Below are 72,089 nucleotides of genomic sequence, written 5' to 3'. Positions count from 1 at the left end.
GGTGGGTGCTTCAGGAAACACTTTTTCCTTTTTTGGCAATAATTTAGGAGCCTGCAAAATGGGTGAAAGTGTTCTCCTAGTGAGAGTGAGGGCAATAAGCATTGTCCTTATTCTGATTCAGGTTAATGATGTTCCTCCATCGCCAAATCTCATTGGCTACAAAATGCTACAACCTCAGCACCCGGGCTATATGATGCCTGATTGGTTGAATTACCTGTGATTTGTTCAATATGTGGTCAACAATATCTGTTATTTTATTTTTTCCCCTCCATAGCAGCTGCCCAGAGAAATGGTGGAAATGAGCAGAAGAAAAGAAAAAAGGTCAGTGTTTTGAGGGATCTTCTGGAAAACAGCATGACTACATAGTGCCATTATTTCCTATGAGGTCCCTTAAAAAAAAGTGATCTAGAAAAATATTTGTTTGTCTAAATATACCTTTTACTTATGTCTCATGTCTTTATTTTTGGGGTGCAAGAACCAGAGTTCACTGTTGTTTGAAACTAGCACATTACTTATCATAATAGCAAATACCACCAAATAACACCAAGTGTTCTTTTACACACATACATCCTTTGAATTTTATATCCAGCATCTCTTGTCATTGCTCATAGCATATTTCTACTCCTTGTAAAGTGGAGGTTAATGCAATACTTGAGGGTTGTTGGTTCTTTCCCTTTTTTATTCTAAAAATACTGGTGGTTGGCTTTTCAGAAAAGCTGTCTTCTTAAATTTTCTGGCTGATGACTTGAATTGTAATGCTCACGTCAGTTTGTATTAATCCTAGAGGAAAATGGGACAATTCATCTTCAAGAAAGGGAGCAATTAGATAGCCCTGTTTCTTCAACATGGTCTCCTGTACCCCACCGCCAATTCTTTTAGAAAAAGCAGTGCACTGTGCATGTGTGTGCATACATAGCCTAAGAAAAGGCTAGAAGCAAAATTGCAGAGAACTGTCTCAAGCACACACGGTCCTACTGGTGAAGCAGAGGGTGGTTTTGGCTGGAGGGTTTCTTCTACTGGTGAATACAGAAAACTAGATGTTTCCATTTCTGGTCCTGGCCCTAACATTTCCCACTGTAGGTATGAATGTGACCTATAGATTAAGTTGATTTGGTGCCATGAAAGGTAATTTTCTTCAGCTTATAAAGAGAAGAAACAACCATTAAGGAACTTGCCTGTTCTTAGTGCATAATGTTGGGAGACAAGCAGACTAGTCCATGGGTGTTTTTAACAGACTTAGGTTTATGAATACCAGTCTTCCTACAAATAGGTGTGTAACTTCAAGTTTGGAAATGTTGTAAGGTGCCAGATATGCAGCCGTCTGGCATTTCTTCTCATTGTCTGTTCAAGGGCCAAAGATAGCCCAGATACATTATAAAAAATTTTTTTTCCTTCCAGTAGCACCTTAAAGACCAACTAAGTTAGTTCTTGGTATGAGCCTTCATGTGCATGCACACTTCTTCAGATACACTGAAACAGAAGTTGCCAGATCCTTCTATATAGTGAGAAGGTGGGGAGGGGTATTACTCAGAAGGGTGGTGGGAATGGGTGATTGGCAGATAGCTGTGATGAGCCTGTTGACTACTCTTAACGACTGCAATAGGTCTTACAGGAAAAAGCAAGGGGTGAGAAGGTGAAAAATGGCTTTGTCATGTATAATGAGATAAGAATCCAATGTCTTTGTTCAGACCAGGTCTCTCCATGGTTTTAAGTCGTCAACAGGCTCATCACAGCTATCTGCCAATCACCCATTCCCACCACCCTTCTGAGTAATACCCCTCCCCACCTTCTCACTATATAGAAGGATCTGGCAACTTCTGTTTCAGTGTATCTGAAGAAGTGTGCATGCACACGAAAGCTCATACCAAGAACTAACTTAGTTGGTCTTTAAGGTGCTATTGGAAGGGAAAAAATTTTTTTGTTTTGACTATGGCAGACCAACACGGCTACCTATCTGTAAACAGATACATTATAGTTGATGTTAATCTAACACTATTAATTTAACCAACACTTCTGTTTCACCCTGATAGGAGGGGGGAATCCCTCCTTCCCTCAGAGACAACATTCAGATGTGCACAGTATTCTACTTGTTGTAAAGCAGGTACACTCAGTTTAATTGACATTGAATAGAGATATATTTGTAGCAAATCATCCAAATGTAGGTGGGTATTGCACTGCATAAATTGTGCTGCGTTTAATTGTTCAACTTGTCAACCTGAGAACATTGTGTCATATAGTGTCTCATTAGAAAGCAAGCAAGGAAGAAAAGTTAGTGGGAGTTGTGTAACCATCATAGGATGAAAGAGAGGGGAATTATGTAAAGGAGATGACCAATGAACTTGTATCTGTCCATCAATCTAAATGCAACCAGATGTAGAGCAGGGATAGGGACCATGTGGCCCTCCAGATGCTGACAGACTATAACACCCACCATACCTGACCATTAACCAAGCTGGCTGGGACTGACAGGAGCTGTAGTCCAACAGCATTTGGAGGACAGGGGTGGGCAATTGGGTTATTTTCAGTGGCTCATGCCCACCCCCCAGTCTTAAGTCCAGTTCTCTATACCTCTGCATTAGTGTTTTGTTTGTTATTATGTTATATATATGTTTTTATACTGTAAACCAGCATGTGATCCTCAAGTGAAGGGTGGAACAGAAATTTAATAAGAAAAAGAAAGAAAAAAGGCCTCATGAAAATTCATCAGCATTTCATTGTACCTTTTCCCCCAAATGAGCCCATTATTGTATACAATTTTGCCTAAAATACACATTTTTGCAAGCAAATTCCCACAATATAATTCATTTTCACTATTTAAAGAAGTGTGGACTTTCAAGGACAGCTGCATTTCAATTTGAGGAAGTGCAAATTAGGAGAGTTTCACATCAAAATGCAAACTGGACTTAATTTCTCCTCTATCCCTGCTGGAAGGCCACTGGTGTCCCTCCCTGCTTTAAATGAACTGCTTCAGTCTCACCACAGCTGCAAACTGCTAATGTGTATGAACATTCAGGCTTAAGGGGTAGCATAGCTGTCAACTTACAGATTTGAAAATAAGGGATCAGCAGCCAAAATAAGGGTCCTGCAGCCTCACCTGATCCAGGCACTCCAGTCTTCCTGTCCTCCTGCAGTCTGGTCAAACTCATGCTGGTAGCTTCGAGAACACTGTCCAACCAACTTTGTAACCAGAGGTTCAACTGAATAGAATCTGAATCACATGCACCACAAGACCTATGCAGCCTCAACTTAAGATGGCTCACTGGCCTGGCTTTGCACTGCAAAGTTTGCAGCAGCACGTGCAACAAAATGGCATCCAGCATTCAAAACCCCCCTCAGCTTGCATTAACTAGCCACACACAAGGCATTCAAGCTCCACCCCCCAGTCATTCTTACACTTCTTATTGGGTGAGCAACACAGCCAAGCAACACAGTTAGAGCCTCCCTCCTCCCTAGCCGGCAGGGAGGGAGGGAGAGGAGCTGCTTCCTTTGAAATTTAAGGGACATTTAAGGGACATCCATCAATAAGGGACAGCTGCGGGACATGGCGCTGGAATAAGGGACTGTCCCTTCAAATAAGGGACACTTGACAGCTATGAGGGGTAGTCATTCCTGCTCTAAAGCATTAGGATTAAAACATTGCTGTTTAGATCCATAGTAGCCAACATGATGCCCTCTAGATGCAGCTTTGACTATTATTGCCATCCAGTGGAGGCTGGTCCATTCTGGCAAATGGCGCAGTGCCCCACCAATTCAGTCTGTCCCTAGGAGTTGCATTGTCTGCAAGCTTTCTCCTCCTTAGTCTAAGTTTTGCCCTAGTAGAAGAACTCAGCAGGGAGGAGGATGGGGAGAAAACTAGAACAGTTAACTCCGCTTGTCACTGTCCACCTTCTATAAGGCCTTTTGTCCTACCTGTCACAGTGGGCACCAGCCACTACTTTCCCCATCATCCCTGACTGTTGGCCATGCTGGTAAGGTATGGTGGGAATCTCAGTCCAATGACATATGGAGGACAACATGTTGGCTTCCCCTGATTTAGATCTTTGGTTCATGTTAGTTCCTAAAACCTGTCCTGTTTTTTTCCACCCTAGATTGAAACATACTCTGTATGTGAGTGTGCTTAATTCCCTTCAAACAAATCTGTAGGAGAGCATATCATGAATCTCAGTCCGTGGTCGACCTGTTACTTCACCACTAATGTGAATGTCTCCCAGCATTTCTTTTTATTGTAAATTATAACTGCCAGGAAAGGCTAAGTCCCTGTGATAATTATTCAGTCGGATAAGAGAAATCAAACCTCACCACACTTGTGAATGAATGTCAGAAGACTTCAGTTCATTTACTCATTGGAATCCATTATCTGTTCTCTTTCATATGAATCCTCGTAATAGGACTTGATTCTTGATCTGGATGCAGGACATTTCATTATCCTTGACTCCATTGAGCTGATGCTCTAAAATTATACTCGGCATGCATCCTGTGTAGCTAGATGGCTCCAAAATTAAGTGGCTATCCAAGCAAATGGTGATGAAATATCTCTCTGAAAAATAAAGAGGTCATCAGTGACAAGCAGTGAGAGATAGAAGAAGCCGATGCAGTCTGATAGCTAAAGGGCTGCATTTGTGAAAAGGAAAGAAAGCACTGATCATATCGTTCCCTCTAATACTGAATCTGGGCAGGATGTGCTGATGGCTTTGTAGCCAAAATATCACACTATCCATGAACAAAAGAAAGGCATCTGTGAGTTGGGGGTGAGCCCTATGCTATGCAGAAGTACTAAAACAAATCAAAACCCAAACCAAAAAAGAAAGGAGAAGGTGGGTTGTACATGAATGTGCTGTTGTAGGTTAGAGGGGGCAAGGGAAGGTGCTCAGAGTGAATGTGAAAATGTGAGTGAAATTAGCATAAACTGCATCCCCAGTGGTTTAGAAGAAAACAATTAGTGCCAGGTTTGGGATAAAGAGAATGCAAAAGGAGGTAGAGAAAGGAGCACTCAGAAGGACAACTAGAAGCTGAAAAAAGAAAAAGAATGACCGCTCCCCGCTTAAAATGGGGGGCGCCCTTTGCGTGGACACACACAGCCCCTAGATCTGGAGCAGCTCCAACAGCATAGGCTTGGCGTGGGATACGTGGGATACCTGGAGGTCTTCGCCTACCTCAGTCAGTTGTCCAATCCCACCTGGGGAAAGCGTTGCCAAGGAGACCAGGCCAGGTAGGGGAGGGATTACCTGCCCACGCAATAGAGGGAGGATCTTACCTGGGAATCCTCACTTGGCTCCAGAGTTTTTCCCACCCTACCCACCCTCAGTTAATGTCTTATTTTGCAGGTTAACTTTTCTTCACAGGTTTTGCAGGTTAACTTTTCTTCACAGGTATGCGGGCGCTGCTACGTTAAGGTCGCTGTTAAAGGACCGGAAAGGAATTTCCCTGCATTGGCAGGTTTCACCTTTCCCATAGCAAAACATCACAACACAATGAATGTGTTGCCAAGGATGTTGTTTTTGTTTCAAACATTGCAAATTTTGGATAAGATGGACTGTTTCAAGAAGTGGCAGAAAGATATTTCCAGATTTGTTTGGCAGGGCAAGAAGCCTCGGATAAAATTCAAGATATTAACTGATGCCAAAGAAAGAGGTGGATTTGCCCTGCCAGACCTTAAACTTTATTATGAATCAGCTACTTTTTGCTGGCTTAGAGAATGGCTGCTTCTTGAAAACACCGACGTGTTGGATTTAGAAGGTTTCAATAATGCATTTGGCTGGCATGCATATTTGTGGTACGATAAGGTAAAAGCACATAAAGTGTTTAAAAATCATATTGTTAGAAAAGCATTGTTTAATGTTTGGATAAGATATAAGGATTTGTTAGAAAAGAAAACCCCAAGATGGTTGTCACCAATGGAAGCGAAGGCACAGAAAAAACTCAATATGGAAGCCAAATGGCCGAAATATTGGGAAATTCTGGAACAAGATGGAGACAGAATAAAACTGCAGAGCTCTGAAAAATTGAAAAACAGAGTGTGAGATTGGCTCCATTATTTTCAAATAATGGAGGCATACAATTTGGACAAAAAAGTTGGTTTCCAGGTGGAAAAATCAAAATTGGAAACAGAATTGTTAGATTCAAAAATCAAGAATTTGTCAAAATGTATAACTTGCTGTTGAAATGGAACACTCAGGATGAAATGGTGAAATCAGCTATGATTAAATGGGCACAAGACGTTGGACATAACATAATGATGGCTGACTGGGAATAGTTATGGACCACAGGTATGAAATTCACGGCATGTAATGCCTTAAGAGAAAATTTAATGAAAATGATTTATAGGTGGTACATGACACCAGTCAAGCTTGCAAAAATTTACCATTTGCCCGACAATAAATGTTGGAAATGTAATGAGACTGAAGGTACATTCTTTCACCTTTGGTGGACATGCCCAAGGATTAAGACATTCTGGGAGATGATTTATAATGAAATGAAAAAGGTATTCAAATATACCTTCCTGAAGAAACCAGAGGCCTTTCTCCTGGGCATGGTCGGCCAATTGGTGTCAAAGAAGGATAGAACTTTTTTCATGTATGCAACAACAGCAGCAAGAATACTCATCGCGAAGTATTGGAAGATACAAGATTTACCCACCCGGGAAGAATGGCAGATGAAGTTGATGGACTATATGGAACTGGTGGAAATGACTGGCAGAATCCAAGACCAGGGAGAAGAGTCGGTGGAAGAAGACTGGAAAAAGTTTAAAGACTATTTACAGAAATACTGTAAAATTAATGAATGTTAGAAAAATGTGGGAATGAAGTTACATGGCTTTAGTAGAAATGTTATAAGGAATTAAGTATAAATAGATTAATAGAGTTAAAGGAAAAAATAAGGTTAGAATATGTTAAGATAATTATAGGATAGAAAACAGAGGAAGATGGAAAGAAATTGCTGAAACAATTAATAGAAGTGGAATACAAAAAGGGAGGTGTGAGGAGGTCGTTGAAATAAGTGAATGAAAGATAAGATATTGAAATTGTTTGATGTGTTTTAAATTGTTTTTGTTTTGTTTTGTTAGTTTAATGTGTCAGTGTTATGTAGTGTCTTTGTATTGTATTGTATTGTTCTTTTTTTGTATTGTTCTTTTTTTGTAGTGTTTAAATTGTTGGAAAAGTAATAAATATTATTTTTTTAAAAAAGCAAAACGTCACAACTTTGGCGGTATCAGGCCTTGGGTGGAATCCTGTAGTCCATCTTCATCTTTGCGGCGGCGATACCAGGGTTCCCCGTTAAAGGGGTTTCTGAAGGCAGGCTTTGACCGTACGCCGAAAGGTCGTCATTGCTCTCCCCTGTGGCGGCGGCGTAACGGGGGCGGCTATCTCTGCTTGAACATATGTTCTCCAGAGCTGGCCCATCCCCCCCCCCACACTGGATAACCCTGATGCTCCCTAGGTCCCCGGCTGAGGACTGGGGAGGGAGAACGCCCAATGCCTGAGCCAAGGTCTACCCACATTTAAAATTTAATAAAGTTGTGGCCAATTTAATCCCATAGCACGTTGTCTTCAGTCGTTATTCCACATGACGGGGGGACCGCTTGGGATCTGGGGACTCCGCCTGTCCACGCAAAACAAATCTATTCAAGGTTGCATTAACAGATGTATGCAGTTTGAGCTGCTACACTAGCTTCTTGGCAGCAGGATGATATTGCTTACTGGGAGGGAGGGAGTGGTGGGGGAGAAGTTTCCTGCCAGTGTGTTTGCACCATACTGACCACACAGCTGAATCCCCTATCCCTCCTGGTTAGGAACAGCAACCCAACTGCCAGGAAGATAACATTAGATATCCACCACATCCAATGAGAGGCTCTAGAATGGAATCTTCCAATGAATCCTGAGAATTATAGATTGGTACAAAAGTAGATCATCCTTTCTTATTGAATATTTATTTCATAGAGGTTTCTCCCTAAGAAGAAGGGGTGAATGTCAAAACTAGAATAAATTGCCAGTGCAGACATACCCTTTTCAGAGATGGAGATTCCCCCCGCCCCCCACTTTCTATAACATATATTGTGGCCCCATTTTTGACAGATGCAGAGCACAGCTAAAAGACTATTTTTTGCCAACTATAAATGCCATCAAGGGACATAACTCTGTATTTTTTGGTCTTGTACTGAGCTTAGTGTAAGACCAGTAGAGTCCTCTGTGCATTCATTCATTCTCTTTAGCTTCCCACCTCCCATTTCCACCACTAACTGAGATTGCTGATCAAAACGAGACAGGTTTGCATGTATCATTGGTAGGTTTAGGAGAGAATATGGAGAAATCCCCAGTCTAAAAAGAAAAAGAAAGAAAACGTAACCTCCCTGTTCCCTTGTGCTATAAATTGAAGTCAAAGGTAAGGATTAATTTTCCATTTAGCTTTAATGGGTTGTGCTTATTTGTTTGTTTGCTTGGAGGACCGCTGAGCTTACTTTCCTAGTTCTATTACTTCGTGTGGCTATGGGTGCTTATCATTAATTACAGGAAATAATTGGGACCAGCAATTTGGAATTAAAAGTGATGTGGAGGAGAAAGCATTTGTATTTTTCAAAGAGACAGTCCTCATCACCAAGGGATGTGCTCTGCTAAAATAATGGCAGCAGAGTTCAGCTGCAAGCTTTGAAAGCTCTACGGCCTGCAGCAATTCTGCATAGATTGAAACATTGTCTGTTTCTTTCTCCAATGTCTGGATTGTCATTTCAGAAACGTACAGTAAAACAATCAGCGCCACGGACAGCAAAGCCATTCACAAATGGTTTGCTGCATCTCTCCAGTCAGGTTCCTCACTATCAGTGGCTAGCATCTGAAACAGAACTGAACTCTGTCTAGGCATCTAAGTCCTCCTGTGATAAGGGGAGGGGAAGGGTGCACTTTCTGCAACCACCTGCTCTGTGGCATTCTGCTCAGTGCCAGACTCCATTTGTTAGAGGGCAAAGGTCTGCAATGGGAAGCCTGCTCTGGAAGTGTAGGCTCTCTGTGTAATTTAGAACCCCAATCACAACAAGAGAAAGTTGGGGGCTAAAGGGCAACAAATTTTCATCCTCCAGCACCAATCCAGAGCACTGTGGGAAGGAAATGGAAGCCACCAATATGTGTTTGTGTGTGGGGTTTGCATGCAGAAGATCCCAGATTCAATCTCCGACATCAGTTGTGTTTGGGAGAGATTCCTGTGTGAAGAGAGCCACTGCTGATCAGTGCATGCAATACTGAACTAGGTAGACCAATGATCTGACTCTGTATAAGGTAGCATCTTGTACAGATGCTCACTTAGTTAAGGTCCATAGATTATTGGTAGAGCATCTGCATGCAGAAGGTCCCAGATTCGTTCCCCAGCATCTCCAGGTTGGGCTGGAAGAAGCCATGGAGAGCTGCTGCAAACCAGTGTTGACAATTATCAGCTAGACGGACCTATGATCTGACCTAGTGTAAGACTGTATCCTATGTTCCATTAAAAAGAAATCTGCATAGTGCCCTCCTTTATCAGAGGGATTACAAAGAAAATTTCACAATTTTTTCTCAGGAAATTGTCTTCTGAGAAATTTTGGCTTAGTTCTACATCTGACCAAGCAAACCAAGCTTTCACTTGGTTTGTTTTCCCAACCTTCATTAAGCTTGGGGCATGCTGAGGTTCAGAATGCAAATGATTTCAGAGGAGAATGACACATGAAAGAGATATTGAGGGTTAAACCAAAACAACACTTTTGAAGCCAAACCACAATAGAACACTATGTAGTGTTCCATAGACAAATGCAAAGTATTAATCATTCATAATAACCTTTCCTTGTGACTCAAATATTAGTAAGGTAAAGGTAAAGAGACCCCTGACCGTTAGGTCCAGTCGTGAACAACTCTGGGATTGTGGCGCTCATCTCGCTTTATTGGCCGAGGGAGCCGGCGTACAGCTTCTGGATCATGTGGCCAGCATGACTAAGCCACTTCTGGCGAACCAGAGCAGCACATGGAAACACTGTTTACCTTCCCGCCAGAGCGGTACCTATTTATCTACTTGCATTTTGACATGCTTTCGAACTGCTAGGTTGGCAGGAGCAGGGACCGAGCAACAGGAGCTCACCCCATCGTGGGGATTCGAACCGCTGACCTTCTGATCGGCAAGTCCTAGGCTCTGTGGTTTAGACCACAGTGCCACCCAATAGTATGTCACCCAATACTACGCCAAGCCCATTGCCAGCTTTGACCAAACAGATGTGTGAGGGAGACAAGCCTATGTGCTGTTACTGTCTTAAGATAAACACAGTTGTCTGCTCATAACAGATCCCCTTGAATGTCAAGATCTTCCAAAACATATTGAGACATCATTTTTACTTACAGGTTATTAACACCTCCAAGGGCCTATGGCTGGTATATGTCAGCTTCCATGTGTCCATACTGGTCAGCCTCCGAGAGCTAATGTTGTTTCCCATGCCAATAAATCTGCTGCTATGTTGAGAGAAAATACAGCCACCCAACATAATCACCAGTAACTGTGAAGATTTCATCATGCTGCAAAAATGGTTCCTCAAACACCTCCATAGCATAATCCAAAGGCTTTTAACGCATCCCTTTGCTCAACTGTAACTTTTCTTTTTAGCTATGTTGAACACATATTTCAACCTTCATCAACTACTCCTTTGTGAATGGACAAGTGGGAACAAATACAGCCCCAAGTCCAAATAAATCTAACCAATCCCAGCAACACTGAATCACTGTCTATTTGTCTCAGCTTTAGCAGCTTAATGACATGCGTGCACACTCATGCCACAAATCCTGGCTGCCCTATAGGACTTTTTTCAGCTTTTCCTGTTTAATTCTGAACAAGTTTAATACTGACTCTTCCCCTTTGAGGGCTAACAAAGAGGGAGCAAATAAGGAGAAGGTTTCCAATATTATCTAAAATATTGTCAGTCTTAATCGGCTGTGTAAATGACACCTCCTGCATTCCCAGAAGAGCTAGAGCTGTCTGATTCACTTTCGCATTAAATAGTTTAATCATAACTACTCAGCTAAGATAGGGCAGGGGTACAAACAAATAAAGTGCTCACTCCATGACAGGAAATTGGCCAGCACAAATCATAGCACTTATATACCAGAAGCATTCACATCTACTCATCAAATAGCTCAGTTGGTTAGAGTGTGGGGCTTATAACACCGAGGTTGCAGGTTTGAGCCCCATAAGGGGCAGGTGCATAGTCGTGTATTGCAAGGTTTTGGAGCAGATGATCCTCACAGTCCCTTCCAACTCTGATCTATGATTCTGTGATTCTACTGGAGCCTATTAGATTATCAAACTGAAAGCCGTTTCACACCACTACAAACCATTTCATACTACAATTTACTGTTAGTGTGGGTGGTGAGATTTTGGAATGGTGGATTCACCTGGTAAATGCCTTAAGTCTTTCATTGAAACTAAGACTGTTCATCTGGTCCAGGCATAGCCTGGATCCTGAACCAAATTTGGGTCATTCTGAGGTTTGTCCAGAGTGTGTTGAGTTAGCAGTGAATTGTCCCATGTCAGGTCCACCTGAAGCAATTTGGAGCTGTTAAAAGGGCTGAGAGACACACACACACACACACACACACACACAGAGAGAGAGAGAGAGAGAGAGAGAGAGAGAGAGAGAGAGAGAGAGAATAAATATATGGTCAGGCAGAGAAAAAAGAGGGAGAAGTAAGCAAAATACAACATTAAAACAATTTATATTTTTTGTAATTGTAAGTTTTTCAATTACAAAAAAACAACATAAAATGACCATAGCATCTAATAAAAAGTAACAAAAATTCAAAAAAAGAAGAAGTAAGCAATGAAAAACAGTCTTTTTGAGATCCCATAAATAGAACCATACTATTGCTGACTGTTAAACAATCACCATTTCTACTTTGAAAACATGTGGATTGATGTTTGCTCCAATTCAGTAGACAGTGCTTTTTCCCCAGGGAAAGTGGTGGATGAAAGAAAAACCTCTCAGACCTGCACCTAGAAACCATGGGAGAAATGGGAGTGTGGATGAGCCCTTAGTCTAAAGATGTGGAGGGGGTTGACCACATCCTGCCATTTTATTTAGAGTAACCCTGCCTACCAAGGCCAGGGTTGCAGAATGTGTAAACCTCAAGATGTTGCTGGACTACAAGTCCCATTTGGCAATGCTCCAAGCCACGCGCACCTTGAAGGAAAAGAACCAACTTATCTCATGGCTACCATGTTGGCCTGAAATTATCAGCCAACCAACTCAGAACAAATGGAATTAGCTTTATCAAGGCCTAGGAGGGAGGGCGGTGGACAGGGTGGAACTTCCAAGTTAGCAAGGTTAAAGCTTTCTTCCTTTAGCAGAGTGGGGAAGGGGTCTTACAACCAAATGGTGGCAGCGATAGAACCTCTCATAGGGCTTTGGAATGCCATTAAAATCCAAGAAAAAAGAAGTATGGGGTGATGAGAGCAAAGCAGAGGAATTTATGGTTGTCAAGTTGTTCCAGGACTCACCTTAGTGGCCACAGAACAAAGGCAGGGGACCAATTGACTTCACACTGCAATGGGAATCCTGCAACTACATCTGACCAGACTGGGTTGGAGCCTCTTGCTGCAGGCATCCAATAGGCGCATTATCTTCTTCCCTGCATTGGTTTGTTTCTGTCCTGGAAGCTACAATCCCTGGGAACCAGTGGACATTAATTGGCTGAAGTATTTTTATCGCAGCTCCCCCATGTGAGTTAAATGAGATCTCCCTGCACAGGCTGCACTGTGCCTAAGGATTGAGCAAAAGCCTAACACTACCCCTTTAGGGTGTGTCTCTGTGTAGTTCAGTTCCAAATAAGTTTTACAACAGTGCTCTGTCTGTGGCACCACTTTTCTCTTAAGGTGTATTGAGAGGTTCCAAAATACACCTCCTGACTACACATCCAATCTTTGCATGTTTATTGTTTGCTTATCCAAATACAGACATTGTTTCCACGTTAATCTGTATTTCATGAGTACAGCAGAATTAAGAAAAGGAGTACATTTGCTTTCTCACTGAGCAGAAGAAAAAGCAGCTTATCACCAAGAGCATTTATGCTAACAATACCTCTTGCTTGCCATGTGCTCATTACCCTGAACATTTAAGATAACAATGCCTCTCACTTGCCATGTGCTCCGAGTTAAGTTAACGACATCTAGTCTTACCAAATCATTGTAAATAAGAGAGAGAGAGTTCTCTGCAGTCCTTGGCACAACTGCAGAGGTTCTTTAAGATTCTTGGTCATCCTTTTCATTTGTAATACCTAAGAAACAGCTTCCCCTTGTTTTATGAGGCCATCTATCCAGTGACCTGTATCTGCCCCCTCCGCACGGTTGATTTCAGTTCTGCCCTTGAAGCGTGGCTCTGGCAGAGCTGCCAACACACACTCAACATCCTTCTCTGCTTTTCATATGCTGTTCTTATAAGAACTCCACAGACAGGAATGGAATTAAATTTCTCATCCATGTGCATTGCCATTATGGGTTCTAGCCAATGCTATTCCTACTCAGAACAGACACATGAGCCTTCTCTAAATAAGTAATTATATATTACTATATAATAGTTATATTATAATTATTATGTGTTACAAAAGCCAAATATATAGGTATAAAATTATAAAACAAATAAAGGAATTACAGCTGTGGCAAAATCCCTCAGTGAAATTGGGGGTAAGGTAACATACTGAGTCTGGGTGACTTAACCCTAGTGACTCTAGAATTATACATAGAATACACAGAATTCATAGACTTCATGGAATATATAGAATTATACATAGAATACATAGAATTCCTGTAAATTCAGGAATTCTATGTATGTGGTAGCTTTTATTTATATTCAGCAGAAAGGAATCTTCTATCATTGTGTGGTTCCTGTGACCACCTTCTCCTTTAATTGGGAATAAATTCAAGGTGCAGCAAGATGGAAACCAAACTAGAATTTTATCAACCAGCACTCGTGCTTAATGGTTTCCGCTAGTAAAGAAACAATACTTAGTTTCAGTCAAAACATCTATTACACATATACTTATGATGGAACTTATAACTTTCCTCTATATGATGGTTTCTAGCAAATCAAATTCCTCCTAGGATGGCTCTTTTACCCTATCTGTAAAATACCTCTAGCCACTTTCTGTGATGTCTTCCTTTCCCTGAAATTTGCATGTGCAAATTTGCCCTTGCCCAGGACTACTTTTCCAGCCAAGCCCTATATGGCTGTTAATCTGTCAGATTCCACTATTATACTCTGCACTTCATCCTGATTGGTCGTTTCTCTACCCAACCATGATTAGCCAGGAGGATGACCAAAGTCTGTCCATCACAACAACCATGAACCAAGAAAACTGTAAAAGCAATAAAGAACCATTCAATATATTTAAAAAAACATAAACAAATGTAAAACAAATATTTATATGTATAAACAGAAGTGTAAAAGCTGCATTAGAGTTTGATTTAGCTCACCTATATCCCACTGGAAATTACAGCAAGTAAGTAATCTATATTTTGCAGTATTTTTATTTTGTAAGTTGCCTTGAGACTATTTTTAGTAACAGGCAGCTAAGAAATTAAATAAATGGATAAATTTTGTTTTACTTGCTGATTGGTTTTTGACACTTTGTTGCACTCCATTGTATAGTTTGTTAATATTGTTTGCTTTTATCACTTTAATGGCTTTTGGATGAAACATGATAAAGAATTGTTGCTGTTGCTATTTTATTTTTGTTTATTATTATTTCATCACCACAAACAAAATGCATATAAGTTAATGCCTCTTTAATCTCTTATCCCTCTTCCCATCATATGTTCCAAGACAATGAAGTTTATGGTTCCATTAAAAAAAAAGCCACCTGATTTATTTAATAGATTGATGTGAATTTCATTCGATGGGGAGCGAAAAGTATGAGCCACTAGACCTAGGGTTTTGACAGCACATTTTTAATTCTCTTCTTTAGCATTGAAATGCTCTTTGCCTTTGCAAAATGTCATTGAAAAGCAATCCACCCGGGACATTTGCAGAACACAGGACTGTGCATAGAGTTGAACATTAGTTCCGATGTGATAAATAAGGAAAGATTTCTTTGCCCACCAATACCCACCATCCCACCAGCACCCACATTTCCACCCAAGATTTATAGCTAGGTTCAAAAGATTTCTCCTACAGGGAAATAGGATAGGCCACTCCTGCAGAGGCATTTTCAAAACGGCATTTTGATTCACAAGCTGTCATAAATCACAAAAAACTAGGGGAAATGTAATATCAAGTTCTGTTTTATTAAAAGTCTCTCAGCATTCACAGCTTCATCATTTTTAGTGAACCATCCAGTGGTGTGTGTGTGAGTAAAAAATATGCTTCGGTAAGTGGCCGACTGTTAAGCAAGGAAATGCTTTGGCAACAAAAGCCATGAGGATCCCACAAAATGACAAAAGAAAAGTGGAGATACAGGGGGGGAAATGTGTACAGAAAACACACAGATTTGTCATCTCTCTCACCTGAAGCCTAATGGGGAGATGGAGTGCATGAAGAGAAGGGTTTACTTTGAAACCACTGCCAGTTTCCTTATTGTAAGGTTGGCTTTTGTGTGTATCCATATCTATCTAGCTAGTCTAGTCGCTTTTACTCTGCAAAGAGAAAGGTAGATTCATAAGCCCAGCTGAGCTAATTTCTCATTCAGTTAGCATTTAGTCTGGATATTCACTTCCCCCTTAAAGTTCAAGTACTAGGGCAGTTGGAAAGTATTCCTATGGTGGCCAGTGTGCTACACATGCTGCTATAAAGAGAAACTGGATGGGCGGCAGTTGGGGCTGCCTGGGTAGGAAGGAAGACAGAAGGTAAACCCCCCTCAGACACTGCATAACATTCACATCTTTGATGTGAGCATTATGCCCCCCAGTGAAACCCAGTAAAATTTTCTGATATCTTTATGTGTGTATATGTGTGTACAGTATCTCATATATTTCGGTGTGTTTTCATATATATATATATATATATATATATATATATATATATGAATGACAGCGACTATACCCTAGCCTAATCTAATTGCAGCAGTTAAGAAAGTCCTGAATAACTTCATTTTTATTGTGCTAGCTCATAAACGTCAACCATGTATACAGTGTTCAAAGGCAATTTTATGCCAGGATAATAATTTCACCAATTCCCCCCACTCAAAAACACCCCCACCCTAAACTGCTCTGACAGGTTTTCAACTGTGGGACTGGACAGGTGCTGTCTTAATGCTTTTAAAAGCTCTATATGCATTTCTAATAAACAGTATGATTTGAGATCCCTTGCACAGTTATAAGTAATAACATGGTCGATATTGTCTCCTTGAAGTCAGCGTAAGTAGCAAGAGAAGTGGTCAACAACCTATTTTTAAGCAGTGAAATAAAATGGGGTAGAGGCCACCGGGAAATTGTAATCAAGTTATAGCAGAACAGCACACGACCAACACTATAAAAGCATGTCATGGGGAATCAGAACAAAAGTGCCTCTATTTCAGCATTCTTACTCCAGCTACAGTGAGCCAGATGCCTCTGAGAAAGTAATAAATAGGATCTGATGGAAATAGGCAATCTGTATTGTTTGTCCCCAGCACCTGGTAATTAGAGGTCTCCTGACTCATTATATAAATCTAAATTTATTTATTTATTTTGGCTGTCATTGCTAGCATCCACTGAAAGTCTTTTCTCCCATTGCTGCTTTTTTTAAAAATAGTCATTATACATTTACTGTAGCTTTCTTCTGGTCCAATGTTCTTCTGGTCCAAGGTGTGAGCCAGCTGAGTCGTACCAGGCAGCCAGGCTGAAAAAGGAGTGTCTTCCAGTCCAGCACTGTGGCACGAGCTTGTTGTCTTGCACCAGAGCAAGTGTCATTTCATCTAACATAGTGGAGCAAGCTAGATGACTCGTACCACAGAGCCAGGCCAAAAAAATGAACATTCCAGGATCTAATCAGAAGCCAGGATTGGTTTCTGTATTTACCTGCTTAAATTGAGACAGTTAAGCAGTATGCACCTGATGAAGCTGAGCTTGAAGGAATCATTATATTATAGCCAATAGAATGTGTTATGTACTGAGTTGAATAGGATCCAAACTGCAGCAGTCTGATTGGTCCTTGAACAATAGGATCCAAATTGCAGTAGTATGATTGGTCCTAGAACAATAGGATTCAGAATGCAGCAGTCTGATTGGTCCTAGAACAATGCAGCAGTATGATTGGTTGGCAGGAACCACCCAATCATGCTCCAGATAGAAGTGAATCCACAACCTGATTGGCTTACAGTAGAATTCCGGAATTAGCCAATCATGTGCAGCCCATTGTGTAAATAATGTATATAAAGCAGATACCTTGAGGGGACTTTCATTCATTCCTCCTCACCACTATGAGCTGAATAAAGAACATGAAATCACTTTGCGACTCTGAGTATATTTCAGAATGGCTTGTGGATTGTTCTTAGTTGGAAGTTGAACATGATGCCCATGACAGCTTCCTCACTTTGGAAATGTGCCCATAGACCCGAAAGGCTGGAGAGCTTGTTCCATAACATGCACATACACTGCAGAGTAGCACACAGCTACCACATATTTTGGCTTATCTAGTTATCCAAGAAACAATGGAAGCTAGCTGTGAATGATTTGTGGTCAATTGCCTTCATTTAACAAACTGTCTAAGGATGCCACTCAACCAACATGAATAAGGAGACATAAACAGCCAACCTCTTCCTTTGCAGCCATTCTCCTCTGTTTACATTTTTATATGCATGGTCAGCATAAATCAAGCAGGGTTAGTGGCCCAATTCCTCTAGTTAGTGGAGGTGTTGCTGCCCCTATGCGAAAGCATGCCTCTCTTTTGGCAGCCTACCAATAAATAAAGAGGAAAACATCCATTATTAATACACTGTCTCATTCCAAATTAAATGTAAATGTGCAAAAATGTGCAGAGGCTCCTCTCAATTTGGAATCTGTATTCATTCTGTTTTGCCCTGAAAATATGATGAGCACAACATTTCTCTCTCAGTAATTGTGCGTTAGAGTGTGTGTGAATGATCTGATGGCCTTTCAAATGCAAACCTGATAGCTCAGTTGGTTGGAGTGTAGCATTGATAATGTCAAGGTTGCAGGTTCAATCCTCTTATGGGACAGCTGCATGTTCCTCCCCCCCCCTTTACTGTTCTCCACACTGTTGGGAAAATTTGTTAGGACTGGTGTTGTTTTGCTTAATTGTTCATTAGTCTGGATGGGAAATGTAAGTGAAGAGTGATTGAGTAATCAAATGAGGCAGTATTGGGTTAAGGGCACTCTTGGTCACCGTAGACTTTGCAGGGGTCATTGGGGATGCTTTTATTCTTGGCATGCGCACTGGGCTTAAGGGTGCTTGTTGACTTCCAATCCTTTTCTCTAGCACCACAGGCAATGCCTATACACATGCCCATCAGTAGGAAGGGACATGAACCCTCCAATTTAGGGAGATTCCCTACTGAAGAATATTTTGATTTGGTTACTCAGGTTGATTTCTGCAGATCCTCGAAGTTCTTATTGTGTATATTACAACATATGCAACCTTCCTCCACAATTTGTGTCCTGGGTCTTCTTTAAGGGTGTGATGGCAATGACTTTCTGGTGGAAGAAAGTCTTTTATCTCAACAATATTTCCACTTAATCTTCCCCAACTTGGTGCCCTCTAGATGTTATGGACTAAAACTCCCATCAGCCTCAGCCAGCATGGCTAATTTGACAAATTCACATTAAAATGCTGCTGAATTTTCATGAGGACATTAAAAGAAACAAACCTAGAAATGGATGGACTGGATTTAAGATGGGGGAAATGAGGAGCAGAGAGAAAATGAAATTGACAGATTCTCTAATCACGAATAGGGCTAAAACACCCCCCCCTCTCCAATTTCACTTATATAACGCAGAAACTACAATTCTCTATTTTCTTTTTCTTTTTGAGCACTGGTAGTTTTCCTCATGCCAAATCCTCAGTGTTCAGGTTCAGTGTAGATTGGAAGACCTGTTAAACAAAGAGTTGATCTGCCTACCCCTTTCCTTCCATGTTTTATTTTAGGATGGACCTTAGGCAGGCTACCAACTAATGCTAAAAATCCACAGCACGTATAGGAAACATAAAGTTCACAACTGTGAAGAACAGGGGAGGAAAGATGGGGCATACCAAGGGTCAGCCTAATCTTCAGCATGAAGCAAAGAGCGGGTTAAAACATCATCTTGTTCTTTAGCCAGGCCTTGAACTTTTAACAGTGAAAGGATCAATCTTCTTCCAGACAATCCATTCTTCAGAGACATTTAAAGCCTCGGACATTTTTACTTCTGTTGCTTCTACAGAGATCTTTGTTGTGTAACCCTTTTCCAGGTACCACAAAGCTTCCTTTATGTGTAAATTCTGTTTTGTATATGATGGATCAGTGAGAGCAAAAGAGGCATTATTTCGATTTTCCTGCTTCCTCTCGTTCCAAAGCCATTCCCAGGGTTGCTAGGCAGGAGATGATGAAGCAGACTGGGAAAGGCAAACTTGTTTTGCACGTGTACTGAGATGGGGTGGGAATGTAGTAATTCTTAGATTTAATATAACTGGGAATGTGCCAAATCTGAACTTGGCCATGTAGTTCCCTGGGTGACTTTGGGCAAATCATTGCCTCTCGGCCTAACCTACCTCACAGAGTCGTTGTGGGGATTAGAAGGAGGCACATGTCACCCTCCATTCCCAGTAGAAAAAAGGCGGGATATAAATACAAAAAAGAAGAAGCGAGTAAGTAGAATCTGTCCCCTGCCAAACTCACTCACCATTTGGGGTGGGGGGATAATTGGGAAGGCTGGGAAATGGTGTGGAATCAACAGCACTTAAATTACTCATGACTAACCTGTCCCTTGGGACACGGGAGGTGCTGTGGTCTAAACCACAGAGCCTAGGGCTTGCCGATCAGAAGGTTGCGGTTCAAATCCCAATGACGAAGTGAGCTCCCGTTGTTTGGTCCCTGTTCCTGCCAACCTAGCAGTTTGAAAGCTCGTCAAAGTGCAAGTAGATAAATAGATACCGCTCTGGCGGGAAGGTAAACGGCGTTTCCGTACGCTGCTCTGGTTTTGCCAGAAGCGGCTTAGTCATGCTGGCCACATGACCTGGAAGCTGTACGCCGGCTCCCTCAGCCAGTAAAGCGAGATGAGCGCCGCAACCCAGAGTCGTCCGCGACTGGACCTAACAGTCAGAGTCTCTTTTTAACCTGTCTCTTTGATTTCAATGGGGCTAAAGCATGACTAACTTGGTCTGGATCCAGCCCATGGAAGGTAAGACTATCAATGGTGCCAGTACATCCTTCACAGTGGCCATAGGTTCCCTGATTGTTTGAATCTCTAATTGCCTGGACTAAGCACCCTCTTAAAGCAAAAGTGCACCCAATCAGTTGCATGCTCAAAATAGTGAAAAATTGGCAAGTTTTGAATGTCTTTATGTGTCTTTTTCAGATAACAGTTACATCATGATGATTTCTGTTGTATTTGTTATGTTTTGTTATTTCTGGTTGCAACAGGTTGTTGTACCTACAAGGTGTTTTTTTTAAAAAAAAATAATAATAATGTAGTGCTATTCAAACTAACTGCATTCTTAACACATGATACCAGGAGCCGGGGGTTGTCCGCATTCCCAAAATAGTAGCAGAAGCTTACGCCTCTGAATCAGATCACTTTCTCTTGGGACAGATAAACACAGCTGAGATGTGCGAGACTCTTAATTTTAGTACCTGCGACACCATATGCTAAATGTGAGATTTAATATCTAAAGTGGTTGTCATTAAGAATTCAACTTAAAGTAACTATTATCAGAAATAGCATCTGGCAGATGTAAGTTTTCTCCCTCACCTAGGACAAGAACTAACCACAATGCTGTTAATAATGAACTCCAAGGATACACACACAGATATGAAAAAATAAATTACTATAAAAGGCTACAGGCTTCTAGCTAGAAATTTCATGGTGAGCAAGCCTAAGGGGTCAAGGAATCATTACAGCAGAGCCTTATTGGTAACTGAAAATGTTTGAAGTTATTTCATTTCATTAAATATCAACAATATACCATTTTAAAATAAGACCCACTGCTTGTCAGTCATGCCAGTGAGTAATATGATAGAATACTGCCTGTGTGCTTTATATCTCCACAAGTTAAAGGCTGAAGAATGAGAGGTACCATTCAGAAAGGGACCAAGAATATCCTTGTGAAGAGAGGCAGGGCCTTCACAAGTCACCCTGAAACTACAGGGCTGAAATGGTGACATTGAAAATGGTAGCCACAAAGCTGGAGTTAAGGAACCTTTGGTCTTCCCAACATTGTTGGACTACAACTCCCATCAACCCTAACTATTGGCCATACTGGCTGGGGTTGGCAGGCACTGAAGTACAATACCATCTGGTCTAAGCTGGAGATTTATACAGACAAAGAACGAGGCTTGTCGGCAGAGCTTAGACGTCATTTCCACTTAGTTCATCCTAGAAAGTGCCTGTCGGTCTAGTTTAAATTCATCTACTTGAGTAGCACTGTGGTGAAATCCAGGGGAAAGTCTGTAACTCAGTTGTAGGGCATATATTTTGCATACAAGAGGTCATAGGTTCCATCTCCAGCTAAATGGATCTAGTAAATGATGGGAAAGACCTCTGCTTCAGACTTTGGATCATCATTGTTGCTCAGTGTAGACAATACTGGGGCAGAAGGACAAAAACAGTCTGACTTTGTATAAGGCAGCCTCCAAGATTCCTATCCCACGCTATATAATAAAATGTATAAAGACCAATATTGTATGGGGTGTGTGGACATGGGTAATATCCTTGCCGGTTTATGTTGTTCAGTTAAGTTAAGTGTACTGGAATGGAAAGAAACAGCTCGTTGGATGGGGCAGAGCCTCTATTGTAGCTTCCCACTTGCTTATGAGGAGGGAGAGGAGGGGACAAGGGGATGTTGAGGCTGTTGCAGTGCAAATGTACTGGCAGGAGCACTGGAGTGTTTGCCTCACACTGACCACATTGTCACCTCAGCCCCTACCCCTCTCCTCCCTACAATGCAACAGTGAACTAGCTGCCAGGAAACTAGAGTACAGACTCTACCTCCATGCAGCAAACCACTTCTGGATGTGAGTAGCTTCTATGTGATCTGTTTCCCCACATGATTCTAGCTAGCCCATCTAGGAGAAAGAAAACTCTAATCCTAAATTCTGCAGTGATTAACAATAACCAACGCATAAATCTTAGTTATTATGCCCTCCTTTTGAGATAGGTAGTTCAAGGGACTAAGCTGTTCTTCAAGCTGAGGACAAGAGGTCTTAAGATGCGGAGAGCATATGAATTACCTCATGGAAATTAATCTGCATTTTATTGCAAATTTCTCCTAAGATACAATTTTTTGTATGCAGCTTTGCCTAAAATGATGCACTTGTGAATGTTATGTTCACAATTATATGCATTTTGGTACACATTGCTGAGCTGGATAACTGTACTGCAAAATTTGGAGAAATGAGAATTTCGAATGATTGCTGTGTTTCAGTTTGCATAGTGTAAGGTAGGTTTGCCTTTAAATGTGGACTGAATCAAATTCCTTCTCAGCCATAGCTGCAAATAGGGATGGAGGAGAAATTTGATTTAGCATGCATTTGAAGCTGAATCCACTCCAGCCATTGTAGCTGGATATTGGGAACTGTAGTCCAACAACATATGGAGGAAAACAGAATCCCCAACCCTGCCTTTAACCCAAGGCTTATGAGTCATATGTGGCCATCCAGGGTTCTCTAGGACACAACTTGTCTATGGGCCACACTCTCACTCAGTGCAATTTTTCTAGAAAAGGAGGTGCTGCAACTCACCATGAACGCCTCCCTTGTTCTCTCATAATGGCAATGGCGCCCACCCGAGAGATGCCGGAACTGAGTTCCAGCTGGAAAAACCCCTGTTCTCAGCCATTCTGCTCTATGATCTCCAGAGTGCTAATGTCTGGCTTCAGTGTGTCTTTGAGCTGTGATCATGTCTTGCTGGCTTGAGCGAAAAGATGTGATTGTAGAATCCTCTGGCTTTTGTGTTGCTGGAATGCAGCCTATAGTATGAAAGAGTTTGTTGCCTCTTAACCACTGGCATATGGTCTCCTGAAGGGCTTCTGCAACAGAACATCACCCTTGGGCCGCCAAAGGTTCCCATCCTTCCTTCTTAGGACTGTTTGTGTGTGTTTACAATGGCAGACTAGCATGCCTACTACTTCTCTGGAGGCGTCTTGTGAAGTCTCCCAAAACAACAACAACAACAACAAAACTCAACACCTTTGTGGATGGTTCATACTTACATATTCATGCTGTGATGTCTGGAACATAAAGTGAAGGTTTCAGTGTGTGAATGGATCATCACTGCTTAGCAGCACATATGGGATTTTCAGTTGGTCTCAGATTCAATGTTTTTTGGTGGAATCTGTTGACATACTTTGGGACTGACATATTTCAGGACACAGGCATGTCTTTATGAGGCAGCCCATATTCTAATCAATACAAACATTGCACAAAAACTCAAAGGCAATTTGGGGGATGTTCCAGGTTATAAAGTTCCCAGCCACCTCAAGTTGTGATGGCAGTTTTCTTGTTTTTGGTAGTGAGTCCTACCTCATCTCTAGACTTTGATATTCTTTCTAGGAAAAGAACTTCCCCTTGGTAATCCAGCATTCTATTAAAATTGGATGCAGCAGTCACACTACTTGAGCTTATTCACTGTATAATCCATCATTATTTGCCAGAACTCTGAGTGATTTGTGCTTTTTTTTTTTTAAAAAAAGGAAGCTTTTAAATATTTCCCTTTCTGCACACAGCAAGGTATACTACTCGGTCAGGAACCGTAAGTGGAAGGGACAACTTTGAATTGGTGTAGAGCGCACAGCCTAAGTGTTCTAATAGCAGTATGCTACAATTTATGTTTATACTGCTTAGTTGGTTTGGGTATATTCAGCATATCATTATTCTATCAGAACTGAAAACTCCTAACTGGCTTGCATATTTTTTTTTTAGCAGATGCACCTATACCTGGACCAAAATACTGCATCTAACATTTTTAAGGAGTTTGCAACTCAGGGGTGGCAAACCAACAACAATGCCCCACTCCCTTCCTTTTTAATTTCTTCACTATATGCAGAATAATGTTTCCTGCCCTCACACCTATTTAGCTGCATGGCAGTGCCATGTAACCAATGGGATTTTGCTAAGTGATGATCTCTAGTGTCACAAGGTTGCAAGGTGACAGGGCTGGCCCTATCAATAGGCAGAGTGACAATGGCCTCAGCTGGCAATTGCTGAGAGGCAGCAGTGAATGCTCTTTCAGCTGTTCCTTCTAAGCTCCCCACCCCCAGCTATACCCTTCTAGCGGAAAACAAGCTTGTGTTTGCCCCATGGTTTGCTCTGCACCCCCCATAACTAGCTGCTGCCCTCAAGTGTGGTGAAGAACACTACCCAATTACTAGTATTGAAGTAAGATCCAATTGCCAGTCTGGTCCATTTCTGTCCATCAAATGCAGGGACAGGAATGATTTTGTTCTTTGCTGCTTCAGGCAGCAAAATGTCTTGGGCTGGCCCTAGGTAGAAACCATCTCCAGAACATGTTCAGTCTTGCATTACAATTCCAAAGGTCACAATGTGGGGGTTGTAAAGGCACTGAAGACTAAGTGCCTTGGGTTATGCTGGGCCTATGCAAAGTCACGGCCAGGTGGAATAAATCCCAGCACTCCTTGGATGTGAACCAAATGATTCTTCTGCTCATCCCTAATTCAGACTTAAATAGTTGCCATTCATTCTCACAACAGCAAAATGTTAAAAATGACAAGGTTTATAAGGGTTATTAAGTTTTGTAATAGGCTGTTCTTTTGAAGCTTGTTATATGCTTGTTCTATTCCCATCCATTAGCTGTGTTCGCCACTCCCCATCCTCCTTCCAGCAAGTGATGGATCCACAAGGGCCACAATGAAATGTGTGTAAATAAAGCACTCCTTGGGTGGGTGTGGAGGAATGGGAATAAGAGACTTTGCATGTGTTCAAGAAAGAACCCAGGAAGGAGCTTTGATCTACCGTATGCAGGATGACTGACAGGTAAATGAAGCCCTTGGAATGAGGAAGAACAAGTTTTGTCTTTTTGTCATAAAATAATTTTCTTACAAAATCTGTTTCAATATAGCTTCACCCTCTCTCGTTCGACTCACACTTAAAGCTGCAGCCTTCACCAACCAAGGTGTTAGATTTTTCATAGAGGGCTTTTTGTTCAGCATCACTAAAAGGATGGCTATTTTTAATGAGCTGGCTGACAGCCTGGATTTAAAAGTGGTTTGTCTTTAAAAGGTGTGATGCAAAAAAACCAATGACATATGGATGGTGGTAAAAAAAAAGTTATTTGAAATTACATAGTGAGTTAACTGGTTTTCAGCCAGTGGTTCAGGACCTAAGAGTTGTCTCAAGGCTATAGTGTGAAGGCACATGATGTAGTCACCACACTGAAGATGAGTGGGTCTAGTTCTAATCGGGGCCTGATTGAGAGAATAACTTGGGAACTTACCCATGTCTCTTTCAGTACCATGTCAGAAGAATACCAGTTGCTGCCAATCACTACTGGGGAGAGTGCTGATGTTCTCATGTCCTGCTTTGGGACTTTCTATTGAGAACAGGATGCAGGACTTTGGCTGAGCCTTTGGTCTCTGTTAGCAGAGCTATTTATCTATCATCTATCTATCTATTTCAGAAAATGTATACACCACTTGATGGTAACAAACAAACAAATAAATCCTCAAAGCAGTTTACAAAAGATAAAACAGTAAAATCAAGGGAAATTCAAAACCCTACTTTAAAACATGAAAAAAAAGTTAAGGTACTGAAGCAGAATAAAATTACCTCTACTTTCTAAGCATCTGGGTAGGCTTGTCTAAAGAGGAATGTTTTAGCAGGTGCTGAAAAGAGTACGGTAAAGTTTCCTGCTTGGTTTCAATAGGCATGGAGTTTGAAAGTGCAGGTGCTGCCACACTAAACAATCAACTTATTGCAAATGCGGATCAGGTATTATGTGGCGCCTAGGGTGATACCAATTCTGTTGATGGAAGCAGTCAAGTGGGCACAGGCAGAGTAAGGTGATTTTGTAGGTAAACTAGTTGCACTTTGTTAAGTGCTTTATTTACTAATAGTAACACCTTGAATGTGGCCCGGTAGCAAATAGCTAACCAGTGCAGATCTTTGAGCACAGGTGTTATATGCTGGTAAGGCCTTGCTCCTGTCAGCAATCTTCACCAACTGCAGCTTCCAGATCAAGCATGACTGAACCACCAGGTAGAGCATATTGCAGTAATCCAGTCTAGAAGTAACCAATGTATGAACTACTGAAGCAAGGCTTTCCTAGTCCAGGAATGACCATATTTATCAAACCAGCTGCACTTGGCTAGAGGCACTTCTAGTCACAGAGGCTACTTGAGCTGGATTCAGTGACAGAGCTGGATTCAGAAGCACCCCCAAACTGGAAGCCTGCTCCTTCCAGGAGAGTCCATCCAGGGTAAGCAACTGACCAGTATCTTGGACATGAGAACTATTCGCCTTCACTTCCTCTGTCTTGCTAGGATTCAAGCTCAGCTTGTTTTACGTTATGCATTTCACCACGGACCCTAGGCCTACCCTGATTCAGATGTTATACACAAACAGAGCTGAGTGTTATCAGCATGTTGATGGCACCATACCCCGACACCCCCAATGGCTTTATGTAGATACTAAATAGTGCTGGAGATAACGTAGCCACTAGGGGGCTGAAAGGCACTCTCCCAATCCTACTCTCTGGACTCAGTCCTGAAGATAGGATTGAAACCATTGCAATTGGTTCCAAATGAGGAATTTCCATTCCCTGGAGCTGGCCGGGGGGATACAATGGTCAGTGGTATCAAATGCTGACGAAGGATCAAGAAGCAGGAGCAAGGTCACACTCCCTCTGTTCTACTCTCTGCAAAGGTCATCCACCAAGGTGACCAAAGCTGACTCAGTTTCATGACCAGGTCTGAACCGAGATTGAAATACATCTAAATAATCTGTGTCCTCCAAGAATGCTTGCAGCTGTCCCACCACAGCCCTCTCCACCACCTTCCCCAAGAAGAGGGTATTGGCAACTGACTTAAAGCTGTTCCAATCCAAAGGGTCCACAGCTGGTTTCCACAAATGCCTCTTTCAATGCAGCAGGAACCACCCCCTCATGTAGCAATGTGTTAACCACACTCTGAACCCAGCGAGTCATAATCCCTCTGCTATATTTGATAAACCAAAAGGGACAGAGTTTGAGGGGGCATGTGGTCAGATGCCAGGACCTTGTCCATGCCAGCCGATTAAAGGTAAAGGTAAAGGGACCCCTGACCATTAGGTCCAGTCGTGACCAACTCTGGGGTTGCGGCGCTCATCTCGCTTTATTGGCCGAGGGAGCCTGCGTACAGCTTCCAGGTCATGTGGCCAGCATAACTAAGCTGCTTCTGGCGAACCAGAGCAGCGCACGGAAATGCCGTTTACCTTCCCGCCGAAGCGGTACCTATTTATCTACTTGCACTTTGACGTGCTTTTGAACTGCTAGGTTGGCAGGAGCAGGGACCGAGCAACTGGAGCTCAACCCGTCATGGGGATTTGAACCGCCGACCTTCTGATTGGCAAGTCCTAGGCTCTGTGGTTTAACCCACAGCGCCACCCGCGTCCCGCCAGCCAATTACGTAAGGTGAAACCAAACACACAATACATCATCAATAGTGGCACTGAATACTTCAACTTGAGTTCAAGTGACTTTATTTTCAAAGTGCATATCAAGTTGGTCACAGTGGGTCTTTGATGCCTCCAGATATCCTTCCCCCACACTGGCAGTCAGTAACCTCTGGACTGTTTCAGACAACTCCACCACTGCCTGCTAGAGGAAGCAGAATGAAGAGGAGAGAACTCAGCCTCATAGCTGGGCTTGCAAAGCTTCCCTGCTGTTGGGGAAGTATGAGGACAGTTGACTCAGCCTAGAACCAGGACTTGTGCAGCCTTCAGGGACTTGTAGTGTTGGGGAAAAGTGTATGGAGGGAGGGGGTCAACCAAATGCCAGGTCTATAATGACCTGTGGGGCCTTGAGGCAGATCTCCCCAGAGGGAGAGAAATGCAAAATGGGTGAGGTGGCCGTGTATGTCTTCCCAGCCATGCTCCATAACTTAAATCTCTGTGTCTGAGCACCCTTTCTTTGGTTCCAGTGCTCAGTTGGAGCAAACGTCAATCCACAGAAAACCCAAACTGATGCTCTGATTCAGCTTTAAAGAGTGGGTTTTCACAAGGAAAGCTTAGCAGAGGAAAACAATGTTCAGACATGGAGCTTTTAAGCATGGACCCATGCCTAGAAAGTGTGGGTCAAAAGGTTAATGTAGATATCCTTGAGCAGGCACACAAGTCAACTGGTCATAGTCTTCCTCACTATAGTGAGATATATAATACATACATTAAATTACCACATGCACATATTATGTACATCTTATCATGAGAATCTTTACTTATACGCAGAAAGAAGGAGTTTTATCTCCATATGGCAGATAGGAAACTGAGGCTGAGAAAATGGCTGTTTGCCCAAGGACAACTTGTGACCTGAGATTTTGGCTGTGGACTTCTTGGTTTGCAGTTCACATTTTTTAGTGACTATATTATGCTAGAGGCCAGGCTGGGCTGTGGGGAGGCTATCATGAAGGAAGGAAGAATTAGGTTTTTTGTGTTCATCCCTGAGGACAAAAATGTTAAAAATGGAAATGTTAAAAGCAAAGTGAGAAAAAAAATATATTCTCACTTCAAAGTGAAATAAAATTGTTTTGAAAGGAGTCTTGGAATGCAATCTCAATGCAAAGAGAGCCTATTTAGAGAAAATGGGATCCATAAATGTCAACGACACCTGTAGGCTGCCTGTGAATGCCCCTGTTTTTTTGACAACTGCATTGATAAGCCACAAGCACATTAAAACAAACATGCTCACTTTATCAGGTTAGGGGGGGAAGCAGGGGAAGTTGCTGAGTTGGAAGAAGAACCTTTTGAAAATCATTTGTTTCCCTGCAAAGTGGCAGAAAAAAAAGATTTTGGAAGAATGGAAAGCAAGAAATAATGGCTGCATACCCCCCCATCACAATAGTTTTGGATTTTTAATTTCTCTCTTTGGGCATGGAGAGCAGCAATCATAAGTCCTTCATTAAGTCCTAAAGTGTCTCAGCGCTATCCCGTAACTCCTCTGAAGGGGAAAGTTCCATTATGAAACTGGTGAAGCTATTAACTCCCACTGATGTTAAGGGGAAAGACAACAGTCTGCACCCAAATTGTGCAGGGTTTTTTGTTTTGTTTTGTTTTGTTTTACCTTTAAAGCCTTAAACTGGTGCAGCAAACCCCCTTTGTATGCCCTATATAACCACCATGGGTTACCTTTCAGTTTTAGTGTGAGGTTAAGCTTAGATGCTTGAAGACTCAGGCAGAAGTTGAACAAATAAGATTTATTATACTGAACAGTGTAGATAAAACAAATGATGTGTTGGGAGATAATGTTCTTTCAGGAAATAGTTAACTTATTAATAATTATACTAAAGCTAGTGGATGTTACAGGCTTCTAAATAAGGTTGTAAATGCACAGCTTCTTTTAAACTTCAGTTGCTTATTTTATTACTCTTCAGTTAGATGTTACAGATTTCTAGACTAGGTGGTAAATGCTCAGCTTATTCCCAGGTACTTCAGTTCCTTAACTTAATTGCATAGGTGTTACAGCTTAATACTTAGGTTCTTAAACAAGCTTAATGCACAGCTTCCTTCACAGTTCAATACTTTGGTTCCTAGCCAAGAAGATACTTTCTCTCAGTTTCTCAACCTCTTAACAATCACATTCCTGAGGTACTCCTAGCAGTATAACAAACCCAGGGGGTCACCACACCCCTCCTAACTGGGTTGGTAGCCTTCTCTTTCTAGAATATCTATCCCCTCCTGACTGAAATGAGACCTCAGTAGACTGTAACCTCACAGCTACTACTTCTGCTCAAATTCAGCCCCACCCCCAGTTAACTCCTGTCTGAAGGCTCTCCCAAGACACTACACACTGTCTTTCTATCTAAGTTCAGAGACTCCTTTCTCCAGCTGTAGATATTTTCCTCAGAGTGGATGTTACACACAGAGACCAGAATCAACTCACTAACTCTCCATCCCCAAACTATCTCTTAAAATATCTCACTACAGCTCTTCCCCTTTAACTATCTCCTTAACTATCTGAACACTATCTCAGAAACTGATCATTTTATTCTCCCTCCCAAAGTGCTGTCATCACCTCCCTCCCCCCTCTGCCTAGCTGTCTTGGTAGTCAATCAGAGAGTGGCTCCAGCACTTTGGTGGACCTCTGAGGCACTGCATCACCAGACTCTGGTCTAGCTCAGCTGTCTATCACAACCAGCCTTTGCTAACCTAGTGCAGGATAGCTGTGCCTCAAACTGTTTGGGATCTTGATATATGAAAGACCACCTCTACTTCTGTGAACTTGCCCGTGCATGCCGGATGTTAGAAGAGGCCTGCCTTTATGATTCTAAGGCTGGTGGGCACAAGAAGCAGGGTCTACCTATTTGTGGCATCAGGGTCAGTTCCCCACTCCCCATGGGTAACTTGAAAATTGCTAAAGGTCTTGGGCAGACCAGCTCATGATTTTTCTTCCTGGTGCAGCAGTTGCAATATGCTATGTTAGATGCTGAATTATTTTTAATTGCATTTTTACAGATATGTGAAGGAAGGAAGTGAACCAGATATGTGAACCAGAAGGAAGTTTGAGGACCACTGGTGGTCCTGGGTTGACGGTTTGGGAGCCCCTAATTTAGGTTATGGAGTTCCCTGCTATGGGAGATCTGGCAGGCCCCCTCTCTGTCTTCAGGCATCAGTTGAAAGTGGGGAACTAAGAGTTGTTGAGGTATTTGATGAAGTTACTGTTGTTTTATGAATGTTTTGTTTAAAAATGCACACAGTGACAGAACTAAAAGGCTAAGTTGAAATGTATCATTGGATGAGCACTGGATCCAAACAAGATTCTAAGCAACTTTGAAGGTCCTTGTGCAAGCAAAATGTCTGAAGGATATCAGTGAAAGCCTTAAGAAGGTCAATGCAACTAGGAAAATTTATCAGGGGGCTTAATCAAAACTTTTGGTTTCAGCCGCAGCCAAAGGGAGAAAGGTCATTCTGGTAGGAGATGATGGGAGGGCCCCAGATTGTTTAACTGGAAGGGACTGCTTAACTGGAATGGAGATCCTTTTTACACCTTCATAATGCAAAAGCTCAGTAAAATTAAAAATAATATTGTTTGCTATACAACATCAGGCTTCCTCCCCCCCCCCCCCATTTTCAAAAAGTAAGAGTTTGTGTGTGTGTGTGTGTGTGTGTGTGTGTGTGTGTGTGTGTAATATATCAACAGCCAAATGCCACAGGAAAAATCACTTTTGCAGCTGGAATTATGATGGGGCACCTAAGAGCAATAGACATAAATGGTATTTTAAATGCTGCAGTTTCAGAGGTACTTTTCTGCTGAAACTAAGAGAAGGGGGAGAAAAAAATAGGTTTGTTTAGTGGTAAGCAAAGCTAACATGACAGCAATATGAGGCTATCACCACCAGACCAGTTGGTCTTCCAGGAATATCTGGTAAGAGTTTTTAATAATAGATGCTGTTTCTCTACTGGGGTTTCTCCCAATAAGTCATAATAAGACAAAATTGTGGCATAAACCCCAAAAGGGGAAAAATACTACATCTATTATTAAATTCTTTTTTCCCCGTTAGTAATTTTGCCCATGACCTTGTAAAAAAAAAATTTTTCATGATTTTTATGGTGGAAAGCAATCATAGCAAGGATAAGGGTTACAATGTTGAGGTTCCAGTGGGCTCCTGCTGATTCTTTCTCCATTACTTTGATAGCCAGGTTATTATGTCCACAGGAAGAGACCATTATCAGCCATCTTTGCCCAGTAACCCTTTACATTACTGATCCTATACATCAGCAGGCAGAGAGCTGGAGCTGGGTTGAAGGGAAATGACTATGCCCTGCAATCCAAGTTCCCTGTTTTGCTGCAGTACAGGGTGAAGAATTTATTCAGACTGAGGGTCACATTTCCTTCTGGCCCACCTTACATAGGGCACATTCCAGTGGTGACCAGGGCCAGAGGCATAGGTGGGCGGTCCAAATAATATTACACTTAGCTTTGCATAGTAGAGCACTTTCTGCACACTTGCACCCCTCTTTATCCTTCAACCACACAAGCAAGAAGAATCATCAGACACATTCCAATCCAACAAACAAAGAGGATGTGAATCAAGGGACTCAGCTACATTAGTAAAGAAAAAGCATTTTAATGCATTATAACACTGTGACACTAGTTGGCGCTGTGGAGTTCTGTCTTTCGCCAATGCGATTTCCCACTTTGCGGTTTGCAACGCATTTTCCTGAAATGCTTTTTTGATGTGTCGTGATCTAGCCAAAGTCAGGCAGGAATAAGGTCTGTGGGTGAAAATGCAGATGGGAAGGGTATGTTTCTCGCAGAGAATCCCAAGGGTCAGACAGAGGGGGCATGTAGAGTCACATTTGACTCCTGGGCCTTAGGTCTCATAAAACTATAGAGTTAGATAGGATCCCAAGGGATCCTACTTCAAACCCGTGCAATGCACAGGTGGGTTTCTTATATACAAATTCTTTGTATGATTCTTATCAGTGATTCCCCCTCCCTCCTAGAAAAATAGGTGCCGGTACTCCCTGTGAAGTTGTTACAGTAAGTGCCACATTTTTTAACAACAAAAAGAGGAGCCGATACTGTGTATCCTTGAGTACCCCCTGGGGGGAAAAGCATTGATTCTTATTCAGAAGCCATACCTCTGATGTGCAGTGGGAATGAGTTTCAAGTAAGTATTCGAGGAAAGGAGAATTATGATTAGGTGGTAGAGCTTCTTCATTGAATGCAGAAATGCCAAGGTCCTCTGGCACTTCAGGTGCAAGCAACAGATAGCAGGTGGCAGGGAAAACCTCTTCCTGAGATCCTAAAGGTCAGCAACCAATCAAAGTGGGCATTACTGGGTTAGACTGACAAATAATCTCACCTTGGCCAAGGCTGCATCAAATTCGAGGACATAGGATTGTAGTTTTGTTGACCGGATGTGAGGAACATTTATGACACTTTGGGCTTTTTAGCTTAGGAGAAAAAAATGTGTCTAAGAGAGGGACATGATAGAGGTGTAGAAAAATATGCATGGCGTGAATAAAGTGGGCAGAAAGAACTTTTAGAACAGGGACGTCAAACTCCCAAGAGACTGCGATCTACTCACAGAATAAAAAACTGGCAGTGATCTACCCCTTTTTGGGGGGGTCAGGTCAAAGTTGTTGACCTTTCTTTAGAAAGGCAGGTCAAAAATGTTCAGCTTACTTTAGGGGAGAAAGGAAAAAGTCGCTCACTAAGAGATCGAGCAGGAAACAAACAACTTCACAGCGAAAACTCCGTCTTCCGTTCTAGTGATCATGTGCGAACGGAGGACGGGACAAGGGGCGGGTCCGGGTCCTCTTTTTCCCACGCAAAGGAAAAAGAGCCCGTGATCAACCCAAACCTCCCAGGGATCGACCAGTTGATCGCTGTCCACCTGTTGGACACCCCTGTTTTAGAATATTAGAAACTGGAGCAATCCAATGAAGCTAAATGTTGGAAGATTCAGTATAAAAGGAAAAACAGCTTCACCCAGCACATGCTCAGACTCTGGAACTCACTACCACAAGATGCCATGATGGCCATCAACCTGGATGTCTTTAAAAGAGGATGAGACAAATTCATGGAGGATGAGGCTACCAGAGGCAACTAGCTCTGATGGCTATGTTCTACTTCTACTGTAGGAGGAAGTATTGTCTCTGTATACCGGCTGCCAGGAATTGCAAGTGAAGAGAAAGCTTTTGCACTTAGGCCCTGCTTACAGGCTTCTTATTGGCATCTGGTTGACTACTGTGACAACAGGATGTTGGAGCAGGCCCTTATTACGCTTCTGAAACTTTAATTGAAAGGAATAAATATTTGCTCCAGACTTTGCCCCATTTCTGATGCTCAGACTGTTCGTATTGTGATGTCAGATTGGTTTGGGGAGAGCTTTTCTATCATTCTCAAGAAATAGGCAATGAATATTAATTGCAGCACTGCGTTTATATGATTCTCCTTTACATCTCAAAAGGGAAGATGGGACTCATAGTCCCTGAAACCTTGACATGACTTGATAAGACCCCATTTCTGTTAACACAGTGTAGAGTTGTCAGAAGGTGGGGGATCATATATTTTTTGCATAGCAAATACAGGATGGGTGCCCTTGAGCTAAGCAGCAGGCTTGCCAATTTATTACCTTGAAATGTCAGAGGGCAAGTGTTGTCAGAATATTCAGAAGAGATCACATTTGAAATTATGATCCCAGCATTTGATATTTTGGATGAAATTAAACCTGCCATCCCCCTAAAAGTGACTATAGCCCATTCTTACAGTATTACAGCTGACACTGTTATATAGCACCAAGAGTAAAATTGGTTTGATGTCTTGTTTTGTTTTTACAACAAATGGTCCAGAAATTTCATGAAATAAATAAATAATAAGATAGCTGCAGTTATGAAGTTAAAAGTGACAATGTTTATACTAAGAAGGTCTCTAGTAGACACATGAGGCTTGTAATTGACCACATTTGTAGCGGGAAATAGAATGGCAGAAGAGAAAGCGGGGTTACGTCTCCTCTTCCCCATGAATGACCCTTATGCACATACTTCTTAATGCACATAAACTCACTTTCATAATGATGCTCAATTCTTGGCTGCTGGGACATGGCTAATAGATCTGCCAAATGTTGTAGCTCAGGGAAAGCAAGCTTGGTGCCCTTTGGACTTCCTCTCCCATCACCCTTGAGCATTGTACCTACTGGTTGTGGCTGATTGGGGGATGGTTAAGTCCAGTATCTGGAAGGCACCATGTTGGCTACTGGTGTAGCTCATGCAGACATTCCCACTTGCCCCTCAATATATTTACCACTATGTTGTAGAATAATTCATTTTAATTGGAACTTCTTTTTTCAACTTCTCCTTCCATTTCTTGCATCCCCCATTTTTAAAAAGAGATTGGGGTTTTATGTTGAAATTTCATTCCAAGCTTGGCTTGATTTATGAATAAGGAAAACATTGGCGCTATAAATATCACCTTTTTATCCCCAACAACTTATCTTTAGGCTGCCTACCTTTCCTACAGCTGCAAGAAGGTTTATTGCCACTGAAGATGAGACTGGATTGTTTCTGCCTTCCTTGTATAGATTTCACAGTGCTGTGCATGCAGACTTTGGAGTTTATTTGAAGTGTTTGTTACTTAGTCCTTGAATCTGAGCCTCCTGAAAATATGTTCACTTTATAGGGAAGGGTGGATTTACCTGATTATCAGTGTAAAAGGAAAAAGGGAAAGCTTTTCCAGTGGTACTAAAATGATACATTTGGTCCCAAGCATAGCCACTGACCCAAAATATAGTCACTATCAGCACCTAGAAGCTTCTGAAAAAAAGTCAGTAAATCAAATTCAAAGGAGGAGCTGTGGAGTCAACAGAGTATTGCTGGAACCAATACTCTGTATTTTATTATTTTATGTTTTAATGATTTTGTTGTACATAAGGATATTTTTTAAATAGCTGGTGGTTTAGAATTACACTTATAAATAATAAAATAAATTTAAATAAATTAGAGGTCCAGTAATATGCTCTTTTTGGGAAAAAGGATTTTGGCAATACATTAAGAACTGCATGTCATCAGAGACTGAGAATGACATCAATTCTAGGAGATTATCTGGATTGTGTGCTTTCAGAGTTCAAAGCCCTTTTCAAGCACAGAAGAGTATTTCAGGTGTCCAACTTCTTCTCTTGTGATTGGCAGACAACAAGGCATCTCTGGATTGGCCAGGCCTGGTATACATACTTGGAGCCTAGCGTTTTGACTCTGCTTGGTCAGCGTTGTAGGACTTGGAGTTCTTGAGATGTCCAATGTCTATCCCCTGCTGATACCCACAAAACCAGCAGTGGGGAAACTGCAGCTTATCAGACTTCCCCATTTGGTCCACAAGGCCATTTTGGCAAACCCACATCCTCCATCCTAACTGAGGCCATATGTGACCTTAGATGAGTAGAAGAGGAAAAAGAAGAGTTTGGATTTGATATCCCGCTTTATCACTACCCTAAGGAGTCTCAAGGCAGCTAACATTCTCCTTTCCCTTCCTCCCTCACAACAAACACTCTGTGAGGTGAGTGAGGCTGAAAGACTTCAGAGAAGTGTGACTAGCCCAAGGTCACCCAGCAGCTGCATGTGGAGGAGCGGAGACGCAAACCTGGTTCACCAGATTACAAGACTACCACTCTTAACCACTACACCACACTGGCTCTCAGTAGAATAGAGACACAGTTAGGTCAAAAGGTGGTTTTCTAACACCTGCAAAGCCCTGCATGAAGTCCCATGCATGGTGTTTCACAAGTCCCAACAATCAGTTGGTCATCGGGGCTTGCAAAGTGCTGTTCCATTACCTAATTTTAGGTGGCCCCTTTCCCACTTGGTCGAGAGCAGGGGGAAAAGGATCCAGCCTCTTGGCCAGATCCTGTTCCACATCCCTGTACTATACAATAGTTACTCAGAAAAACACTATTGCTCAGATCCTTGTAAGGCAGAGATGAGAATCCCAGACTTGCAGGCTGAAAGGGGTCTTCCAAGCCTCTCTATCTTGCCCTCAATACTCACCTGTCTGAGGCCACACCTCTCACCAATGCTGTTCTGCACCATCCTCAAATCCATTTGCCTTTTATTCAAGGAGAATGGCTGTAATTCAGTGGCAGGGCACTTGATTTGCATGCAAAAGGAGCTAGGTTGAATCCCTGGTATCTCCAAAATGGACCAGGGATGAGCAAATTTGACAATTTGAGTTTCTCTCAGTTCTCCTTTTTTCAGGCTTAAGTTCAGTTTTCCACATCAATTTGTATTTATAAACATCCTCATCAGCATTTTTATGTGAATTTCTCTTTATACATTTTTTTACCTGCAGTTTTGCCTAATATATACATATTTGCAAAGCAATTTCCCGTAAAATGCGGTTTTGTCTTTCATTTCCCCTTATCTATGCATTTTAATTCATGCTTTCCTCTAGTTCATGTATTTTTGTAAACATGACTTGGCTGGAGAACTGCATTGCAAATTTTTTTTAAAAAAAATGCAAATTTTGAAGAATAGCTCTTTTTGCTTTGTGCATTCTTTTTGAAAGTGAAAATTAGGTACATTCATAACTAAATGTGAACTGAAATAAATTTCATCCCCCATTCCTTGGTAGGACAGGGGAAGACCCCTACCTATAACCTTGGACCTGCAGTCTCATCCTATTTGAAGGAGCTTCCAGACAGGTTCTAGGCAGCATAGCTGAGTCACAGAGCACCCACTCTGAGTGCAGAATGTCCCAAATTCAATCCCTAGTATTTTCAGGTACCACTGGGAGATAACCTACTCTGAAACCTACTCTGCAGAGCCACTGCCACTCATCATAGACAATCATGAACTAAATGGACAAATAGCCTAACTCAATATAAGGCAGCTTCCTATGTTCCTATATCTTCCTGTCCATCCTATGTCCAAAAGCAAAAATACACCTGAATTCCCCCCATCAGACCCCCCCCCCCATTATGGGCCTCTGTTTTCTAGGATGTGTACATTGCTTTGTGCAGGTCATCTGTATGGATGTCAGCTCCTCTCCTCCTCCAAGCTACCTCCAGCTGTCTTTCTCTTCTGCTTTGCATTTCTTCCAAGGTTTTTGATGTTGAAATGCATTCATATTTCTTATCAGGACTCAGTCCCTGAGCATATGAAACTTTCTCAAAGAGAAAAGCATGTAGCCAGTTATCCAACACTTATATTTTATTAAGGGTTTCAAAAGGAAGCTTTCTGTCTTTCGCCTGCCATCGCCGGCACAAAATATGTTTCAAAAGGCTGATTTCTCTTCTGCAGAACGATTCATAAACTTTATTCTAAGATGCCAGTGCCGCTCTTTGGGGGGTTGCAGATGGGCTGTAATCAAATGGAATGAGTGATTTCTTACCTGTAGTTCCCACACAGGAGGCTTCAGTGGAGTTTGGAGGATAGTCGTTCCGTATCTTGGCAGCAAAGAAAATGCTTTCTTCTTCACAAGAAATGTTCTTACTTTGGAAGGGAGGCTGATAAACTGATGGTGATAAGACCTGCCACAGAGAGAAGATAAGTGTAATATGAAATGCGGGGGGCGGGGGGGGGCTCACAGTGCAATCCTATGTATTGTGCAGTACTACTCAGCAGTAAGTCGTGTTGACTTCAGTAGGAAATACTACTAGGGGAGCCGGTATAAGACTGTGGCCAAAGGGTACAATCCTGTACCCTCTCTGGGTGTATGTCTGGGAGCATAACTCAGCCGGACTTTCTTTTGAGTAGAACAGGGGTGAAGAATATTTTCTAGCTTGCAGGCTGCATTGTCCCATATTTAAGTTTCCAAGGAGCTGTTGGTGCTGGTGGCAGGTGCAGCCAGGGGCAAAAGTGGGCATGGTCAGAAGAAATTTGTGGGTGGAGCAATACATGTAAATCCAGCATTTGTACAAAAGGCTACATTCCAGTCTGAGGGCCCCTTTCCCCCATGTTTAACAGGGGGCTGTATGTGCTTGAGGAGGGTGCAGCCAGAGGCAAAGATGGGTATGACCTTGCAGACAACCAGTCCAGTATCCACACCACCAACCAGATGAGGAATGTCTGCTGGGAGGAGTGCAGAAATCAGAAACACAATGGTGCAATTGCATCAGCACAACCGTGATCAGTTTGGTTGCACCAAGTGTGGAGCTTCTGGGATACCACAGCAGGCACCACAACTATGACGTCTAATGGACAGTGAGAGGTAGGGAGCACTGGATTTTGGCATCACACAGGTCACTGCTGAAATTTGAGATGGCAAGGTCCACTACTGTTACAGTGCTCTGTACAAAATCTGGGGGGAAAATGGGAGTGCTGGAGGGCAGGAATCAGTTTCATAATAGAAACTACACCAAGTAATTGAGAGTTTGGGAAGAATCCCTAGCCTGTATGCATTGGAGAAAGCAAATCTCGCTGTATGTAGTTTACAAGAGAGTATACAGATTGATTAGTCCCTGCTGACCCAGAAAGCGACCAGAGGGTCTCCCATCAAAAGTATATTTACATCTGTCCCCAAATAGATTCATCCCAGAGAGTAAATTCTGCCCTCCACTAAGTGAATTACTCCATAATCCTCATGTGGTTTATTTAATAGTGTTCCACAGCCCTGTATTTACCAGCAAATCTTATTAAGCAATCTCACTTTCAACTGTTAGGGACCTGCCTGTTAATCCAAAAATCTTTTTATACACAGGAGCTAACAGCATCACAGAGAAGAATTCATTTTGATTGACAGGTTGGCAATAGGAAATAATACCTGAAAATTGCCAGTGAGAAAATGATGGAGACCCAATCAAGCTTTTCCATCTTCCTTTACAAACCTCAGTCCCTTATTTATTTCTAGGGCTTGTGTGAACTAACCAGAAAGAAGAAGAAGAAGAAGAAGAAGAAGAAGAAGAAGAAGAAGAAGAGAGCTTCTACCTAAAGAGAAACCACTTAATAGTCACTAATGCACAGACAAATATACTAAATGCGATCTGGGAAATCTATCTAAGACATGGGTGACTGCACTGGGAAATTGGGGTTGAAGCATAGAGCAAGGACACAATCCACCAGGAAGCATTCTGTTGAAAATAATAAACATAATTGGAGTGTGTGTGCATATAATCTAACTCAGGGATGGTTGACTGGAGATCAGAAACCCAGATCCAACTAGGATGGAATTTCCCATGGCCCCCTGACAGACAGCTCTACCAAACTTCAATCATATTTTGGTAAAAGGCTTGTCACTTTTTCACATATAAGGAAAACACTGATGCTTCCAGTTTGCAGGAGCTGCATTTTATTACTACTTCTACTGCGACTACTACTAATTTAATTGCCTTCCACACACATGACTCAAGGCAATGCACAAAATGCAAACGCAGCTTAAAAACAATGATACATGAAATAACAGCAGATAAACATAAAAACAATAAAAAACAGACACCCGTGGCAGAGACCTATTTGTCCAGCTGGGAAATCTTGTCAGAACAAAAATACCTTCAATTGTTTCCAGAAAGTGCAGGTTGTGGGTGCCTGTCGTATCTCAGCATGAATGCTGTTTCACAGAACAGGGGTCAAAAGACTAAGTTCAATTCGGTTCTGGTACTGAAAACCAATTCCTAGACTTGCAGTGTGCTCAGATGCACCCTGTTCTTTAATTCTAATGGTATGTCTTTGACACCTGGCTCTGGCTGGTAGATCCTGGGTTTTAGAGAATTATAGGGAAAAAAATGTAAACAGGAATGGAAATTGCCAATGTTCACTTATTCATCCCATGTCTGCAAAGAAAATCAATTCATCAGCTGTTATTGATATTTGTTGGTGGTGCTTTCAGCACACAAATTATAAATAATTGATTCTATATTCACCATTTGCATTGTGTTTCTCTTGCATTGAAATGAATTGGGTGGGATAATATAATGGCTATGTAATTTCACCACAGCAGGCAGCAAGGTGAATAATGAAGCTTTTGGTGAAAGACGAACTGTAGCAGGATGGAAACAATACTGCTTGCAATTAATACTTGGGGGATGAAAAACGGTGCCCTCTTACAACCCTGGAAGTGACACATTTGAAGTCTTCCCACCTCTTCTCCTGTTCTACAGGACTGATAATCAGCTAGATTTGGATTTGAAACCTCCATTGAAAGAGACTGACAAATTCAGTGCAGGTTGGAGAAAAGGAGAAAGATAAGGGACAACAATGAAGATCCTGAGTGGCAACAGAAAACATAATAAAAGTAACTCCTCATGGCTTATCATCTGGAAGGCCTCTGAGACACAGAGTCAGTCCTTGCTCCTTGTGTTCTTATTGGCCCAAAGCTCACAAGCTAAGGTCTGAGGCTGCTGGCATGGCCTCCTTGGCAAATGTATGAGGGTTAGTGTGTTGGACTATGAACTAGGTAGGAGGCTTGGGTTCAAATCCCCACTCAGCCATGAAGTAACCTGATGAATGGTGCTAGCCGCAGCAGCTGGTGGAGTTTTAAGTCCCAACAGAAAGCTCCTGGACCTCAAACCTGGAATCTGTATCTTTCTTGACAATGGTTGGGATTGTATGAATACTGTTGTGACTTTGGGGGTTGGGGGGGGGAGTTAGTCAGGTTTAAAACCTAATGGAGTATTCAATTTTTGAAGTAGCCAGACTAGCTTCTTGGTAAATGGACCTAAACATAGTCACTGGTCTGACAAAAGAAGCTCCTCTGTTTCAGAGGGCAAATTGCCCCACACCCTCATCTGGCAGGTAGTGAGAAGGACAATAGAAGAGTGGTGAGTGTGAGAGCTGGGTTGGAAGGTGGCAGAAACTTGAATGAGAGCCATGCTTGACTATGTTTCTATGGTGGACTCTCTTTCACTGGAGGTTTTTAGGTAGATGTGGTTGATGGCCACCTGTCATGTGCATCTGTGGGGGCCTTTGATTTGAGGATGCAACAAAACCTTTCCATGTGCTGCTGTAGGTCAAAAAAGAGACCGTCTGCTCTTTTTGCAGCAAATTTCTTTTTATATATATAATAATATTTATTAAAAATTCAGAGGAAATACAAAAATATAAAAAAAGAAAAAAAGAAGAAAAAATTGCAGCAAATTTCACTTCATCCCAGCACACCCTTAAATAGTCTGGGTTTGTTTGTGTGTTGTGTACAGCAGTAGACATTTTGTTCATCTTGCCCATTTCTGAAATGCCAGCCAGGGTTGCAGCATAAAGGGAGTCCACAGTTAAAAGCCAACAAACTTGGTGGTTGAGTAGGAGACTTGAGGAGGTTTACAAAATGTTCCACCCATTAAAAAAGAAAAAAAAAGTTTGTTTCTCTCTGTGTGCTTCACTCTCAGTCAAGCTATTTTTAAAGTATAAGTCCAAACCATAGCCATGAGCATATATATCTTGATTTCACGCATACTCCCACATCGTCTATCATCATCTAATTTAGCTATCATTCATTTATTTACCACCTCTGCTGCTGCCTTCTCTCTGCTGACATTAGCTTTATGAAAATGGCTTCCAAACTATGGTACTTTATGGTGCAGAAACACGATTTGCAAGATCACCTGGCTGGCTCAATCTGCTGCCACATGTTACAAGGAATAACCTCAAATGGTCTTAAAGTCACAGTGCCATTATGAGATGCTGGCACGCAGCATGTGAAGTAACACCATCTGCTGGGGTGCAGGGTTCTAGTAAATCATTCAAAACTTTGTGTAATATTAATAAAATTCCTTCTGTCTTGCAACTAAAAAGTAGCAGAGAGATGAACACAATTTGACTGAAATAGGCCAGTGATTCCCAAACAGTGTGCTGGAGCAGACTTAAGAGGGATGGAAATGTGCTTTCAAAGATGAAGGTACCATGTTGGATGCCTGAAGTCAACACTATCTACCTATTGGAGCAGGGTTTAGTCTTCCTCTTTTTGGCAGCATATTATCCCAAGGTATGAGGATTCATCAGGTGTCAATGCATTACAATCAAAGTTGCTGGGAGCTGCTGCTGCTGCTGGACTCAGGGACTCTCAGTGGTGACAATCCTGGTTTACAGGACAGGCAATAAAGCAGGAGTGGGATCACTGTTTCAGGGCCACATTCCCATATGGGCATTCTTCTAGGAGTTGCATGCCAGTGGTGGGCATGGCCAGAGGCAAATTTTTGCATGACCAGAGCATTGAATGAGCCTTTGTACACTAGGATACATTCCAGCAATGCACAAACCAGGTTTCTTCCCCTCCACATCTCTCCATCCTCCATCCACACAGTCAAGAGGTCCTGTCACAGCTCAAGACACAGCCCCTTCTTCAAGCATCAAATGTACCTGCAAACTGAAGTATGTAAAATGACTACTGTGGAAATAGAGTTTTCAGTGGTGGCCTCCCAGCTGCAGCATGATCTCACCAGAGAATGTTCTCCTGACGCTTCCCCATTTTGGTGTCAAGCAAAGTTTTTTTTAAAAATAATAATTCCCCAGGCCTTTAAGCACCATTCTAACCCATGTGTATTATTATTTTAATCTCTGATTTTCATGGTGCTTTAATATAGTTTTCTGGCTCTCTGTTCTGAGTAAGACGTAAAACTATGGCTGAAACTATATTGTGGTCTGCTCTAACATAGCTGCCTTTGTTTTATTGGATTGTTGTACTTTGTTAGAGTATTATTGAACTGGGATACACACACACACACACACACACACACACACACAAATAAATAAATATCAGTCAGCTGCAATGAGGATGCCTTTCCATTGTGATGGAACTAGAAGCTGAGTGAGAAAATGTGTATCAGGAATGAAGTACATGTGGTCCCCAGCCATTGCTGGATTACAGCTTCCATCATCCCTAGCCATTGGGCCTATTGGCTGGGGCTGATGGGAAGTGGAGTGCCATAGGTTTTCCACTCCTGAAGTACATAGTCATCAGGTTGGGTGTCTTCATCAATATGGGAGGATCTAGTACGCTGATTGATTGAAGGGGACGCAGGTGGCGCTGTGGTCTAAACCACAGAGCCCAGGGCTTGCCGATCAGAAGGTCAGCGGTTCGAATCCCCGCGACGGGGTGAGCTCCCATTGCTCGGTCCCAGCTCCTGCCCACCTAGCAGTTCGAAAGCACATCAAAGTGCAAGTAGATAAATAGGTACTGCTCCTGCAGGAAGGTAAACAGCATTTCTGTGTGCAACTCTGGTTCGCCAGAAGTGGCTTAGTCATACTGGCCACATGACCCGGAAGCTGTCTGTGGACAAGTGCCGGCTCCCTTGGCCTATAGAGTGAGATGAGCGCCGCAACCCCAGAGTTGTGCGCAACTGGACCTAACGGTCAGGGTTACCTTTACCTTTACCTAGTACTCTGATAAGCTTAGTGGGTCATCATGTTCTCCAAGAAGGGGCTAGACACTGTTTGATGGACATAGTCTTTGTAATGCAATGATAGGTCAAAGAGTTTGCAAGAGAGAGTAAGAGTCATAAATACTCTTTGCAGGTTGAAACTAGGGAGAGACAGTGTTGTGAATTGGTTTGGTTCAGCTACCATATGCAGCAATGTAAATACTTTCTAGATTTATCAATCATAGAGAGAGCATAGGGAATTGTATTGCTTCCATGTGCTTTAAGGTTTCCTCATCCTATGCATCTAAGCAAGCAAATTGGGCCCCAGAAGTGCATTCCTCTCTTCCAAATGGCTCGAATGCTTCACCAGCTGTCAAGATGGGAGACACCTAACAGTAGTAAGATGTTGCTTGCAGCTGGGTATGTATAATGTAGACCTGCTGGAAATGTCTCATTTGTCTTGACTGCTTTCGTATTTCAATTGCTTACATAATTGGGGAGGACATGCATAACAGTATGTCTGTATACAAGACTTGCAGAGAATATATTTTTAAAGATGCAACTACATTCTAGGGTGGGAAATGCAACTCTGTTCTATGAAAAATAATATGCAAGAGCTTGGGAGTCATAATTTCTTAATAGTTTCTGAATATCTCTCCCTCCTTCCATGTCTTCCCTCTCTCCTTTCCCTGCCTCCTGTATATCTTTTTGTGCCACACCCTTCCATTTCCCCCTCCTTGCTAATAAGCATGAAATTAAGTTGACTGTCATAGAGTGCCCACCCTGTGCAGAGGACTGAAGCCTAAATCCTCATACATTTTAAAATCATAGACAGCTATAATGTGGAACAGCCAAAAACCAATGTGTATTATGGAGGATTTGAGAAACAGATCCTTTCTCAATATGGAGAGTAAGGACATAGGAATCTGAGTTAGACCACTACACTGACTGGTACTGGCTCTCCAGAATTTCAGGCAGGGTTCTATCCCAGTCCTACCTGCAGATTTTGGGGACTGAACCTTCTGCATGCAATGTAAATACTCTACCACTGAGCTATGGCTACAAGCACAAAAGGTGTCTCACTAATTTTAATCAGTGAGATGTTGGAATGTATGCCCTTGACACTTGTGAGATATAATGGGGGAGGAAGGCATGCACAGTCCCCAGAAGCACCGTCACTGCTGGGAAAGAATGACAAAACACAGTTACAGTTTCCAAATGGTTATATGCTATAGTAATACACTTGTACATGATTCCAGCAAATGGGTTCATAGAGTGAGCTGTGTAGTGTGGATGAATTTATACGGAGTGCATTTCTCTGGAGGTTACAGTGAGCTGAGACAACCGCACAAAAGCCTACCAACCTCCAGCTATCTTTCAGAACATAATCTGAAAGGCACAACATCTATGTTTAACAACTGTGTATGAGGCGCAACAGTTGATTTAGTTCTCTGACTGGCCTAATGAACAATCTTTCCAGCTTAGCACTGAAAGGGCATCTGGAAACCATCCCCCTGGGCGAAAGAAACTAACTCTGCCAGCTCTGGACCTCTTCTGGGGTCACCCAGGAGCACCCAAGCGAGCTGCGCGCTTGCATTGCATTTCATTTGATTGTCACCAATTAGTGAAACAATAACAATCCTTACAATCTGTTAGATGTTGAAGCTGCTCCCTAACACAATTAAAAGGCTTGCAACAAATGTGAGCCACAATGAGAAATGTAGCCCATTAAGTCCCATTTAATCAGCTCACAATTTCCACTGTTGCCTGGCATGTCCCCCTAGGACCAGACTGAAATAATGGCAGTAGTTACCTCATTCTGCTATTTCTTGATTGATTGACAAGCTGCAGCACAGTCAGCCACACTCCTCCACCATTTTCCCAGTTGGGGGCATAGCACAGTAGTGATATGGAGCTGTAATGATGCTGCTGCTGCAGTCACTATTATATAAATATGACAAGAACTTTCTTTGCTATGTGGAGCAGGATTTTTCTTCCATGTTTCATCTACTGTTTATATGCAGTAGGTCTAAGGGACTTGATTTTTAACGATCAAAATCCGTAAAAACAAACAAACCTAGGTCTCAGAAAGCATTGTCTCTGAGCATGGTATTTACAAATGGGGGTTAAATTTGGTTCACTTTGCTCATGTGAACTAAATCCTAACTAACTAACTAACTAACTAACTAAATCCTAACTAACTAAAACAATATACAAGCTCAAGAAGCTAACATTTGAAATCCGCATCTTTGCAAATGTTGTGATGTTGCAGTTCAGCAGAAGCAGCAATGCAGAGATAATTGAAAATAGCACACCTGTGAGCATTATATTTGAGGAAATTGTGAGTATGCAACTTATGGAAAACTGCAAACAAAGCTGTGTATGGATGGATTAATGCCCATTAAAATGCTGCTGAATTTGTACAAGGACTTCGTTTAAAATAAATAATAAATCACAAGCTGAAGCAGAAATGAAATTTAACATGGGGCGGGGGAGGGGGGCCGGGACCGCGAGAAACTAAGACTGACTGATGTCCACTCCCAACAGTACTATTGCTTGTAAACTGGTACTGCTTGCATTCACATGCTCCATTTTGAAATGCACACTTCAAACATCTGAGGTGCACTTTGTATAATAGGCAAAGTGGCTCTAGACTTTATGGAACCAGTGGGCTTGTCTTTGAGTGGGTCCCATCCTGGCTTTGCAAATGCTCCCCTAAAAGAGAAGCATCTATGAAAAAATTGGGCTAAGGGGATTGGAACTTTCCCTGAGCGTTGCTGCTAAAATTTAATAAAAGCAGCAATGGAGGTTACTGTATTTTTCGCTCTATAAGACGCACTTTTTCCCTCCTAAAAAGTAAGGGGAAATGTGTGTGCGTCTTATGGAGTGAATGCAGGCTGCATGGCTATCCCAGAAGCCAGAACAGTGAGAGGGATCGCTACGCAGCACTCTCTCTTGCTGTTCTAGCTTCTAGCTTAGCCGCGTGAAGACTCTTCAGGGCACGGGGAGCCTTCAACCCGCTGCCCTGAGCAGGCTTCGTGTGGCTATCCCAGAAGCCAGAATAGCAAGAGGGAGTGCTGCACAGCGCTCCCGCTTGCTGTTCTAGCTTCTGGCTTAGCCCCTCTGTCCCTTCCCCCACCTCCCGAAAAAGCCCCCAAGAGCCGTGCGGAGCTCTTGGGGGCTTTTCCCCGAGGAGGGAGAAGGGCAGGCCATCAGTGACGGACTGCCCTTCTCCCTCCTCAGGGAAAAGCCTGCAAGCACTGCACACATGCTCCACGCGGCTCGTGAAAGGGAGCGCTGAGCAGAGCCTTGGATGCATACAGGCTCTGCTCAGCCCTCCCTTTAAAGAATATTTTTCCCCCTTGCATTCCCCCTCTAAAAACTAGGTGAGTCCTATGGTCAGGTGCGTCGTCTTACGGTGTGAAAAATACGGTACTTCCTTAGGGCAAATGGGGCACTGCACCATCAACCTTGGTCTCCCTTCAGTCAGTCTGCATCTACCTGCCTTCTTACTTACCACCAGTTTAGGTTCCAGCAGTGGCTGCCAGCTTCCTCCTCCTCTTTAGTCTCAGATGTGCCCATGTAGAACCCAACAGGAAGGAGGATGGAAGCAAGATTAGAGTTAGTTGACTTTGTTGTCCTTAGCTCTGCCTCTGCCTCTCCCTCTGCCTCCATCTACAGTTGGCCTCGTTGCCTTCCACCACACCAGTCCAAATGGACACTACACCCCTCAAAAGGGGTGTGACAATTTAGGCCCTTTCAGAAACTCAATTCCAGGTAAAAAACTTGGGGGTCAGCAACCAGAAACAAATGTATGGTAGCGCAGTAAATCAGCATTGGATAAGAGAGAAACAACTGAATTAGGAATTCAGGTATTGACTAAGTGGCCAGGAATGTGGTTGTAAATAGTTGAATTAACATCGAACTGATGTGGTATGCTGTTTGTAATGTCTAGCTGTTGCACTATGCTTTATAAGTAAATTATAGCTGATGTGGTGGGCGCTGCTACTTAAACTGTTTTATATGCTCTCTGCTTTCTCCCATTACAAATCTCTGTATTTTGAAAATTGCCTATTATTGCTGTATTCGATTGTGCTGCTTTGGATCTTCAGCAACCTTTCCCATGATGGAGTTGAGTGTTTTCTTGGTGCAGCACTAACAAGTACTTCAATAGCAATTTGCTTTCCCAAATTAACCTGCTTTGACCAGTCACTTCAACAGCAAAAATATGTCCTTTCCCCTCCACCCCACTTTACCCATGTAGGCAGGGGTATTAGGAGCAAACTACATGTTACATTAGGGACGCGGGTGGTGCTGTAGGTTAAACCACAGAGCCACGGACTTGCCGATCAGAAGGCCGGCGGTTCAAATCCCCGTGATGGGGTGAGCTCCCGTTGCTTGGTCCCTGCTCCTGCCAACCTAGCAGTTCGAAAGCACGTCAAAGTGCAAGTAGATAAATAGGTACTGCTCCGGCGGGAAGGTAAACGGCATTTCCGTGTGCTGCTCTGGTTTGCCAGAAGCGGCTTAGTCATGCTGGCCACATGACCCGGAAACTGTCTGCAGACAAATGCCGTCTCCCTCGGCCTATAGAGCGAGATGAGCGTGCAACCCCAGAGTCGGTCATGACTGGGCCTAACGGTCAGGGGTCCCTTTACCTTTTTACATGTTACATTATTTCCACCTTTCTATAAGGTGTGCTTAAACTTCTCCCACCCCCTAGAAACTTCTTCTTTCCGCTCATTTGCCATGTTCATTTGTGACATCACAGGAAGTCTATAGGCAACAGCAACAACTTGTGAAATGTCTGCATAGACCTTCCAGGCCTCAGAATTGTGAGGGCACCTCAGCAGTCATGTCTTTCTTTGCTTTATTTATTTCTTTTAAAAAAACAGGGATGTCTGAAGCCGGTGAGATTTTCTCAGAGACCAACTGCAAAAGTCAAGAAGAGAACTGCATGGCTTAAGCAAGCCAGCTGCTGGTCCCCCCCCCCCCCCAAGAAATAAATTCCTGTCTAAATTATTTATTTTGAAATAAAAGTATTTTAAAGAAATGACTGCAGAGGTGCCCCCAGAATTGTGAGGCCTTGGGGTTGGGTTTGTGCAGATGTTGCCTCAGCTGTTGTTGTTGGCTACAGACTGCCTATGATGTTACAAACAAACATCTACCAACTGCCCGTGATGTCACAAGCGGACATGGCGAATGAGGGGAAAGAGGCATTTTCTAGGGGACGGGAGCAGCCCCAGGAAGTTGGGGGTAGGTAGGGCAGCTTGGGACGCAGAAATGAGTTGCCAACTTTTCGCGCTCTCAGGGCTCCTGTGCTTGTCTCACATACACAGCTGCCAAAACAATAAAATGAAATCACAACTGATTTAGTCACCCCACCACCACAACTTATAAGAGTTTTTGTTTTGTTCTGCTGTCCTTTGGGCCACATCAATGAGGCCAAGAGGGCGATCTTGTCATCTGGGCAGCCCAGGAAAGCCATACACACCGCCCAGGCTTGCACCCTGGGGAGGCCACTTCAGTACTGCTAACACAGCAGTTTGACTTCATCCCCAAGAGGTGCCTTCCATTATCTCTCAAGACAGATGCCAACAACGTGGGATGTGTGAAATTTGTGCCAGGAGCAAACCAGCCACAGCACACATACTTAGCTGACGGACTGGGTGTTGCTTAATTGGTTACTTATTTACATCCCTGGGAGGAGGACAGAATGCCTTTTCTCCTTCCCATCCCCTGCAAAATGATGAGGTTGTGTGATCATATACTGTAGATCAGAGAACTGGATTTGGCCAGGAAGCCAGATCCTTACCTTTTGTACCCATCCATTGAAGACCACATTATTTTAATAAACAAATTGCTTCCAGTCAGTACAGACACAGTTATTGTTCACATGGATGTCTGGAAGGTAATCTTTGACCCTCAGCCAGCATCATATGGACCAGGCTCTTGTTCTCTTTTTTTATAGAATAAATTCTTCATTCACAAGTAACTGAATGGATCAGGCTGGCTGAACTTAAGCCTTCTCAGTTAAAGGCACCAGGAATTATATTTTCTCCCTCAGGGAGCAAATAATTCTTCTCTATACAGGAAAATCTATAAGACGTTCACTGTGATGTGGCAGTAAATACAACCATCCAAAGAAGGCAGATGCAAAAAAAAAAGGGGGGGGTGTAGATGGATAAGAAATCCCTTACCAAACTGAAGCAAAGTTGCCATAAATGTTGTCTGCCCAGAGGAAAGCAATGGGAAACAAAAGCCACCAGCTTATGAGATCACAGCTCATAAAGAATGCATATAAAGAGGTCAGTAACCAAACAATGGTGCTCTTCTAGTTCATTTACAACACCCTTAGACTGTTAATCAGACCAAAATGTCAGCTCCTCCACTGCTTTATTCATGAGTATCAAATTTAAGAGCCTCTTTGAAGGGAGAAGGGATCAAATTAGTTGCCACTGTTTCTAGAACTCTGTTATATAGATGTTTTAAAAAGGAGCCTGGCAAGATGAGCTCTGCTGGATGCAACCAAACGTCCATCTAACCCAGCACCCAGTTTCCAACCATTGCAACCCAACAGAGACGCCCGCAAGCAGAAAATGAAGGCAACAGCCCTCACCCATTGTTCATCCCTCAGCAAAAAGCACTCAGAGATACACTGCCTCTGACCTAGAGGTTTAGTTGTGCTACCATAGGGAAGGAGGCCATCTCAAAGATGTGGAATAACTAGTCTCATATAAGCAATATGCTTAAGTCTAATCAATGCATGAAATGGTTAATGCCATAGAGTAAAATGATCTGCCAGGCTTAGCTAAGTCACTCCTGCTCACATTGGGGAAAAGTTACTTCTACTGTCTACCATGTGAACTTCAGCATGTAAGGAAGTCTCAGCTGGTTGCTCCAAGCTCAAACCACACGGTTTTTCTTTTTTTACACAGCCATCCTTGTGTTCTTATACCAAATAATTTAGGAATGTTCATGGTTTTGAAGCTAACCTAAATTTTGTTGCCTGCGTTTTCTGAATGCTGTATGGGACAGCACATAAATCTGATATCTGAAGATTTTGTAAGTAAACAATTTTTAGCTTTTTGAAAAAACGAACTACCATGGCCACGGATAGACCTATTTTCCATTAATTTATCATATCACCTTTTTAAGTAATGAAAGCCAGTGGTCACCATGACATCTTTGTGTAGCAAATTACATACATTTATTATGTATTACGTGATGAAGTGTTTTCTTTTGCCTGTCCTGAATCTACTGTCAACCCATTGCGACAGATGACCCCCAAGTTCTAATAACTCTTATTCCCTTCTCACAAAATACTGGAGTACAACTGGTAACCTATGGCATTTCTTTTCTGCAGTCCACCTTGGACAGATGATCTGACCCCAGGTCCAAGCATTAGATCAATAATGCATCTTGTCTTTAATTTAAGCACCAAGAACCTCTTTAAGTTTCATCAAACACAAGCCAGTAACCACCAAGGACAATGAAAACATCTCGACCTAAGCAGTGCCTCCTCCTTACGCATGTCTCCTCCAACTAGTAAGACTCCTTTCAACACCTTAATGCATCTGAGTGTTCACCATTTTCTCTTCCTTTGTGGGATTCCCATTGGAACTTGGTTGGCCAGTGTGAGAATAGGATGCTGAATTACGTGGCCCTCTGGTCTGCTCCAGCAAGGCTTACTTATGTTCTTAGGGGCCACACGTCAATGATGGGTGGGCACCCCTGTATCCCTCTGTGTGTTTGTACCACCCCTTCTCTCTTTTTCAGACACCCTCTTCTGTCTCTGTCTCTGTCTCTCTCTTTCAGCATAGTGATTTTTACTGAATCTTCTTAAGGGGCTTTCTAGTTCTGTGGTAGCTAATATGGTGCCCTCCAGATGTTGCTAGACTACAGCTCTCATAATCCCTGAGCATGGACTGTGCTGTCTGGGGCTGATGGGAGTTGGAGTCAAGCGACATATGGAGGGAACTATGGACTGCCCCTGTTCTAATTACTCTGGCATCAAGTGAACCTGCCTATCTCCACCAACAAGCGTCATCCCCCTTAAAATATATTGTGAGGGGTTTTTTGGAGGGTAGGGTAGGCTGCACATCTGAGTTCCTTCTAATTCTGGGATCCAGCTTCCCAGTGAGGTAATGGCCTAACTATGGGTAGTTAAGCTAACAAAGGAAGTGGCTCCACACCAGAAGGCAAATAAGGTAAAGGTAAAGGGACCCCTGACCATTAGGTCCAGTTGCGAACGACTCTGGGGTTGCAGTGCTCATCTTGCTTTACTGGCTGAGGGAGCCGGTGTACAGCTTCTGGGTCATGTGGCCAGCATGACGAAGCCGCTTCTGGTGAACCAGAGCAGCACATGGAAACGCCGTTTACCTTCCCGCCGGAGCGGTACCTATTTATCTATTTGCACTTTGATGTGCTTTTGAACTGCTAGGTTGGCAGGAAGGCAAATGGATGCCCCCTATCTCCCAACTGCCTGGTAGTTAGAAAGACAAAAGCCAGAGTTGAGGTGTGTGAGGTAGAAGTCAGAAGCTGGAGGCAGCAGGCTGAAGCCTGTAGGGAGAGACATGCCTGATGTCTCCTGGAATCCAAAGCTTTGGCTATGGGAGAAGCAAGGCCCTCTTGGGGGGGGGTTAATATTGTGAGCCCCTAGAATTGTATAGTTGGAAGACACCCTAAGAGTCATCTAGTTCAATGCTGGAATTTCAAATGACACATCCATAAGAGATGGCCATTCAGCCTCTGCTTAAAAACACTGTCTCCACTGTCTCTCATTCCAAGGAAACCGAATTGTGGGTTACCCCTAGAACCTTGCATCACTCAGAAACTGGGGTGGCATGCAAAAATATATTACTTTTATTCACTGTGAAAACTTGTGAGATAGAGAATAAAGCAATCGTTTAAAAAATGCAAAGAATTTATTGCACAGGCTGGGGGGGTGTCTCTTGAGATTTAATGACAGTTTTATTATTTCAAATGTTGCATTACCATTCTCCTCTTCTAAGAATGTAAGAAATACAGAGGAGAGAGAGAAACTGGCCTAAAATATGTCACCTAGTCTGTGTGCAATTTGACAAAGGTTGTTTCTGTGCACATGTACTTGGGGAGGAGGGTGGTTTTGAGAAATAATAACGAACCGAGCACAGCTTAGCAAATGCAGCCAAGGGATATCATGCTAAATGACTGTCTTGGTTCCCTAGTCACTCAAAGGAATTCAGTATGGTTTAGACAGGCATTGCATCAAGGAATCTGTGTTCAAAGATTGTTGCCAATCATTTCGCAGGAATGTATCTGTGAGAACAAAATGAGGAATGCTTCATGAAAGTGCCATCATTCCACAAAAGTTTCTATAAAACTTTACTTTTTAATCTGCTATAGATTAAGTGCCACCTGCCACTATCAAGTTATTTTTCTTGCTCAAATTCACACCTTGATTTATGATTGTGATGATGAAATGGCAGGTGTCCCAGGGAGTTAAAAAGCTTCAAGATTTCTGACTATATCTGCAGTTCTGTATACAAAGATTTTATTTGTAATAGACCTATCTGAATAAATCCCTTCCCAATCTTGTTTTATACAATTAAAAAATCCTTGTTCCATGTTATGCCAGCAAAGGGCAAACTGAGATGTTGTGGCCATGTTTGCATCAGGCAGTTGTAGCTGAATGGGAAGGAGGCTGAAAGCAAAACTAGATTAGGGACTAGAGATGGTTGAATCTTTCGATATTTCTCCATTTCTCATTTTTCCAATACTAAGTTTAATTTCCATAACAGTTCACAAAGTTTTATCTTAAGTCTTCATAAAAATCTGTATTTTGTCAATATTTTAGTACCAATTTCTCTCAATATCATATTTTTGGATGCAATTTTGCACTTCTTTGTAAAACAGTTTCCTTTAGAAGAAGAAGAGAAGAGTTTGCATTTTATATCCCGCTTTATCACTATCTGAAGGAGTCTCAAAGCGGCTAACATTCTCCTTTCCCTTCTTCCCCCACAACAAACACTCTGTGAGGTGAGTGGGGCTGAGAGACTTCAGAGAAGTGTGACTAGCCCAAGGTCACCCAGCAGCTGCAAGTGGAGGAGTGGGGACATGAGCCCGGTTCACCAGATTACGAGTCCACCACTCTTAACCACTACACCACACTGGCTCCAATGTTGGTTTCACTAATTTATGCACACTTTACCCTAGTTTATTTATTTTTGTGCATGTTGCTTGGCTGAAGAACTACATTGTACAATTCAGGCAAGTGGAAATTTTGAAGAAAATATCTGTTTGGTTTGTGCATTGTTTGGAAAGTGTGAATTAGGTAGATTTGCCTTTAAATGTGAAATGAATCGAATTTCTCCTCCATCCCTAAAGCCCAAACGTACAGCATTAGAACTTCTGATACATATTTATTTAAAAACAGCTGCAGAGGGAATTGTATTAGGAAGGTAGGCTTTAACCCTTTTCCCAGTATCGATTCTCCACTTGCTATCAATCTTCTTCCCAAAGCTGCAGTTCCTCCAGTGGAGAGAGTATGGATAGAGTACAAGCTTTGCAGCAAAAAACAGATACCTGTTCCAATTCCTGGCATTTCTAGGTAGGGCTGGGAAAGATCTCTGCTTGAATTGCTGAAGAGTTACTGCTCATCAGCACAAATGGTCCTAAGCTAGATGTCCTAATGGCCCGAAATGTTATAAGGTATCTTCCTGTGTTCTTAACATCTTTTTTTTTGGGGGGGGGGGGTTCTAGTAGCACCTTACAGGGACAAAACTTTGATTAAGGTGTAGGAAGCTAACAGCCCAGGCCACACCCTTGACTAAGAAAGATGGCGGGTGGATGGGGACTAGCAAAGATATTTGCATGTTGGTGTGGGATGAGGCCTATTGATTGAAAGCAGCATGGGGAGAACTGGCCATTTTAAGGTTTAGGGCATAGCTTTCCAAACTTTTCATGTTGGTGACACACCTTTTAGACATGCATCATTTTGCAACACAGTAATTCTGTTTTACTAGCAAACCAGAGGTTAAACGAACCCCTTTCCAGCCCCAGGAGGAGCGTGGGGAGCCTTTGCGTGACACACCTACACACTGCAGCTGACACACTAATGTGTAATGACACACAGTTTGGAAAGCTCTGGTTTAGGGTTTAGGGTTTGGGAAATTTCCTTTTTCCTTTTAAAAAGCCTCCATGTCTGTTTTGGCCATAAATACAACAAGGGAGAAAAGCTCTAAGGGAGGATGGGGAATTAAAGTGCAAAAATAGACATCTCCCCTTTTCACCCACCCACCATGCTCATACACAAAGACATTTCAAAAGCTAACCATTTAACAAAAAACTAAAAGCATGCAGCTGACCTGTCCCGAAACAGAGAACAAGCTATTGCAAAAATGGGGGAAATAACACTTTTAAATAAATCAGCACTGCAAAGTACGCAAATAGCTGACATTTACTATGCTTTGTTCTTCCATGTCCTTGAGAAGGAATTAGCAGGTAATTGATGGGTCTTTGATATCACTCCAGAGCTGTTTGTTTTGTCTTTTTACCTGATCAATTTTGAAGAACATTTAGTTATACTGAGTGAAATAGCTGATTACAATAACCATTATGGACTTTATTGCATCAAGCTTCACAACCTGCAGAGCAAGTCAGTTAATGCGGCTTTAGTATTCAAATATGTGGGGAGAGGTGACTGGCTGCACACAGACAACACTTTGTTCCATTTTCCTGATGTCTCTCTACCTGATAATTTCCGCACTTTGTGTGATTTTTCACACAATGTAAACGGCACCTTAAGAAAAGTAGAGGAATCCCAGCAGACCTTTAGCATTTGTTTCTTTTGTTACTTCCAGGAAAATATCTGTTTGCAACCTTGTTAACCCAGAAAATCATGGGTTTGCATTATAAATTGATGTGGTGAAATTTGTGGTGATATTCCAGCATACAGGTCTTTCCTACCATTTAAAATTTATCACGGCATTATGTAAATAAATAAATAAATAATAAACCACAGTTGCATAATGCAACAGGTAATACAGTGTAAAAGGAATGTTAGAAATTGGGACTGGAGTGCTAGGTTTATAACCAGTAAAACTAATACAATAAACCCTGTGTCTGAATGGAGCCCACAGCATGCAGCATAAATTTATGTCAGTATCAGTCAAATGGGTTGAGAAGATTTTGCATATTCTCCTGATATGTCTAATGGTGTCATCAAAGGTGATCATCACATGTCACACATGTTTGATGAGACGCAGTCGCATGCATGACTGTAGCATCAGAAAGAAGTTGAGCATGGAGCCTGGCCGCATGGCATGGTGTTGTGCTCAGCTGCTGGCTTTCAACCTCATTGCAGCTGACCCTGCAGACAAAGTGAGCTTGGTGGAGGGACCAGACAGCACCAAGGCATGATAGGATTTGTAGTCCCCACTCAACTTGCACTGGAGGCTGGACTGGGAGACACTGTAGAGGCAGTGACCCGTTGGGAGACAGTGCAAGGAAGGGCAGGGCAGTTGTTCTTTCACCACCACAAGGAGGAAGCTGACTGGGGGGGGGGCTCTGCTCTGTTCCAAGAGACATTGGCAGGGGGGCTGAAGACACCCCTAGAATTGGTGCACCTGCTTTACATCAACACCGCAGAAACCCATTTCAGCACAAAGACCACATTCCCTTCCGGGATTACATGCCTGTGGTGGGCAGGGCTAGGGTGGCACAATTAATGCAAATTCTACCTTTGTACAGCAGACTGCTTCCTACACCCACTGACACTCCTCTCTCTATTATCCACCTAGGAAAGCAAAAGGCATTGTCAGAAATCAAGGGTATGTTTCAGGCAGGCAGAAGCACTTAAGGAGAATGCAAGACAGGGCCAGTAGGAGGTGTGACTAGGGAGGGCATGAGGCCTCGAGAGAATCCTGAGGACCAGAGGATACAGAGGCTTGGAGGTGCACATTTGGGTTCCCTACCTCTTGATTTACAGTTTCCTCGTTTCGTCTCCTTTTCAGTGGTGGCCCCTCAAACTGTGGTGGCCCCTCCTGAGCTGATGTTGTGTCCCCTGACTCCCTTTCTAAGTAGAGCCTATTTCTTCTACTGGATTTCTTCCATTTGTTTTCATCTCACCATTTTGGAGTGTTAATGCTACCACAGCTCCTTTGCCGCTTACCTTGCTGGCAATATTTTTGCAATTATTTGTCAGCTTAAAATTAATCGTGATAACCCCATTGCACTCAAAAAGCAATATACAAGTATGGCAACAAGATGACTAAACCTAGGGCAGGGTATATGCAATCTAATGGTCAGAGCTGGTGAACTACAAAAGTTCCAAGTCACTTAGAGGTAAAGGGACCCCTGACAGTTAAGACCAGTCATGGATGACCTTGGGGTTGCGGTGATCATCTCGCTTTACAGGCCAAATGAGCTGGCGTTTGTCTGCAGACAGCTTTTCGGGTCATGTGGCCAGAACGACTAAGCTGCTTCTGGCGCGATGGAACACCGACACCAGAGCAGCGCATGGAAACACTATTGACCTTCCTGCCGGACCAGTACCTATTTATCTACTTGCACTTTTTGGCATGCTTTCAAGCTGGTACCGAGCAATGTGAACTCACCCTGTTGCGGGAATTCGAACCACCGACCTTTTGATCGGCAAGCCCAAGGCTCAGTGGTTTAGACCACAGCGCCACCCATGTCCCTCCAAGTCACTTTAAAAAGGTAATGGGACCCCTGACCTTTAGGTCGAGTCGTGGACAACTCTGGGGTTGTGGTGCTCATCTCACTCTATTGGCCGAGGGAGCCAGGGTACAGCTTCCGGGTCATGTGGCCAGCATGACCAAGCCGCTTTTGGTGAACCACGCAGCGCATGAAAATGCTGTTTACCTTCCCACAGGAGCGGTACCTATTTATCTACTTGCACTTGGCTTGCTTTTGAACTGCTAGGTTGGCAGGAGCAGGGACCGAGCAACGGGAGCTCACCCTGTTGCGGGGATTCGAACCGAATGTTCACTTACCGAATGCTTAATTCTCTGAATGGCAAATAACACCCAGAATATCTACAACATGGTTAAGGCTCACCGGAGAAGCAAAGGCAGCAGTGCTGGTGGGGGTTTTTTTTTGGGGGGGGGGATTGGAGCAGAGGTGAAGGTCCAACTAATCAGAGTTTAGAGCAGAGTCATGGACAGGGATATTGGCAGTCATCAAACCCAATAGTTTCCCAGAAGTTGCTGGATTATCCCTGGCCAAGTGGATAATGCACCACTTCTCTGGTTCACACAATTTATTTCCTATCTCTTCCAGTAGGAAAGATACACATTTTCTGAATTACAACCCTGTGACAGTTGAGAAACATTTATGAAAGAAAAGAAAGGTTTCCTGTTACAGAGCCAGTATCTCATAATTGTGCTATATCTGTGCAAAGATAGATAGATGGATAGACTCAAAAAAAATATATCCTTTTATCCTGCTCTTAGCTTGAAATAAAGTACCCACCACCTCTTTGGAGTGGGAAAGTTGCCAATCTTCCCCACCCCACCACCATCATCGTAGGAAAGGTTTAGGTCCCAGCATAATTGCATGGTGACCTTTCAGCAAACTGTTCACTCATCAAGGCAATCTCGGCATGTTGCTATATGTCTTGAGACAGGTAGTCACCCCTAAAAGGTTGACGCACTGACACTATTGCTGTGACAGATATTAAATTTGTCAATTATTAAAGAACTGTCATATGTCAATAAAACAAAGATATTTAGTGCAGAGCCTTTTGCCAAGCAAAGCAGGGGGGTGGGCAGAAGGCAGACAGAAAAGTTGATGGTTATATGCATTTAAGCCTCCCCACCACTTTCAGAACTATCACTCGCAGCACCATTGCAATAAGGCAGAAGTGAAGAAACCACATACCTAGATGTCAAATGTAGCTGCCCAGGCCTCTCTGTGTGGCCCACGGAATTCTTCCCAGACTGCATGATTCTTCGCTAGACTTGCTCCCAACATACAGTACTCTTCAAATGCTTTCACCTGGCTGGGATGTGTTCTTCAACTGCGACAATACACCGTGTGTTTGCCTGGATGGAGCATGAAGAGATGTGTATGTCAAAAGCCACCCTAGGTAAATAATAAAAGTAATGGGGAGAGGATGGTTTGTGCCTGGGCAGGAAGATTAAAGAAGTTCAAAGTCTTTTTTTATCTCTAACGGATGGCGGGGTTTTTTATTTCCTTTATTGCTATAAAATGCTATCATCTATTTTATCTATCTATCATCTATCTATCTATCTATCTATCTTATATTTGGATGTCTGATACCAGTGGTGGAGCTAGCTGTTCCTGCACCCAGAGTGGTGGGGAGGCATGATCTGCCCATGGGCGGGGCGATTGGCACAGCGGCGCAATCCTGGGGGGTGGGGTGTTTGATAGCAGCGAGGTGGTGCGATCCTCCCAGCAGGGGTCCTATCACGACAGGCATCTCTGATCTCTCCTATTGCTGTATAGGAAACACCAATGCGTTTGAGGGATAGGCATGTCCCGCCGCCTCTCTCACATTTGTTCAGCAGCCCAATTTATATATGCTACATTGGGGGCGTGGCATGTGAAGCTCGCGTCACCAGAAAATACAGATGAAGTGGATGCACTAGTGATAGGAGAGAAATTTGGTTCAGTTTGCACTGTAAAAGCACAGGTCCCTAATTCGCACATTCCAAAACACCCTCCAAAATTCTAAACTTTGCTAAGCAGTTCTGCAACCAATAGATGAGTTCAAAAATGATATTTTATTAGGGAAACGTGCTTGCAAAATTTTGTCCATCCTGAGATATTCTCACTGAAATGCTGGTTAATTTTTATGAGATTTTTTTTTTTTAATCCCAAACCCATTTAGAATTGTGAAGATTGGATTTAGGCTTGGAAACAGTGAGAAACAGAGAGAAATCAAAATTGACAGATCCATCCATCCATACTAATAATGTCTTCAAATTTCCAGTTGGATGATTTTATCTCCTTCTTTGTATACAGTCATTTTAGGTGGCACTTCAAAGCTGTTTGGAAGTTGGCAAAAATGAAACGTGCAATGGTTTACTGAGTGTACTTCTGAAACTGCAGAGGGATTTTCGACCGAGAGCAAAGCTAGCCACTCTGCAATTAGGATGGTTTAGATAAAGTGACTCACAGAAATAGCTCAAGCATTCTTCCCAAAGAAGGACGAATGAATTCTCCTGTGAACAAATTTTTTTCATTGTCCACAAAGATGAATACATGCTGAAGTCTTTGTTTTATTAGAGAAAGTGGGGACTGTTAATAAAACATCAAACATTGCTTGGAGGAGTTTATGATACAAAAAAAATCTCATTTCATGGAGAGGATTTAAGTTTCTGATTATTCTCTGACGGTGGCGAATTCAAAACTTTGTTTAGATCTTGACAACCACCTAGATCAAAGAGACTGGCTTAAAAGAATGGCACAATTTTCAGTAAAAAAATAAAAAATACAACAGTAACAACAAGGATGGTATTTATTAGTGTTAGCTATCCCAAATGCTGGCCTGCATTCTGAACTTCATTGTGTAAAGAGACAAAAGGGTTCAGGTAGCTTCTTTCAAAATAATTAATAACAATCACAGAAGCTTTCAGAGTTCATTAACAGCTTCAGGTCAGAGGAATTTTTATGCAGTTGTGTCTCTGTAGTGCTATGAGAGAATGCTGCCTTATATGAGGTCAGAGAGTCAATCTAGCAAGCTCAGTATTGTCTACTCTGCCAGTGGCACTAGGGTCTCTGGCTGAGGTCCTTCCCCTCATTTGCCAGTAGATTGTTTTACATGAAGATGTCAGGGAATCTAAACCTGCGAATTCAAAGCACTTGTCCCCTTGGGATGATAAAGTTTCCCCACTCCTCCTAGTATACAGCCTAGTATACAAGCTGTACAGGTCAATTCTACAATGTGCTCACATGTCACAGATCAGAAAATCATGGAGTGATAAAATATTCTCTTCACTAAATGGGTGTGGGGATGCTACACATGATCTCCCATCATTGTATGGCATAGCAAATTAGGTAAAGGTAAAGGTAAAGGACCTCTGGACAGTTAAGTCCAGTCAAAGGCGACTATGGGGTTGCATTGCTCATCTCGCTTTCAGGCTGAGGGAGCCGGCGTTTGTCCACAGACAGCTTTCCGGGTCATGTGGCCAGCATGACTAAACTGCTTATGGTGCAACGGAACACCGTGACAGAAACCAGAGTGCATGGAAACGCATTTACCATCCCACCGCAGCGATACCTATTTATCTACTTGCACTAGTGTGCATTCGAACTGCTAGGCTGGCAGGAGCTGGGACAGAGCAACGCGAGCTCACCCCATCGTGGGGATTCAAACCGCTGACCTTCTGATCAGCAAGCTCAAGAGGCTCAGTGGTTTAGAACACAGTGCTACCCGTGTCCCTTATAGCAAATTACTACTTGATAATTGGCCATCTGTATTAGTTAAGAGTGCATGAGAAATGCATATTAGCTCTGTTGTGGTTTCCATATATTAATTGCTGCCCATTTGTATAACAGTCCTTTACATGAAAGCCAGATACAGATAGGTAGCCGTGTTGGTCTGCCATAGTCAAAACAAAAAAAAATTTTTTTCTTTCCAGTAGCACCTTAAAGACCAACTAAGTTAGTTCTTGGTATGAGCTTTCGTGTGCATGCACACTTCGTCAGATACACTGAAACAGAAGTTGCCAGATCCTTCTATATAGTGAGAAGGTGGGGAGGGGTATTACTCAGAAGGGTGGTGGGAATGGGTGGTTGGCAGATAGCTGAGATGAGCCTGTTGACGGCTCTTAACGACTGCAATAGGTCTTACAGGAAAAAGCAAGGGGTGAGAAGGTGAAAAATGGCTTTGTCATGTATAATGAGATAAGAATCCAATGTCTTTGTTCAGACCAGGTCTCTCCATGGTTTTAAGTTTGGTAATGAGTTGCAATTCAGCAGCTTCTCTTTCCAGTCTATTTCTGAAATTCCTTTGTAGTAATACAGCTACTTTGAGATCTTGTATAGAATGTCCTGGGAGATTGAAGTGTTCTCCTACTGGTTTCTCTGTCTTGTGATTCTTGATGTCCGATTTATGTCCGTTTATTCTTTGGCGTAAGGTTTGGCCTGTTTGTCCAATATAGAGAGCTGAGGGACACTGTTGGCATTTGATGGCATATACAATGTTAGACGATGAGCAATTAAATAGTCCCGAGATGGTAAGACACCACCTTATACCGTAAACCAACTGACCGACAAACATATCTACATGCCTCTAGCTACCATCCCAAACATACCAAACAGTCCATTGTATATAGCCAGGCACTACGTTACAGCCGTATCTGTTCCAATTCTACAGACAGAGACTCTCACCTAAGAGAGAGAACAGAACACCTCTAGTCATCACATACAGCTCCCAAGTCAAAACAGTACAACGCATCATCAGAGATCTACAACCTCTCCTGGACAATGACAGTTCTCTTTCTCAAGCTCTGGGAGGAAGACCTTTCATTGCCTACAGACAGCCACCCAATCTTAAACAACTCCTAACCCACAATAATACTACAACCAGACGTAACACGGACACTGGCACCAGAGCCTGCAATAAACCCAGATGCCAACTTTGCTGCCACATACACCCGGACAACACCATTACTGGCCCCAACAACATCACACATACCATCTCGGGACTATTTAATTGCTCATCGTCTAACATTGTATATGCCATCATATACAATGGCTGTCTGTAGGCAATGAAAGGTCTTCCTCCCAGAGCTTGAGAAAGAGAACTGTCATTGTCCAGGAGAGGTTGTAGATCTCTGATGATGCGTTGTACTGTTTTGACTTGGGAGCTGTATGTGATGACTAGAGGTGTTCTGTTCTCTCTCTTAGGTGAGAGTCTCTGTCTGTAGAATTGGAACAGATACGGCTGTAACGTAGTGCCTGGCTATATACAATGGACTGTTTGGTATGTTTGGGATGGTAGCTAGAGGCATGTAGATATGTTTGTCGGTCAGTTGGTTTACGGTATAAGGTGGTGTCTTACCATCTCGGGACTATTTAATTGCTCATCGTCTAACATTGTATATGCCATCAAATGCCAACAGTGTCCCTCAGCTCTCTATATTGGACAAACAGGCCAAACCTTACGCCAAAGAATAAACGGACATAAATCGGACATCAAGAATCACAAGACAGAGAAACCAGTAGGAGAACACTTCAATCTCCCAGGACATTCTATACAAGATCTCAAAGTAGCTGTATTACTACAAAGGAATTTCAGAAATAGACTGGAAAGAGAAGCTGCTGAATTGCAACTCATTACCAAACTTAAAACCATGGAGAGACCTGGTCTGAACAAAGACATTGGATTCTTATCTCATTATACATGACAAAGCCATTTTTCACCTTCTCACCCCTTGCTTTTTCCTGTAAGACCTATTGCAGTCGTTAAGAGCCGTCAACAGGCTCATCTCAGCTATCTGCCAACCACCCATTCCCACCACCCTTCTGAGTAATACCCCTCCCCACCTTCTCACTATATAGAAGGATCTGGCAACTTCTGTTTCAGTGTATCTGACGAAGTGTGCATGCACACGAAAGCTCATACCAAGAACTAACTTAGTTGGTCTTTAAGGTGCTACTGGAAAGAAAAAAAATTTTTTTTGTTATGAAAGCCAGAGAAAAAGATCCCACCAGGAAACTTGGCTCCAGCCTTATTTTCTTCTGCCCATTACATGAAGGAAGGGGATGTGCTGCTTTGCTCCCATCCTGCTGAAGACCCAAGAGGAAGAGAAGGTGGGGGAAAGAGACTCTTAGACTTTTCCAATTCTAACTTCCCCTAGAACTTAAGTTCAATTCTTCTCCATACCAGATTGCATTTGGCATATTCATAATGTGGCTCCAAAGGTCTATATGTCATCCAGGACCAGCCCAAGACATTTTGGCACCTGAGGTATACCCCAGAATGGTGTCCCCATTTTGAAGGAGTGAGGGAAGATCTACACCAGAAACAAGGGGGGAAGAAATATAAACATAGGGATCTGCTGCCCCTGTTGATCCTGCCTCATGATGCAGTCACCTCAGCTTGCCTCATGGGTAGGGTTGCCACATTTCAAAAAGTGAAAACCAGGACACCCCAAAGTTGCCTTTCAGAATTTGTCAATTCTGCTTTTGAAATCCCAGTAATGTCTGGGGAAATCTCACCCTACTCATGGGTGGGCTGGCCCTGATGTCATCACATCATTCCAGCCCACCTCACTGCTTAAGAAAGGGAGAAGGAACTGTAAATAGTGATAGCTGATAGTACTTGATAGTATATGATCTGATGAACCCTGTGCTCATTGCTTTTTGTTTCTGACATTAAAAAGTCAAGTTTGCTGGTGTTCTTAGTTTTATTTTTTAAAGGAAGCTGTGAATTAATCATATCAAACTTTCCAGGGATGAGATGGCAACCTCAGGCTGCAGGTGCCAGAGAGCAGGAAGTAGCAGCACGATGCTGGAGGACAGAGCTGTCTGTGCTGTGTGGTCGGCCATGTTTCCTCTACATGTTAGCCTAGTGCCCTCAATGGTGGTGGTGAATACTGTCCCATTTACCAGCGCTGAAGTTTTAGTTATGAGTCCAGCTGGTTTCTGTACACACTATAAAGAGGTTCTTGCCCCTTGCCCGAGGCAGAAAAATGTAAATTTTACAGGGAGCATCACATTCCACTGATGCCAGAAGCAGCTCATTGAGTGGCACAGAGACATTACACTACCTTCTTGGCACTGTTGCTTACCAAGAGGATGAGGTGGCAGGAAGATTGGTGTGGTGTCAACATACCAGCAGGAAGGCTGAACAGGGTCCACCTGTGTGTTTGCACCACACCAACCTCCCCTAGCTCCTCACCCCTATCCCTCCAGGTAAACAGCAGTGACTTAACCCCCTAGGAAGCGAGCACAGTAGCTCCATCCAACCCAAAAGTTATTTCTGATTGATGAAAGTCAAGTAGGCCTGGGCACAGAAATCCAGTGCTTATGCTCCTTGTCTGTTCTGATAGTATTCTTATCTTATGTACAACAGTCATACATCATTTCCTTCTGGTTGCAAATATCTGAATGATAGTCTATGTTCAGCATATGAAATTTTGCTTTCTCCATGCTTCCATCCCTTTCAGCTGGTTAAAAAATAGCTCCCAAGCTAATATATTTAGTGCTAACATCTGTACATCTGATGAAAGGCAACCCAAAGTCAAGATGAGTAAGTACAAAGGTTGCCTCACTAGCAAAATGGGGCCATCAAATAATTCTCTGCAATCAGTTCCATTAAACATGTTTACTGTCAGGTTTTGTACAGAGGTTTAGCTGATCCTGCATGTGCACACGCACATAGACATACGCATCAAGAAGTGTAACAGGGACAAGAAGAACCCATAAATCTTACAGATATAAATGCCTGGGCTTTAGCTATCCTATGAACTGAATCAAATGTTATGGTCTGTGAATACACTTTGAAAAAGAGCTACATAAGTTAATTTGCCACAAAATAAAACGAGAGAGGGTGAGAGGGAGAGAATTTCTTCAAGATGGAAAATTGCTTTTGTTGGCAGTTCTCACCAATAGTTTGCAGATTAAAACACACATGGGCAAGTACCTATTGCCTATTTAAAAATATCTGATCAACAATATTGCATGCACGGAGCTGTTCTCTCAGTGCAGATTCCATATTTAGATTTGTGGTGTTTTTATTTTCAGGAAGCCTTTACAGGAACCTTGAGGAAGATATTTGAAAGGGGTAACAGTATGGGCAGTGGAGGCTGGTCAGTCCAGCACACACTGTTCAGGGCATGTCACTGCATACCAGCTTCCTTCTGCTGAGTCTCAGAGTTGCCCTTGTAGAACTCAGGAAGGAGTAATAATAATAATAATAATAATTTTTATTTATACCCCGCCCTCCCCAGCCAAGGCCTGGCTCAGGGCGGCTAACAAGCAATAATAAAAACAAGTTGAATGAATACAACTTATAAACAAGATTAAAATACAACATTAAAATATTGAAACATTAAAATACTAAAATGCAGCCTCATCACAGGAGGAGATAGGAAAAAGAAAAAAGAAAGAGGGGGAGGGAATCAAATTGGCTCCAAGCCGAAAGAGGTGGATTTGCCCTGCCAGACCTTAAACTTTATTATGAATCAGCTGCTTTTTGCTGGCTGAGAGAATGGCTGCTTCTTGAAAACACTGACGTGTTGGATCTAGAAGGCTTCAATACTGCATTTGGCTGGCATGCATATTTGTGGTACGATAAGGTAAAAGCACATAAAGCGTTTAAAAATCGTATTGTTAGAAAAGCATTGTTTAATGTTTGGATAAGATATAAAGATTTGTTAGAAAAGAAAACCCCAAGATGGTTGTCACCAATGGAAGCGAAGGCACAGAAAAAACTCAATATGGAGGCCAAATGGCCGAAATATTGGGAAATTCTGGAACAAGATGGAGACAGAATAAAATTGCAGAGCTTTGAAAAATTGAAAAACAAAGTGCAAGATTGGCTCCATTATTACCAAATAATGGAGGCATTTAATTTGGACAAAAAAGTTGGTTTCCAGGTGGAGAAATCAAAATTGGAAACAGAATTGTTAGATTCCAAAATCAAGAATTTGTCAAGAATGTATAACTTGCTGTTGAAATGGAACACTCAGGATGAAATGGTGAAATCAGCTATGATTAAATGGGCACAAGATGTTGGACATAACATAATGATGGCTGACTGGGAACAGTTATGGACCACAGGTATGAAATTCACGGCATGTAATGCCCTAAGAGAAAACTTAATAAAAATGCTTTATAGGTGGTACATGACACCAGTTAAGCTTGCAAAAATTTACTATTTGCCCGACAGTAAATGTTGGAAATGTAATGAGACTGAAGGTACATTCTTTCACCTTTGGTGGACATGCCCAAGGATTAAGACATTCTGGGAGATGATTTATAACGAAATGAAAAAGGTATTCAAATATACCTTCCTGAAGAAACCAGAGGCCTTTCTCCTGGGCATGGTTGGCCAATTGGTGCCAAAGAAGGATAAAAAAAAATTATGTATGCAACAACAGCAGCAAGAATACTCATCGCGAAGTATTGGAAGACACAAGATTTACCCACCCAGGAAGAATGGCAGATGAAGTTGATGGCCTATATGGAACTGGCGGAAATGACTGGCAGAATCCGAGACCAGGGAGAAGAGTCGGTGGAAGAAGACTGGAAAAAGTTTAAAGACTATTTACAGAAATACTGTAAAATTAATGAATGTTAGAAAAATCTTGGAATGAAGTTATATGGCTTTAGTAGAAATGTTATAAGGAATTAAGTATAAATAGATTAATAGAGTATTAAAGGAAAAAATAAGGTTAGAATATGTTAAGATAAGTATAGGATAGAAAACAGAGGAAGATGGAAAGGAATTGCTGAAACAATTAATAGAAGTGGAATACAAAAAGGGAGGTGTGAGGAGGTCGTTGAAATAAGTGAATGAAAGATAAGATATTGAAATTGTTTGATGTGTTTTAAACTGTTTTTGTTTTGTTTTGTTAGTTTAATGTGTTAGTGTTATGTAGTGTTTTTGTATTGTATTGTATTGTATTTGCATTGTATTGTATTGTTCATTTTTTTTGTAGTGTTTAAATTGTTGGAAAAGTAATAAATATTATTTTAAAAAAACAAAAAACAAATTGGCTCCAAGCCAAAGGCCAGGCGGAACAACTCTGTCTTACAGGCCTGTGGAAAGAAATCAGATCCTGCAGGGCCCTGGTCTCATGAGGCAGAGCGTTCCACCAGGCCGGAGCCAGAGTTGAAAAGGCCCTGGCTCTGGTTGAAGCTAATCTAACTTCCTTAGGGCCTGGGACCACTAGGGTGTATTAGTTGGCTCTGCCTCTCATTGACTCCAGTTCCATCTACCACTGGGGTCCCTGCCTTCCCAGCACCAGCCACCACAGAGTAAGAGACTCATGGCTATTCTCTTTCCCGCTACCAAACGTTTCTCTCGCGAGCAGGCCTGGGCTTATATTTTCATCAGCTTGACTCCCATTATTCTGCGCCTCTATTACGGCCTAATAATCATGTTTGGAATCTTGCATGCGCTAATTGTACTGCTAAAGTCTGACACCTGGATTTTATTCCTTGCGTCAGAGAAGAGTAAAACTAATCAGACAGTTTCTGATAATTAAGGCAGGGACAAGACTTTATCTCGGCTTCCCATCCATCACTTTCCAGGTGCTCATCCTTTCAAATCTGCTCCGTCTCTTGGCGGTAATTTCTCAAAGCTTGTCTCGATTAGAACAAAATATGTGTGCATCTTAGTTTTAAATTAGCTAACAAGGTGTAATCTGAATGCTGATGGCACAGTGCCCAGTTGGCACTATGGGAATTGTGAAAAATGGAAAACAATCCAGGGGATATCCCTGGGGTAGCCAATGTGTTGCCCTCCAGATTATGTTGAACTAAAACTCCCATCACCCCCATCCATTATTTTTTTTTTAAGTTATCAATATTTTAGTATGAATTTCTCCTTGTATACACATTTTGGGCATGCATTTTTTTGTGTAATAGACATGTTTTTGCAACACAGTTTTCCCTAATATGACACATTTTAGTGTGTTATTTTTATGCACACTTTATCCTAACATATGCAATCATTCTTATTAATAATACAACTTATTAGTTACTTTTTACCATTGCAACCCAAACCAACTAACAATAATCCATAAATAACACACAGCATAAAACAAAGCACAGAAAAAATCTAAAATGCATACATTTTTTTTTTAAAGGCAGGATTACAGCATCCTACCCACTAAAGAAGGCCATAGGTAATTAAAAGCCAAGGACCTGGTGATGAAGAATTTATTTTATTTTATTTTTGCTGACTCCTAAATATATCTAGTGTTGGCATCAGGTGAGCTTCCCTGGGGAGAGCATTCCACAAGTAGAAAGCCACCACAGAAAAGACCCATTCTTATGTGCCTCCATCCAGACCTCCCATGGAGGATCCACACCATGAAGGCACTTAGGTGATGATCACAAGGTCCAGGTCATTTCACATGGGAAATGGCAGTCCTGAGCCACACAAGGCTTTAAAGGTCAAAGCCTACACATATTACTTAGTTGGAGGAATTGAAAAATTCAGAGAAGTTGAATTTCAAAGGATGGCTATTATTTCACATATTGTTTTGGAAAATGTGAATTAGTTCTCCTTTAAATGGGAACTGAATTGAATTTCTTACCCATCCTTCATGGCCACCAAATTATGATTTGAATTTGGAAAGGTTTGCACAAGTGAAATAGCTAAGTGAAATACATCTTTAACATTCTGATAATTAGATTTCCAACATCTCTCAAGGCAGAAGGTCTAGTGAAAGTGTGTGTTTATTTTCCAGTTATTCTTCTGATTCAATTTATTCTGGTAGAAAGAAATTGCAGTCGATGCTAATCTGTACCTAAATGTGAGTATACTTTGCATTTCTTCGAGTAACAAATAGAATTGGGACTATTTCGAAACTTGCAGAGAGAATTCTATTTTTAACTTTAAGGCTTTTGCCATGGCAAATGCATATAAATGGACCTATTAATGAACACCAAGCTGGTGTGTGTGTGGCTTAAGGGTATCATGAGTTCACTGTACATTTATGTATACAGCTTCATTCTTTAAGTCAAGAAAAGAAGGACCCAAAGATGTCAAAACATATATTATTTCTGCAATTTAACACAAGTTTAATATAATAATAATAATAATAATAATAATAATAATAATAATTATTATTATTATTATTATTATTATTATTATTATTATTATTATACCCCGCCCATCTGGTTGGTTTCCCCAGCACTTTGGGCGGCTTCCAACATAATATTAAAAATACAATCAAACATCAAACATTAAAAACTTCCCTAAATAGCATTGACTTCAGATGTCTTCTAAAAGTCAGATAGTTATTTATTTCCTTGACATCTGATGGGAGGGTGCTCCACAGGGCGGGCGCCACTACCGAGAAGGCCCTCAGAATGCAAGCATAAGAATACTAATGTGAGAATGCACTTATATTTCAGACTAGTGTACACAGTTTCCCCAGCAGCTTCAGGCTGCCCTTTTTACCACCGAGTGATAACTCCAAATCTATCCAAAGTGGATGGAAGTCAATACATTGATAAGGATGCTTAGTGTACTTTTCAACACTTCAAAAATGGAACAAATACATTATTTTAGTAAAACTAGAACCTCTGAGCCACTAGAATTGTACTTAATAGACCATTTAAGATTCTAAGTGCCAGTCACAAAATAGGGGGGTTGGGGTGGGTGGGGAGGCATAACACAAAATGGCTGTCACATCTGCTAGAGACAGGGACACAAAAGGCGCATGCCCTCCATCAGCCACCTGCTAATAGGACAGGGGTCTGCAACCTTTAAGACAAAAAGAGCCACTTGGACCCGTTTCCGAAGGGAAAAAAACTGGGAGCCGCAAAACTCATCATTATAAAAATAACTTTTTTGTCACTTTTTAAAATTATTTCTTTGTTTGACCCCTCAGAATTACTCCTCTTCGAAGGGCACCAGAGTCGTGGAAGGAAGCTTACACTACACTTATACCGAAAACAGAGACTGAAAAGACACAGCTCAAGAATTACCGCCCCATTTCACTGCTTAATGTGGATTATAAAAATTTTGCAGACATTCTGGCTAAAAGATTAAAAAAGGTGTTAGTAGAAGAAATTCATAAAGACCAAGCGGGCTTTCTCCCGGGCAGACATTTGTCTGATAACACGAGGAATATAATTAATATTCTAGAAAAACTACAAGTGAATATCAATACTAAGGCAGTTTTGATATTTGTGGATGCAGAGAAAGCCTTTGACAATATTTCTTGGACTTTTATGAAAAAGAATCTACAGGGGATGGGGGTAGGTCAAGGTTTTGAAAATGGTATAGGTGCAATTTATTCAGAACAAAAGGCAATATTAATTGTGAACAATGTAGTGACAGAAGAGTTTAAGATTGAGAAAGGGACACGACAAGGCTGCCCAATTTCTCCATTGCTCTTTATATCGGTTCTTGAGGTTTTGTTAAACATGATTAGAAAGGACCAAGAGGTTAAATGTATACAAGTGGGAGCTAAACAGTACAAACTGAAAGCATTCACTGATGACTTAGTATTGACTTTACAGGAGCCAGAATCTAGTACCAAAAGGGTACTGGAATTGATTCAAGAATTTGGACAGGTAGCAGGTTTTAAGTTGAATAAGATGAAAGTTTTAGAGAAAAATCTAACTATGAATGAGAGAGAAAAGTTTCAGGAGGAGACAGGACTAACATTGGTTAAGAAAGTGAAATACTTAGGGGTTAACATGACTGCCAAAAATGTGAATTTATTTAAGGATAATTATGAAAAATGTTGGATCGAAGTGAAAAAGGACTTAGAAATATGGACAAATTTGAAGTTATAGATAGATAGATAGATAGATAGATAGATTCTTTATTGTCATTACACACGTGCAACATTGCACAAGTGCAACGAAATTGGATGCCATCCCTTAAAAACAACAAAAGCAAAACAACAACAACAACCCACAAACCACATTCCAGCCACACCCACACCCACACCCATCAATCTCCCAAGTCACACTATCGAGTTACAGCATTCAAAAGGGCCACAGCTCTCGGGTAGAAACTGTTTTTCAGTCTATTTGTCCTTGACTTGATGTTTCTATATCTCCTGCCAGACGGCAGTAGTGCAAACAGACTGTATCCCGGGTGAGATGAATCCTGCAGGATGTTGTTTGCTTTCCTAAGACAACGGGAACCGTACAATTCTTCCAAGGATGGGAGAGGTTGACCAATAATCCTTTGTGCTGTGGTTATGACCTTCTGGAGCACCTTCCTCTCCCTAGCTGTACAACTGGAGAACCAAGCACAAATACAGTATGTAAGAATGCTCTCTATGGAGCCTCGGTAGAAGGACACCAGCAGTCTCTCACTCAGATTGTTCTTCTTTAAAAGTCTGAGGAAATAAATTCTCTGCTGGGC

At 42.2% G+C, this 72,089-nt stretch overlaps 2 long non-coding RNA genes across 2 annotated transcripts; one reads left to right on the top strand and one right to left on the bottom strand.

Annotated features, from left to right (window-relative positions):
• Window positions 1–37,963: 37,963 nt before the first annotated feature.
• On the bottom strand, window positions 37,964–59,132 carry LOC310754392. Its single transcript, XR_014543793.1, has 3 exons — window positions 58,934–59,132; window positions 56,773–56,828; window positions 37,964–38,296 (listed from the first exon to the last, which is right to left on the bottom strand). It is a non-coding gene; the product is annotated as an uncharacterized lncRNA (long non-coding RNA).
• Window positions 59,133–67,794: 8,662 nt separating this feature from the next.
• Window positions 67,795–69,513, top strand: LOC310754364. The gene is made up of 2 exons (XR_014543756.1): window positions 67,795–68,008; window positions 69,448–69,513. It is a non-coding gene; the product is annotated as an uncharacterized lncRNA (long non-coding RNA).
• The last annotated feature ends 2,576 nt before the right edge of the window (window positions 69,514–72,089 follow it).

This window comes from Podarcis filfolensis (genome assembly GCF_964270895.1).
Source record: "Podarcis filfolensis genome assembly, chromosome: Z".
Classification (NCBI taxonomy): Eukaryota; Metazoa; Chordata; class Lepidosauria; order Squamata; family Lacertidae; genus Podarcis; species Podarcis filfolensis.
Note: the sequence above shows the minus strand (reverse complement) of the source record. Positions and strands in the feature narration are given on the sequence as shown.